This window comes from Nicotiana tabacum, chromosome 11, assembly GCF_000715075.1.
Source record: "Nicotiana tabacum cultivar K326 chromosome 11, ASM71507v2, whole genome shotgun sequence".
Classification (NCBI taxonomy): Eukaryota; Viridiplantae; Streptophyta; class Magnoliopsida; order Solanales; family Solanaceae; genus Nicotiana; species Nicotiana tabacum.
Genome location: NC_134090.1, coordinates 64,086,900 through 64,158,988, shown reverse-complemented (window position 1 = coordinate 64,158,988; position 72,089 = coordinate 64,086,900). Strand labels below are relative to the sequence as shown.

At 38.5% G+C, this 72,089-nt stretch overlaps 2 long non-coding RNA genes across 2 annotated transcripts; both read right to left on the bottom strand.

Annotated features, from left to right (window-relative positions):
* Positions 1–38,156: 38,156 nt before the first annotated feature.
* LOC142166293 (uncharacterized) lies at positions 38,157–41,578 on the bottom strand. Its single transcript, XR_012696570.1, has 2 exons — positions 40,954–41,578; positions 38,157–38,438 (listed from the first exon to the last, which is right to left on the bottom strand). It is a non-coding gene; the product is annotated as an uncharacterized LOC142166293 (long non-coding RNA).
* Positions 41,579–43,953: 2,375 nt separating this feature from the next.
* Positions 43,954–53,229, bottom strand: LOC142166292 (uncharacterized). Its single transcript, XR_012696569.1, has 2 exons — positions 52,738–53,229; positions 43,954–44,298 (listed from the first exon to the last, which is right to left on the bottom strand). It is a non-coding gene; the product is annotated as an uncharacterized LOC142166292 (long non-coding RNA).
* Positions 53,230–72,089: the final 18,860 nt, after the last annotated feature.

Sequence of the window (72,089 nt, the reverse complement as noted above, 5' to 3'; positions counted from 1 at the left end):
CTGGAAACTGAGAATGGGATCAGCTCTATTCTGGTTCGACAATTGGACTAAGATGGGAGCCTTATATTTTCAAGTACCGGCAGATTTTGGTATCGATGAGGATATTCATAATGTCAATAATATGGTTGAAAATGGTATGTGGAATGTGGATAAAATGTTTGAGAGCCTACCTGAAGGTTTGGCACACCATATTGTGCAGAATATTAGACCACCAACTGAAAGTTCACAATTAGATACTCTTTTCTGGATGCTTGAAACAAGGGGACATTTTACAGTAAAGTCTACATGGGATTACGTGCGAAGAAGAGCCAACCCAATATTAGCTTACAAGATGATATGGGTAAAAGGTTTACCTTTCAAGATATCCTTCTTCATGTGGAAGGTGTGGAAAGCCAAACTGCCACTTGATGATTTATTGCGTAAACTAGGATACTCAATGCCATCTAAATGTTGGTGTTGTGCTGATCCTAAGGAGGAGTCATTACTACATCTGTTCTTCACATCCAATGCAGCTAGAAGTGTTTGGACTTATTTCCTGAGAAGAGCAGGAATTGCATTAGATGGGTTGTCATTACATCACGTAATTACAAAGTGTTGGACAGCACCAGTTGTACCTAGATTGAAGCCAGTATTACAAGCTTTACCTGCATGCATCGTATGGGAACTTTGGAAGAGAAGAAACAGTTTGAAATATGGAGAAGCAGTGTCAGTGAGCAGAGTTATTTACCAGGTGTCGTCTACTGTGCAAGAACTTGTCCAACTAAAAAAGCCTGGACTACGTGTGCTTCAGAAGTGGTTGGACTTACTGAAAATGATGGAGCAATACACACCTCGACTGAAATATGATAAAGTGTTATGGGAATTTCCTTCAAGAGGATGGATCAAAGTTAATACGGATGGAGCATGTAGAGGGAACCTAGAGAGGAGTTCAATTGGTTTCTGCATAAGGGATGAGGTAGGTGATTTGATATATGCAGATGGAAGGGAAATTTCTGAAGGAACCAACAATGAATCAGAAGTGGTAGCTATTGTGGAGGCATTGAAGATGTGCAAAAATCTTAATTATTTCCAGATATGGCTACAGATAGATTCAATGCTGTTAAAGAACATCATAGAGGAATCATGGAAGCCTCCTTGGTATGTTACTGAACATGTAGAGGAGATTTTAAGATTGAAGGAACAAAGTATCATCAAGGTCACACACATATTCAGAGAAGGGAATACATTAGCAGACCACCTTGCCAATTATGCTCTAGATGAAGGAAATACTGAATGCCATGGTTTCTGGGATATGGACTCAAAAGGAAGGAGGATTATTAACGAAGATAAGATGCAATGTCCTTACATAAGAGTGAAGGTTGCAAGGAATTAGGAGGAAAAGAGGATTCATTTTGTTACCACACTTGAATCATTCTTGAGGAGAGTTTGGATAGCAATTTTTCGGCTAACTTTGTTCGCTTTTTTTTAGGTATTTCATCGAAGCTAAAGCCTAATCTTACAGTAGAATCTCAAGTGGTGGTATTAATGCATTGCATTCAATCCACTAGGAGGACATTAAAGGTGGGCTTTGGCGACTTTTACAATGTTCATTTCATGGCAGTCATTCACATCAAAGGGAAGTACTGACATAGCATGGGAAAACAAGAGGGGCACGTGAAGTTAAGGACAATAACAGATGCCAAAACGCTTGGAGAGTGCACCAGCACGCTAGGGAATTTCTAGGAAATGCAGGAATCTCACGTCAACAAAAGTATCACATGGAAAAATGAAATTTATCTTGGATAAAGAAAATCATGAGGCTGGAAATTTTCAACAGATGTTTTGCGACAGAAGAGTCATCGCATGCTTTCAGTTTACTAGGATACAAAAGTAGGTCAACAATGCATGTTTCCTGCGGAACATGCATGGCAGTAAATGCACGATGCACGCATCTTTTGCTGGAGATGCACGCTTCGCAACCATTCAGACGTGAGAGAATCCAGCAACTTTATGCGACCAACATGTGGGAGATAATCTTGAGGAATATTGATGCACGCATGGACGCTGGCAAATTTGAAAACAAAAGCACATGCGACGTGCTTTTTTTGGGAATAGATGAAATGCAGCATTCTATGGCTGGATGCACGACTGCCTCGTTCGCGACTGACTTGGGAATGGGATTGCTGCAATTTTCGATGGATGCTTTTCCATCAGTGCTTCAAGCACTAAGCAATGGAGACAGAAGAGTCAGCTCACGCCTGGTGCCTTTAAGGCAAGCTGGACAATGAATTGCAATTACAATTTTGGTCGTGCATGAATTCTCACGTTGCTGGAGATGCACACATTACTGAAAACATGAACATGGGAAGACAAGAATGTTTGGTTCACATGATGAGAAAGCAACATTGGAAATGATACATAAACAAAGGAAAAAGGCTTCCCCAAATTACTTTTAAAGAATGCCAGGATCGAAGCATGCGTGGGTGCAAATAACAAGGAACATGAGTGATAACCTACCAAAGCACATGAGAAGAGTGAGAAATAATATAATATTGTAATAAACAAAGACAACATGGAAGATAGATGTCTGCCAACTTTGATTGTTTATTCAATATAATAATTGTATGAGTAACATGGGTATGTGGAAGGAATGACAAGTCCAAAAACATCTGATAGTGAAACACAAGGAAATAGGCCATTTCTGCAACCAATTTGATGCAGATTATGGCTACTTTTCAACATACTACACATTTGAATTGGGCTTCAATGAACTGGAAATACAAGGAAGCAAAGGACATCTTTGGCCTAGAATTAATGTGATATCAATTTTGAGTGTAAGCACAATTTTGATAATAGGCTATTTGTTAAGTTCAAATTTTATTCCTTTCATTTTGTAGGATATCATGACTTTGTATTTTAATTTTTAATATTGTTATATAAAAAATTAGCCCTAGGCTCTTGCCTAGCGGATTGCCAAAAAAAAAGACTTGAAGCATGTTGGCCATTTGTTCTTATTTTAGTAGCTTAATTTTGTCTTTATTTGGAAACTTTAGTTTGTATATATTCATGTTTGTGTGTTGGTCAGTGACAATGCTCCTTGAGGTGAGTCTGATTTGAAATAGACATGAGGTTCAATTTTGGTCGAATGCTCGGTAACTTGAAAACCAATGATGTATAAATAGACTTTGTCATGACATTTAGTTTCGAATCTGCCTGAAAGCTTAAACATCATGTTCGTGTAGTTGAATCAACGATGAAGTTCTACATATAACTTTAAGCAGCAATCCGCTTAATTAGATGATTGAATGATTAAAATCAATAGATATGGTAGCCTCTGTACAGGAGCAATATGATTAACTGTGTTGTTATGAGACTGAAGTTGTTAAATTCCATCGCCTATTGTTAGTAATTGGAATTGGAACTCACGAGTTCTTCCATGATCGGATCATTATTGGGTATTATCTAACTGGTTAATGATAAGTTAAAACGACTCCCAAGCTTGCTTGTACAGGTACCAGTCCCTTCCTTGGGTCATGTTGAATTCGCTGACAGCCTTAAATGGGGTAGGGATTCGATGATTGGTTCTTGACTCAACAGCTACAAGGCTCAGAATTTGGGCTCACTTTGAGGCCCAGTTCGGAAAGTGTTTTCTTGTATCAAATCGGGTTGGCCCAAGCCCTTTATGTAATGAATTAAGTTTCCCTCACATAAGCATTCCTAGTTAGTTTGAACGGAACCTTTAACTACATTTAGTGTTAATAAATTAAGCCCATCAAATTGATTGGAGGTGATTCATAATTAGATAACTCATAACTCATGGCCATTCAAGCTATAGTTTGAATATCCTCTCAAAAATGGAATCGAGGCGCCCCGCGCCAAGTAAAATGACAAATCGCGTGGCCCTCTTTAATTATGTCTTTAAAATTATTTAGAATTCGAGGCGTGCCATTTAGTAAATTTCCATGGCCCTCGCAAAGTTAAAAACGCGTAGTTGCTTTAAGTGCGACATTTTAATAAAGCTATTTTCCTAAATTCGGGTGCACATTTATGTGACCCAAATCTAAATCCCAACGATGTTAAAATATGTCAAAAATCACAGGTGCATTTATGTGACATGGTTCGAGACGTGTTTTAATAACATTGCAATCTTCTTTAAAAATGAATAAAAACGGTTTAAAGTTAAATTGCACATAGGTTAAAACCTGTATTAAAATCAAATAATTAAGTCGGATATAACATTCGAGCGACCGTGCTAGAACTACGGAACTCGGGAATGCCTAACACCTTCTCCCGGGTTAACAGAATTCCTTACTCGGATTTCGGGTTTGCGGACTGTTAAACAGAGTCATATTCTCCTCGATTCGGGATTCAACCGGTGACTTGGGACACCACAAATCTCCCAAGTGGTGACTCTGAATTTCTTAGTATAAATCCTGTTTCGATTGTCCTTTAATTGGAAAAAATCCTAATACTACGCCCTTTACGGGGTATGGGTAAAAGGGAGGTGTGATAGGACTTAGACGTATGCCCGAAATTGAAATCGGAAGTCCCTAGCCCAAGATATCTTTGTCAAAATTTGAAAGTTAAAGACTTAATGAATTTGAAAGGTTTGACCCATAGTTGAATTTATGGATATCGGGTCTGTATTTTGGTTTCGAAACCTGGTATAAGTCCAATATCACATTTATGACTTGTCTGTGAAATTTGATGAAAAACGAAATTGGTTTGACGTGATTCTGATGTCCGATTGAGAAAATAGAAATTTTAAAGTGTTCTTGAGTATTTCATTTGATTTGGTGCTAAATTCTTAGCTCTAGGTGTTATATTGGCAATTTGATCACGCGAGCAAGTTCTTATGATGTTATTAGACTTGTGTGCATGTTTGGTTTGGAGCCCCGAGGGCTTAGGTGAGTTTCAGATAGGCTACGGAGTGATTTGAACTTGGAAAAATTTGCTACTGTAACTGATCATGATGCAAGCCTGCGAGATCAGGCATCACAATTAAGACCTCTGAGTGGTTTGTGTTTGCGGGCTTCTGATTGCAAATGCGAAGAGAAGCTGGGTCATACAAGTTTGCATTTGCGAAGTATTCGTCTCATTTGCGATAAGGGTCTGGGAGGGGAAGTCTTCACATTTACGATCGTGGGGTCGCATTTGCGAACTTTTCTTTGTATTTGCGAAGATGGCAGAAATGTGAGAATCTTCGCAAATGCGATGGATTTCTCGCATTTGCAGGCTTCGCATTTGCAAAGCCCAGGTCGTATTTGCGACATCTGCAGCTGGTAGAACTTGACTTAGACGGGATTTTTGCTCATTTTTCAAAACTTTCAAAACAAGAAACCCTCTAAGCGATTTTTCCAAAGACCACTTCTTTCCCAAATTATAGGTAAGTGATTATAAACTAGTTTCTTTCATTCACTTCATTTTACAAGATTTCAACATAAAATCTAAGGTTTTCTTGGTGGAATTGAGAATTTTTGGGTAAAAACTAGGGATTTCGAAATTTGGGAATTTAGACCTCAAATTGAGGTCGAATTCCAAAACCAATTATATATCCGGGGTCGAAGGTGAATGGTTAACCGGGTTTTGATTCAAATTTCAGGTTTGGACCAAGAGGGTCCAGATGTTGACTTTTTCAAAAATGGCCTAAATTGAATTCTTTACAATAGTGTATAGTTCTTAAGGCTTAAATTGAATCGTTTGGTTGATAAATTGCTAGATTCTATTGGTCCGGAGGCTTGTTTGAAGGGGAAAATTGTGGTTGAGCTTTGAGTTTGGTTGTCGGAGCGAGGTAAGTGTCGTGGTTAACTTTGGCTTGAGGGATTATGTCTTATTAGCCTATGTGCTACGTATTTGAATGTTGAGTACAACATATAGGTAAGGTAACGAGTACCTATGTGTTGTTGTCGATTCATAGCCTACGAGTGAGTCTTATTCATGATATTTTAGCTTTCCGTGATCATATTACTCATGCTTAGACTAGTTTATCATTATGTTGATCGTTCTTATCATATTCACGGATTTTGGTATTAATTGAGTATTGATTCAAAGTTGAGGTTGGTATTGTGGAACTAATTGTTGAAGTAAGACTTATTCTTGCCATGTCTATCTCCTTGTTGTTATTGTTCATTATTTTGGTGAGAGAGAGTGTTAATGCATGAAAGGTAATGTCGTGTCATGTTTTGTGAGTGTTAATGCATGAAGGGTGATGTCGTCCCATATTGTGAGTGTTAATGCATGAAGGGTGATGTCGTGCCATGTAATGAGAGAGTAATGCACGAAGGGTGATGTCGTTTCGTTCCTATTTGATTTGTATAGTGAGGATGAGAGTAAAAGCACGAAGGGTTATGCCGTGTACTTTCTGTTACTGTTATTACTTGTCCATATCCGTTCTAATTATATCGGTTGATTAAAGTTCTAGATTATGTTGTGATCCTTTATCTTGTGATCCCCTCAACATGTCCCCCTCCCAATATTACCTATCTTGTTCTTTTATCACTATTACTGGCATATATATATATATATAGAGAGAGAGAGAGAGAGTTATATTGTACATGTTTGTTTTGTGGTATCTTTTCCTAGCTTCGTCACTACTTCGCTAAGGTTAGGCTCGGCATTTACCAGTACATGGGGTCAGTTATACTGATACTAACAGCACATTTGTGTAGATTTTTGTAGTGGACTAAGTTAATCCCGAGTTTAGCAGCTGGACTTGATCGTCAGGAGACCAAGGTAGATTTGTTGGCGTCCGCAGATCCTGTAGTCTCTTCCTAGTCTTGTTATTTTGCTGTTTCTTTTCCTTCAAAACAGTGTATTATCTTTCAGACTCTGTTTGTAGGAAATCGTAATAGCTCATGATTTGTGACTCTATATCCTAAATGTTTCAGATATTTTGGGTTTTATGATATTCCGCAAACTCTGTTTAGCTTAATTAATTCTGTTACTAAAAATTGGCTGAAGTTGATTTTGTGAATTCTCTAACGTTGGCTTGCCTAGCAAGTGAAATGTTAGGTGCCATCACGGTCCCGGAGATGGGAATTCTGGGTCATGACAAGTTGGTATCAGAACACTAGATTACATAGGTCTCACGAGTCATGAGCAGACTTAGTAGAGTCTGGAGGATCGGTGCGGAGATATCTGTACTTATATTCCAGAGGCTATGGAGTTAAAAATTGTTTCACTTCTATTCTTTCTGTCGTGCGATTTTTTTATTCTATCATTGCTGATTGAATCCTTCTATTATGTTCTCTCGCAGATGGCGAGAACACTGTCGCGCCCACTTTTTCGAAAAGCGAAATCGGGTTCATGACATTTGGGAGGACAACTCGTTCCCTCTTGGGAATTGGGTTTTTTGAAGAGTCGCCACCTAATAATTAAAGTGCATTAGGACACTAAAGAAGAGTTCGAGTTGGAAAACCAGAGTTCGGGTAAGGTCTAGAAATTATCTCGAGGGGAAGGTGTTAGGCACCCCCCAAGATCCACTATTATGGTTCCTGGCCATGCTACAATTGTGACTTTGAATAACAAGTAAGCAAATAGAAGTCTAAAGTAGAAGGGGTTTCACATAATATTGCAAGCAAGTTGAGAGTTTGACGAAAGTAAAGAAAGCAGAAATTTTAAAGAAATATTTTGAGAATAAAATAAACAAATAAAGGAAAGGAGGTCCTAGGTTTACAAATAATATGGATCACATCAATGCAATACCTAGTAATCACTCCCCAGAAGAGGGGTTACACGTGGTATTAGCGCATCGGTCATCATATCCATATCTACCCTTTCCCACCCCGTTAAGGTATTAAGCGCGGAATAGTATCGTTACTTATTGCATGCTAGTACCCGCCCCAATCCTATCAGTCCCGGGGGCATTTGGGACTACTAGTCCTAAAGGGAAGGGAGATTTGGCTTTTCAGAGTTTTAAAAGGATAAAATTCTACGGCGACAATCAAAACATATAAGGCAGGTATGGGAGAACACATAACAGTTTAAAGGGCTCAAACGAGCCTCCTCATTTAAAAAAACAAATTGTTTAGCATCACTTACAAATACTGGTTATGATCTGAATTAAATTTGAAGCGTTAGGGAAGGCTGATTTATCACATATTTCTCAGATGAGAAGTCCGAATTAGGCCTCCACTGGTTGTAATTGTCAAAGACTGATGCAGTTAATTAATTACCTAATGGCTTGCCTAGGTGAAACCTATAGGCATGATATCTAACGATGCTTACTCTGATTTTAAAGTAGGCTTATTGATTATATATATATATATATATCTGCTGATATTAAACGATATTAATACTGATTTTAGACTTGTAAACGATTCAGATTCGGTTAATTACTCCTATAGGCATGCTTTCTAAGCGTCGTTGGTTTAAAACAATTATGAAAGTGCAGTAGTCCTATAGACATGGTATCTAGGATGCATTTTGTTATAGTTTTAACCTATAACTGTTTGCCTAATGACGAAGGTATATGCGGAAGTGCAGAAAACCTATATTCATGATTTCTATATGCAGAAGTGCAGAAAAGCCTACAGACAGGATTTCTATATGATAGCAGAAGTGCAGAAACTTATAGGCAGGATTTCTATATGATATACAGAAGTGCAGAAACTTAAAGGCAGGATTTCTATATGATGTGCAGAAGTGCAGAAACTTATAGGCAGGATTTCTATATGATATGTAGAAGTGCAGACACTTATAGGCAGGATTTCTAATGCAAAAGTGCAGAAACTATAGGCAGAATTTCTATATGAAATGCATAAGTGCAGAACTTGTAAATAGTAACACCTATGAGCATGCTGTCTACCCTTTGCATACATAAATGACCCTCTCCTTTTTTTTACTTAGAACCCCATAAAATATTACAGAACAGAATGAATCAAGAAAGCAAAATTACATCAGAAATTTAAGCTACGACCCAGGAGCCTAATTCAGACTCAAGATCTAACAATATGAGATGAACCAATTTCCAGGATCAGATTTCCAAAGCCTTTCTCTCATTTGGGGTGTGTCAAAGTTCCCTAAGAGCCTCAAGTGGACTCCGGGTAGTGCTTACACCCCAAATATATTGCAGACTTAAGCAAGTGCAGTGTGGAAGAGCCAGCCCTCAAATGTCCAAGTTTAGAGGGAACTCGAGGTCCCAAAGCAAGGCTCATAGGAAGGGGGAAGAACTTAGAATCTAAGAGAGAGTGCAAGTGCATTGAGGGGATTTAGGGGAAATCCATGGCAGGCTGGTGGTCATGCTCAGCAATTGGGAATACTGGCACACCCCCGACCAGCCTGTTAGCCAAATCTTAAGAGTTAGGATCCATTGTGGATCAGGTTATGACCTGAGCAGCAATTGGAATACTTCCAGGCCATGAGCCTTAACTCAAAACACATAGAAGGGAATAAGGGTATAGGGAATTCATAACAAACAGCAGATGCAAAGAAAAAAACAATTTACATAGTTAACATTAATCACTGAACATGAACAACAAAGTAAACAAGCTTGCAGAAACTGAAAATAAACACATAGGGGAGTGAGGCAGAAAAGTTAAATTAGAACATACCAGTTTCAGGGAAAATAAACAAGTAAAAGCAGTCTTGAGAAAGCCAAGTTGCAAGCAAACAGTTCCAAAAGATCTCAGAAAGAGTAGAATGTTGTAAGAGTACTGAGCTCAAAGCAGTATTGTAAGTATGTTGAAAGTATTGATCTAAAAGTTTGAGGTATTGAACTCGAAGTAGTGGTGTAAAAGTATTGAATTGGAAGTGTGTTAAAAGTGCGGAAGGGTAGTCCCTTTTATAGTGCAGAGAAGCAAGTAAGAAAGGTAATAAAGTAACTTGCAATCAATCACATAGAATTTCCCTTCAATTATGGGATTTGATTTCAAACGGGTAGAAGACATTTAAGGAAAGAAATTTTGATTAAAACCTTTTCAAAGTAGCACAAAAGGGGTAAATACATAGAAGTTTATTTAAGGAAAAGCTTAGTGGTACACGGCTTGGAAAAAATAGGGAAAGGGAATCAATCAAACAGCCAGGGAAATCAAAGTTATAGGTTTAATCTCAAATGAACCAAGTCAGGAAAGGTAAAGAAGGTTCAATTATAGAGAATTCGAAACCAATCAATTAGTCAGTAAAGACCTTTTGAAAGAAGAGTTCCCATATATAAAGCACACAAACATATGAATCAAGAAGTTATATAGAAGAGAGTTTACTCAAAGAGAGGTTCAGAATCATAAGCAAGAAAGGGTACAAGTCCCGTTTGCAGACTCACAATGAGTCTGAGAGTTCAGGGTCCCAAAGCGGAACCCTAACTCGCACAAATTCAAAATTGCCAAGAAACCCCCAAATCCTAGGGATTCATAGAGATAAGAAAGTAAGTCATTGAAACAGGCTCAGAAGCCTCTTTCAAAGACTTATGAGAAACAAACAGACATGATACAAAGAAAGAAAGCTAATTTGATGTCGTAGAGAACATATTTGAGAAACTCGAAACTTAAACAAGTTCAGAAAAGAAGAGGTGATATAGACTTAAATTAAAACAGAGGAAACATGTTCAGTAGGAACGCAAATAGAGTCTAATAGAGCAAACAAAAATAAAAATAAAAAACTCAACAATAAATACATATAGTAGAAGAGTAAGGTAAACATAACAAGGATTAACAGGAGTAACATGTATAGTAGAAAAAGAAGAGTAGGAGAACAGTACGCGCGTAGTAAAAGAAGCCATACGAGCATAGCACAGACAAACACACATAAAGAAAGAATCAGAAAGATCTTTTTGAAAACTTTTTCAGAAACGATTTTTGAAAAGAAAATTTGGGGTAAACACTTTAGAAGCCCAGTAGAACACGAACATACCATAGATCTAAGAAAATAAACAGAGAAGAGCCTCGAACAACTTAGGGTTTTGGAGAAACCCTAGAAATGAGAAAGGCTTGGAAGAACAATCAGATCCTAAGTCGAAGAGGTGAGGAATCAGGCTCCTAAGGCCTGAATATGCCGGAGCATGGCCGGAGAAGCTATAGAAATGAAGATCTGAGAAGATCTGGAAGAACCCTCGAAGTCAACCTTCAAACCCTCAACACCCAAGGTATCATGATGGAGAGGGGTGAATACAGACCATCCATGGCGTGAGAAGCCATGGATTCCGGTGAAAACATGGTGAAATAAGGTAGGAGGAGGCTAGGGCTTCGAAGAGCTGATTAGAGGATTTGAGAGCATTTGGGATTCAAAGGCGGCGGGTCAGGTGAGAATGAGGGAGATTAGGGTAGGTCTTTTGGTTTAATTATGGAAGGGTGAGTTATGGCCGTTGATCTTGTGTGATCAACGGCCTAGATTCAGGAGGGTAGGTGGGAACCGGGTAAAGGTCATTTGGATCGGGTTGTGGGTTTGGTCAAATTAAAAATTGGGCCGATCCAAATGGGTTAAGATTTGGTCAAATAATGGTTAAAATTGAAAGGTAAAAAGGTTGTATTTGAAATGGAATGAGGCTAGATGTTAAATAGCTAGTTTTACCTTTTATTTTATAAAAATAGTAAAAAATAATTTTAAAAGCAAACTAAAAGTACTGAGCCAATTAATAATATATAAATATTAATTTAAAAATACTGAAAATAATTTTACAATTGTAAAATGCTATTAATCTTAAAGTAGGCTACAATTGCAATTATATGCAATTTAGCTTTAAAAATACCAAATAAAATTTGTAAAAATATACAAAAATCACCTTAACTATATTTTGGTATAAATATGAGAGTAAGATAAGTTATTCACCAAAAATGATAATCTTGGGAATAATTATTGGTTTTTGTACTGCTAAAGTGGACAATAAATTGATTTTAAGATCTTTTAAAAAAAATTAGAAAAAACACCAAAACACTTGGGCATGCTTATATATGCATATATATGCTATTTTGAAAGTATTTTTGTATATAAAAATACATAGGAAAAAATTGGGTATCAACAAACACGTACCGCATCTGTCACGCCCCGAACCTGGGGGCGAGACCGGCACCCGGTGCCTCACCTACCCTTGCATACCAACTTGCGACTAAGGGACTCTAAACATATTATGTCATACTTTGGCCATTGGCCACATTGCAAGACCACTGCGAATGCTGACTGAATATCAATATAAAGTTGGGCCGACAAGGCCGTCATAATTACTACAGCTGACAAACAAACCAAATATATATATTCAAGGCCTACATGCCTAACATATTGCACTAACTGACAGAATATGTATACAAGCCTCTACTGATGGATATACTGTGATGGGAACAGGGCCCTGACCTACTCATAACATATATACATATATATACAAGATGTACATAAAGATCTAGACCCGGCAACTCCGAAGGGTATGGAGATTACCGATCAGGCTGAACTCGGACAACACTTAATGAAGAGGTCTACCCGCCTGTCTGTCTGAACCTGCACACATGAAATGTAGCGCTCCCAGAAAAGGGACGTTAGTACGAAATAATGTACCGAGTATGTAAGGCAATATACTGAAAGATGAAACTGAACTGATAATATAATAACTACAAGTAGCTAGAAGTCAAAGATAATATGAAGATATGCTTACCTGCTGATACTGACTCAACTCTCTCAATATAGTGCGTAAAATAGTTGTCCAGTCCTATAAGGCTATATATATATATATATAATTGCTCTGCCATAATAGGCTTATAATTGCTCTGCCGTAGTAGGCTCGCTCATAGGCGATCGGCCATACTAGGCTCTGATTCTCGGCCATCATGGCTTGCTCATAGGCGCTCGGCCATAGTAGGCTCGGTATATAACTTACCATCTAATTAGAGGTTGCCCAATAGGGTCCTACCCATTGATTATAGCTCGATGGTAATGAAAATACTTTAATATTGTATATATAAACACTCTGATCTCTTGACTGGAAGAAGAAAATACTCTATTGAATGAGAATATTGTAACTTACAAGACTAGGAAAATATACGTAAATTCTGGGATATGAATTTTTCTTTATGCCTCGTTATCAAAATCATGTAATTATGAGATCATGCCAACATGAAGGAAAGGCTTAGCCTTAACATACCCGGAGTAGGGAAAAATCCGTATGATATTTTTGAAAAGGTTGCCCCGTACTCCCTTAGAATCGCAAAATCTCACGCTGCTAAGAAATCTCGTTGGAATTGAGGTTGTTAATGTTGGAATATTTGTAGGAATTGTTTTAAGATGTTATGAATTCACTTCCTATAATCTAACGTCTGTTTTGCAATTTGTAGTAGGAAGAACACTATATGATTACTTACTTGCATATCTTAATGCCAAATGAAGCCAAAATGTCAAACTTCTAAGTATGACTTTACAGTTAAGTGTCTTGTGTATAACACCTTAGTTGGACACCTTTCAATCTAGGTGTATGAGTAATTTAATGCATTACAAAGGTCTGCCAAGTTTTTTGATTTAATCTTTATCCAAAGACTTCAATTAATCCACCACCAATTATTAATTAACTAGGTAATATATCATTATCCAATAATTAACCAATTACACACATAATTAAGAATTATCTCAAATTACTTTAAATATTATTCTCTTTTAACACATCTTTATACCTTACTATCATGGCCATGTGGTACCTTGTATGACACTAGTCCATAAATACCGAGTATTTTAGCTCGGGCCCTATTTTATCCCAACATGTCAAACTTGGACGAAAATTCATTTTCTTTGACTTGCTTCCCCTCTCACCTTCACAAATTTACTTATCACTTGCTTGAAAGAGCATAACACTTATAATCTCAAAATAATCTCATTCCCAAATCCATGTCGTTTAACTTACGACGAAACTTGAATGTACGAAAACGCGGGATGTGACATATCATTTTCCAAGCTTCCATTAATTTATTTATGGCGTACTTCCACGTATGAAAATATGGGGTGTAACATCATTCCCTTCCCCCCTCCTTTGGAACATTTGTCCTCGAATTTTGACCGGTGCACTTATCGTTCTCATAACCCGTAGCTCTTGCTAATACTTTAATACTCTTCTTGCCATTTAGGCAACTGTTCTTTGAATAAATCCAAAGGCCAGGACATTATACCCTTTAGGCCTCTTTCTCACATCACGACTTATGGTCAGAATCCTTCCAGTCTCGTAACTATTGCTACCTTCTATCATGCAGCCTGTACGACTCTAACCTTGTAAGTGCGTTTATGCGTCTTTCCTCCGATTTTTAGCTATTATTGAAGTTTTTCGCTCGGTATGTTGTCGAACTTACGAATATTACTATAGCTTATTTCATAAACCTGGTTATCCATCTGTATGTTTTTACTGCTACCAAATTCTAGGTTACTTCCATTGCTTATCCAATATGTATAAATCTATGCCCTTTTATGCTTTCACATTACTGTTCATCTTAAGAATGACGGCCTAATCTCATATCATACTTTATAACTTTTATCCATCTATTGTTAATTCACTTCAATATTGATCTATAATCTACCCCTGATAACTTAACCTTTTTATGTAACACTGCCGCAAGGGTTCACGTTTCATCGGGGAACATCTGAAATGATTAGACTGATCTACCTGGGGCGATACCATGCTTTCATAACAGTATCTCACAGCATTCCAATGTGATTCACCTTACGTTGGTATTTTAATCCTGTCCACTTCATGAGATCCCTTTCTTTTCTTCGTCAGATCATTACTCAATCGAAGGTCCAAACGTCATCATTTATCTATCACAATTACACCCTCATTCTATTATCAGGGCAACATTCCATCTCTTCTAAATGCTATTAGTCTTAGACTCTTTTGAGTTCATTCAGGTTATAGTGAGCTTTGTATAACTTAGAGAAGCCATTTGCTCTTCTTGTTTTCATGGGCTTTATCTTGAGGACTTATCCATTTTCGTTACCTTCTCACTCACTCTTTCTTATCCTTACTCCTGTCTTCTAGAACCTTGTCGCTTTACCATATAATAGCTTGCGACCTAAACATATTTATTTATATTACTTGCAACCTTTCAACTTGCTTGCATCATAGATTTCTTTATGTTATTTTGGAAAATCAAGCGAGACATCACATCATCTCTAACTCTTTTTTACTCTCTTAGTCAGGCTTTTCGATACCTAGACCATAGGCTGGAAGATATGCTACTGACGATGTCGCTATTATTACTAGATACTGAATCCCCGCGCTTGTAGCCTTTTATCCGAAGTATGGACTATTCACGATCTTCTGCCTTTGAGTATCACGTACGTTGTTCACCTTTACCTTACTTACCTTAAAATCTTGCATCGTATCTCCTCTCTCTTTCATTACCTCCCTTCCACCTAGGTGTAATTTACGTCCATAACTTGAAGCTCTATTATAATACTTGCACCTCTGGTGCATACTAAATCTGGGGGGAGTTTCATACTGACTTGTTATAAGGCTGGTACTTTTCTAACCGGCTTTATCGTAGGCCCGTTATAAATATGGTTGTTGTACTATTCCTCTTGTACCTCTGATATTAAGAGTGACCCTGTATTGTGCTCAATCACGATTTCTATTATTTTCTGAGTCCAATAATTAGATTATTGATTTACTTCGTTGATGTAACTCTTTAGTTTCCTCCTTCTTCTAATCCGCCTTTATGTAGTCTTAAGCTATCTCCTGCTCCGCGGTTCATGGTATTAGTTATTATGTTTAGCCTTTTATGGGAGTTATAGAATATCCATGATATAATCTTTTAACAATTCAATCTATGGCCTGGGCTCAATTTTTCTTTTAACCTATACCGAAATCTTCCACGACTGTATATGCTGCATGTATAAAACTCCAAACTCTTAAGTGTGTCCATAACGTAAATAACTCAAGATTACTGATCGAATAATTCCTTTTGTTCCTTCTCAGCTTTCTTTGAACGTAAGCTTTTACTTTTCCTGGTCTTTCTTCCACCCTTTGTGTGCATACTTAGCTGATCTTAGTACCCACGCGTATTATAATTCCATACAACTCATATGATCTTGGATATCACTTTTTATTTTACTTCATGTTCATTAGCCACGGTAGGTACCATTTTCTTATAGAGTGCATACAATGTTGTTGTGAGACTGTTATTATATGACCATTCCCTCCTTAGGTCACTGAGCTTAGGTTGAAGCCTTCTTCCTTACTTTCTCAACTAGTTTTTCATTGTAGTAGTTAGGGAGGATCCTCTGACTCTTGTAAAGTGGTAAGCTTATTATGCTTTTGATGTCCTTCCTTGCCTATAATTATTCGTAGTTGCTTACCTCTATGCTCTTGTGCCTTTAGGGTTGCTTCTGAACTGATATTTTGACTGTTTTCCCAGTGTCACTCTCTTTTATTCCCATGATACTCGTACCGTACCTTTAACTACCTCGACTCCTATTTGAATATATCTTAAGCATTATAATGATATTACTGCGAGGCAAATTCCACCATGTTGGGGTTCACTATATTTATCTTTCATGATCTACTAATTTGTCTGTAACCTCTTGTCTAGCCATAACTAGGCTCTTCCTGAATCAATTACTAACTACTCGTTGGCCCATTCTCATATTAATATTTCACGTAATCTTTCTTGGGTTATTTCCTTTGTCTTAACTTACGTCTCGCACTGGATCCTTATCTATCAATAGTATCCCCGGCAGGAACCTTTACTTTCTTTCCTTGATGTCGTGCTTGCATAATGCTCTAGAATCGTAGCATATCAGTAGGATTCAGATAAGTGCAATTTTATTCTTTTCTCATTTTTTTATCGCATTCTTCCTTTACCATTCCATATTTATTAGAACCTCTTAATTCTGACTTAATGCCATATCACTCCATATCCCCCCTTTAGGGAAGTACTAAGATTTAGTGTTATGATATCTACGTATATATGTTTTACCTCTTCATCTTTGGTGTATTTTCACATCATCGATGACCCTTACTCACCTTACGGTAATCTTTCGGTACCAAGGATAAAATAATTCCTACTTACGAGGGTGACACCTAGTGTAACTGGCACACATAGTCCCTTAAGCTTAACTTTGCTCACATTTCTTGCATTAGGGAAGCGTCTTCTTAAATGACCTTTTTCTAAATTCCTTATGAACCCTCTTCTGTTATCCATTCTATTATCACCGAAACGCAATATGAAATTCTCACGATGTCGACCATTATCAAATCACTCAGTCCCTAATTCATGTTTAGTTTATCTTGTTACCAGCCCATGCCAAATTCTATTATTTTGGGATCTAACTTTTCCTTCTGGTAGTTGCGTTGGAGTCACGAACTTATTTCTCGGAGTGAGGATATGACTTTATGGCCTATACCTTTTTATTGTCTCAAAGCCTATCACCTCTCGTCTTTTCCTTTACTTGACTATAGACTCTGTAATACTGTCATCGTTTGAACTACCGTTGTCATCCATGTATCACATCTTATTCTTAATGCCTCATTAACTCTCTTCTTATTTCCCTGCTAACATTTATGTCTACCATTTTATTGTGAAACTACAACAAGACATCCTTTTACTTTTAGCTTCCCTTGCTCCATCTACTGGCTCTTCGGTTTACCTAATATTCTCTCTTTACCAGGGACAGTGCTATACTATGTTAATATTTATCCCTTCCAGGATTCCAGTGCCTATCTTTGTAATACTCATATCTTGTTGTACTATTTTAGAGTGCACCATCTGGGTGTCTCACAATGAGATCTATTGGCATATTTGCACTATCCTTCAGAAATGTCAACTAATGCAAACAATCCATTCACCCTTTTTTTACTCTAACCCCAGTCAGATCCTAACATCTTGTCCTTCTCTTATACTACTTCTGTTAACCCCCATAGGGCATAACTGGAATATGTATGACCAATTATACATACCTTTGTTACTATTGAAGGTAACTCAAAATGTTTATATCTCTCAGCCTGAGTCGAAAATATAGATAATCTTTATTAACTGGGTACTTCGTACCCTTTTTCACCTTGCTTCTTTTACTTGCTGAAACTTATGTCTATTTTCCGATTCTCTTATTCCTTTTTACTGTGAAAGTGGATAGGAATTCTTACCTTAGGGATCCTTTTCCAGAAGCTCACCGAGTTCTTCTGACTCTACTCTATCACAACCGCATTCAATCCCTTACCAACAATCTTTCTAAATGTAGGCACCACTGCATTATGAATAAGGTCGAGTTTAGGAAATGGTGTTCTTACAACGGAGCTCTACCACACGATCTAGAGTAATAAGAAAGAGTGATAGTCTAAAATGTCCTGTAGCCTTCTTCTTATAAGTGTGGTGCACGACACACCCATAAACAAGACTCTACTAGATACAGCTTGTAGACTCCCTAGGACAGAACTGCTCGGATACTTCTGTCACGCCCCGAACCTGGGAGGTGAGACAAGCACCCGGTGCCTCGCCTACCCTTGCATACTAACTTGCGACTAAGGGACTCAAAACATATTATGTCATACTTTGGCCATGGGCCACACTGAAAGACCACTACGAATGCCGACTGAATATCAATATAAAGTTGGGCCAACAAGGCCGTCATAATAACTACAGCTGACAAACCAACCAAATATACATTCAAGGCCTACAAGCCTAACATATTGCACTAACTGACAGGATATGTCTACAAGCCTCTACTAATGAATATACTATGATCGGAACAGGGCCTCGACCTACTCATAACATATATACATATATATACAAGATGTACATAAAGCTCTAGACCTGGCAACTCTAAAGGGTGTGGAGCTTACCGATCAGGCTGAACTCGGGCAACACTTAATGTGGAGGTCCACACGCTTGTCTGTCTGAACCTGCACGCATAAAACACAACGCCCCCAGAAAAGAGACGTTAGTATGGAATAATGTACCAAGTATGTAAGTCAATATACTGAAAGCTAAAACTGAACTGATAATATAATAACTACAAGTAGTTGGAAGTTAAAGATAATATGAAGATATGCTTACCTGTTGATACTGACTCAACTCTCTCAATAAAGTGCGTAAAATAGTTGTCCGACCCTATAAGGCTCAGTTTATATATATATATATATATATATATATATATATAACCACTCTGCCGTAGTAGGCTCGCTCATAGGCATTCGGCCATACTAGTCTCTGTATCTCGACCAACTGGGCTCGCTCATAGGCGCTCAGCCACAGTAGGCTCGGTATATAACTTACCATATGATCCGAGGTTGCCCAATAGGGACCTTCCCATCGATTATAGCTCGATGGCAATAAAAATACTTTAATATTGTATATATAAACTCTTTGCCTCTTGACTGGAAGAAGAAAATACTATATTGAATGAGAATATTGTAACTTACAAGACTAGGAAAATATATGTAAATTCTAGGATATGAATTTTTCTTTATGCTTCGTTATCAAACTCATGTAATTATGAGATCATGCCAAAATGAAGGAAATTCTTAGCCTTAACATACCTGGAGTACAAAAAAATCCATATGATATTCTTGGAAAGGTTGCACCGTACTCCTTTAGAATCGCAAAATCTCACGTGGCTAAGAAATATCGTTGGAATTGAGGTTGCTAATGTTGGAATATTTGTAGGAATTGTGTGAAGATATTATGAATTCACTTCCTATAATCTAACGTCTGTTTTGCAATTTGTAGTAGGAAGAACACTATATGATTACTTACTTGCATATCTTAATGCCAAATGAAGCCAAAATGTCAAACTTCTAAGTATGACTTTACACTTAAGTGTCTTGTGTATAACACCTAAGTTGGACACCTTTAAATCTAGGTGTATGAGTAATTTAATACATTACAAAGGGCTGCCACATTTTTTGATTTAGCCTTTATCCAAAGACTTCAATTAATCCACCACCAGTTATTAATTAACTAGGTAATGTCTCATTAATCCAATAATTAACCTATTACCCACATAATTAAGAATTATCTCAAATTACTTTAAATATTATTCTCTTTTAACACACCTTATATATCTTACTATCATTGACATGTGGTACCTTGTATGGCACTAGTCCATAAATATCGAGTATTTTAGTTCGGGCCATATTTTATCCCAACATGTCAAACTTGGAGGAAAATTCATTTTCTTTGACTTGCTTAGTCTCTCACCTTCACGAATTTACTTATCACTTGCTTGAAATAGCATAATACTTATAATCTCAAAATAATCTCATTCCCAAACTCATGTCGTTTAACTTATGACAAAACTTGAATGTACGAAAATGCGGGATGTGAAATCTCATTTTCCGAGCTTCCATCAATTTATTTATGGCGCACTTCCACGTATGAAAACATGGGGTGTAACAACATCTTCAGCCGAGCAGTACCAGCTCCTACGAGGGGCAGAGGATGAGGCCGAGGCCATGCAAGAGGCCGAGGCAGGGGCATGGCTCGGCCTAGAGCTTGAGTCGCAGCACCAGCGATGGAGCCTCAGGTGGAGTTTGATGAGCAGGCTCCAGCCCAGACCGTTGCAGCAGGACTAGCTCAGGTCCCATAGGGGTTCATCGTCACCCCGATACTCCAGGATGCTTTGGTCCGTTTAGTGGGTCTCATGGAGAGTGTGGCACAGACCAGCACATTTCTGGTAGCACCAGCCATCTCTCAGGCTGGGGGAGGAGCACAGACTCCCGCTACTCACACTCTGGAGCATATGGATCCTCAGTTTTAGACTCCAACAACATAGCCCATTGGGGTAGTTCAGCTGGGTGTCGCGACATAGACCGGTGATGGATCGGCTATGTCATATTAATATTTGTGGAGATTGGATAGGTTTACCAAGCTTTTCCCAGTTCAATTCCTAATGATGGATATAATGTGATTGGAGATTGGATAGGTCTACAAGTCTCTACTGATGGATATACTGTGATCGGAATAGGGCCCTGACCTACTCATAACATTTATACGTATATATACAAAATGTACATAAAGCTCTAGACCCGGCAACTCCGAAGGCTATGGAGCTTACCGATCAGGCTGAACGCGGGCAACACTTAATGAGGAGGTCTACCCGCCTGTTTGTCTGAACCTGCACGCAAGAAATGCAGTGCCCCCAAAAAAGGGACGTCAGTACGAAATAATGTACCGAGTATGTAAGGCAATATACTAAAAGCTGGAACTGAACTGATAATATAATAACTACAAGTAGCTAGAAGTCAAAGATAATCTGAAGATATGCTTACCTGCTAATACTGACTCAACTATCTCAATATAGTGTGTAAAATAGTTGTCTGGTCCAATAAGGCTCGATATATATATATATATAACTGCTCTTCCGTAATAGGCTCGCTCATAGGCGCTCAGCCATACTAGGCTCTGTATCTCGACCAACTGGGCTCGCTCATAGGCGCTCAGCCATAGTAGGCTCGGTTTATAACTTACCATCTCATTAGAGGTTGCCTAATAGGGGCCTGCCCATCGATGATAGCTCGATGGTAATGAAAATACTTTAATACTGTATATATAAACTCTCTGCTCTCTTGACTGGAAGAAGAAAATACTCTATTGAATGAGAATATTGTAACTTACAAGACTAGGAAAATATATGTAAATTCTAGGATAAGAATTTTTCTTTATGACTCGTTATCAAACTCATGTAATTATGGGATCATGCCAAAATGAAGGAAAGGATTAGCCTTAACATACCTGGAGCAGGGAAAAATTTGTATGATATTCTTGGAAAGGTTGCACCGTACTCCCTTAGAATCGCAAAATCTCACGCTGGTAAGAAATCTCGTTGGAATTGAGGTTGCTAATGTTGGAATATTTGTAGGAATTGTTTTAAGATGTTATGAATTCACTTCCTATAATCTAACGTCTGTTTTGCAATTTGTAGTAGGAAGAACACTATATGATTACTTACTTGCATATCTTAATGCCAAATGAAGCCAAAATGCCAAACTTCTAAGTATGACTTTACAGTTAAGTGTCTTGTGTATAACGCCTTAGTTGGACACCTTTCAATCTAGGTGTATGAGTAATTTAAGGCATTACAAAGGGCTGCCACGTTTTTTGATTTAGTCTTTATCCAAAGACTTCAATTAATCCGCCACCAGTTATTAATTAACTAGGTAATGTCCCATTATTCAATAATTAACCAATTACTCACATAATTAAGAATTATCTCAAATTACTTTAAATATTATTCTCTTTTAACACATCTTATATACCTTACTATTATGGCCATGTGATACCTTGTATGACACTAGTCCATAAATACCGAGTATTTTAGCTCGGGCCCTATTTTATCCCAACATGTCAAACTTGGACGAAAATTCATTTTCTTTGACTTGTTTTCCCTCTCACCTTCACGAATTTAATTATCACTTGCTTGAAATAGTATAATACTTATAATCTCAAAATAGTCTCATTCCCAAACCTATGTCGTTTAACTTACGACGAAACTTGAATGTACGAAAACGCGGGATGTGACATCTCATTTTCCGAGCTTCCATCAATTTAATTATGGCGTACTTCCACGTATGAAAACATGGGGTGTTACATCATTCCCTTCCCCCCCTTTGGAACATTCGTCCTCGAATTTTGACTGATGAACTTATCGTTCTCATAACCCGTAGCTCTTGCGAATACTTTAATACTCTTCTTGCCATTTAGGCAACTGTTCTTTGAATAAATCCAAAGGCCAGGACATTATCCCCTTTAGGCCTCTTTCTCACACCACGATTTATGGTCGGAATCCTTCCAGTCTCGTAACTGTTGCTACCTTCTATCATGCAGTCTGTACGACTCTGACCTTGTAAGTGCATTTATGCGTCTTTCCTCCGATTTTTAGCTATTACTAAAGTTTTTTGCTTGGTATTTTGTCGAAATTACGAATATTGCTATAGCTTATTTCATAGACCGGGTTATCCATCCATATGTTTTTATTGCTACCAAATTCTAGGTTACTTCCATTGCTTATCCAATATGTATAAATCTATGCCCTTTTATGCCTTCACATTACTGTTCATATTAAGAATGACGGCCAAATCCCATATCATACTTTATAACTTTTATCCACCTATTGTTGATTCACTTCAATATTGATCTATATCTACCCCTGATAACTTAACCTTTTATGTAACACTGTCACAAGGGTTCACATTTCATCGGGAACATCTGAAATGATTAGACTGATCTACCTGGGGCGATACCATGCTTTCATAACTGTATCTCACAGATCCCAATGTGATTCACCTTATGTGGGTATTTTAATACTGTCCACTTCATGAGATCCCTTTCTTTTCTTCGTCAGATCATTACTCAATCGAAGGTCCAAACGTCATCATTTATCAATCACAATTACACCTTCATTCTATTATCAGAGCAACATTCCATCCCTTCTAAATGCTATTAGTCACAGACTCCTTTGAGTTCATTCAGGCTATACTGAGCTTTGTATAACTTAGAGAAGCCATTTGCTCTTCTTTTTTTCATGGGCTTAATCTGGAGTACTTATCCATGTTCGTTACCTTCTCACTCGCTCTTTATTATCCTTACTCCTGTCTTCTATAACCTTTTCGCTTTACCATATAATAGCTTGCGACCTACACATATTTATTTATATTACTTGCAACCTTTCAACTTACTTGTATCATAGATTTCCTTATGTTATTTTGGAACATCAAGCAAGATATCACATCATCTCTAACTTTTCTTTACTCTCTTAGTCAGGCTTATCGATACCTTGACTATAAGCTGGAAGATATGCTACTGACGATGCCACTATTATTCCTAGATACTGAATCCACATGCTTGTAGCCTTTTATCCGAAGTATGGACTATTCACAATCTCCTGCCTTTGATTATCACGTACGTTGCTCACCTTTACCTTACTTACCTTTAAATCTTGCATCGTATCTCCTCTCTCTTTCATGACCTGCCTTCCACCTAGGTGTAATTTATGTCCATAACTTGAAGCTCTATTATAATACTTGCACCTCTGGTGCATACTCAAACCGGGGGGAGCTTCGTACTGACTTGTTATAAGGCTGGTACTTTTCTAACTGGCTTTATCGTAGGCCCATTATAGAATATGGTTGTTGTATTATCCCTCTTGTACCTCTAATATTAAGAGTGACCCTGTATTGTGCTCAATCACGATTTCTATAATTTTCTGGGTCCAATAATCAGATTACTGATTTACTTCATTGATGTAACTCTTTAGTTTCCTCCTTCTTCTGATCAGCCTTTATGTAGGCTTAATCTATCTCCTGCTCTGCGGTTCATTGTATTAGTTATTATGTTTAGCCTTTCATGGGCGCTATAGAATATCCATGATATAATCTTTTAACAATTTAATCTATGGCCTGGGCTCAATTCTTTCTTTTAACTTTTACCGAAATCTTCCACGGCTGTATATGCTGCATGTACAAAACTCCTAACTCTTAAGTGTGTCCATAACGTAACTAACTCTGGATTACTGATCGAATAATTCCTTTTGTTCCTTCTCAGCTTTCTTTGAACGTAAGCTTTTACTTTTCCTGGTCTTTCTTCCCCCTTTCGTGTGCATACTTAGCTGATCTTAGTGCCCACGTGTATTAGAATTCCATACAACTCATATGATCTTAGATATCACTTTTTATTTTACTTCCCGTTCATTAGCCACGGTAAGTGCCATTTTCTTATAGAGTGCATACAATGTTGTTGTGAGACTGTTATTATATGATCATTCCCTCCTTAGGTCACTGAGCTTAGGTTAAAGCCTCATTCTTTACTTTCTCAGCTAGTTTTTCATTGTAGTAGTTAGGGAGGATCCTCTGACTCTTGTAAAGTGGTGAGCTTATTATGCTTTTGATGTCCTTCCTTGCCTATAATTATCTGTAGTTGCTTACCTCCATGCTCTTGTGCCTTTAGGGTTGCTTCTGAACTGATATTTTGACTATCTTCCCAGTGTCACTCTCTTTTGTTCCCATAATACTCATATCGTACCTTTAACTACCTCGACTCCTATTTGAATATATCTCAAGCATTATAATGACATTACTGCCAGGCCGAATCCTCCATGTTGGGGTTCACTATATTTATCTTTCATGATTTGCTGATTTGTCTGTAACCTCTTGTCTAGCCATAACTAGGATCTTTCTGAATCAATTACTAACTACTCGTTGGCCCATTCTCATATTAATATTTTTGGTGTAATATTTCTTGGGTTATTTCCTTTGTTTTAACTTACGTCTCACATCGACTCCTTATCTATCAATAGTATCCCCGACAGGAACCTTTACTTCCTTTCCTTGATGTTGTGCTTGCATAATTCTCTAGAATCGTAGCATATATGTAGGATTCAGATAAGTGCAATTTTATTCTTCTCTCATTTTTTTTATCGCATTTTTCCTTTACCATTCTATATTTATTAAAACCTCTTAATTCTGACTTAATGTCATATCACTCCTTATCCCCCCTTTAGGGGAGTACTAAGATTTAGTGTTATGATAATCTACGTATCGATGTTTTACCTCTTTATCTTTGGCGTGTTTTCACATTATCGATGACCCTTACTCGCCTTATGGTGATCCATCGGTACCAAGGATAATGAAATTCCTACTTACGAGGGTGACACCTAGTGTAACTGGCACACATAGTCCCTTAAGCTTATCTTTGCTTACATTTCTTGCTTTAGGGAAGCGTCTTCTTAAATGACCTTTTTCTGAATTTCTTATGAACCTTCTTCTGTTGTCCATTCTATTATCGCCGAAATACAATCTGAAATTCTCACAAGGTCGACCATTATCAAATCACTCAGTCCCTAATTCATGTTTAGTTTATCCTGTTACCAGCCCATGCCAAATTCTATTATTTTGGTATCTAACTTTTCTGTCTAGTAGTTGCGTTGGAGTCACAAGCTTATTTCTCGGAGTGAGGATATGACTTCATGGCCTATACTCTTTTATTGTCTCAAGGCCTGTCACCTCTCGTCTTTTCCTTTACCTGACTATAGACTCTGTAATACTGTCATCTTTTGACCTACCATTGTCATCCATGTATCACATCTTATTCTTAATGCCTCATTAACTCTCTTCTTATTTCCCTGCTAACATTTACGTCTACCATTTTATTGTGAAACTACAACAAGACATCCTTTTACTTTTAGCTTCCCTTGCTCCATCTACTGGCTCTTCGGTTTACCTAACATTCTCTCTTTACCAAGGACAGAGCTATACTAAGTTAATAGTTATCCCTTCCAGGCTTCCAATGCCTATCTTTGTAGTACTCATATCTTGTTGTACTATTTTAGAGTGCACCATCTTGGTATCTCACAATGAGATCTATTAGTATATTTGCACTATTCTTCGGTAATGTCAACTAATGCGAACAATCCATTCACCTTTTTTTTTTACTCTAACCCCAGTCGGATCCTGACATCCTATCCTTCCTTATACTACTTCTGTTAACCCCCATAGGGCATAATTGGAATGAGTATGACCAATTTTACATACCTTTATTACTATTGAAGGTAACTCTAAAATTCTTATATCTCTCTGCCTGAGTCAAAAATACGATAATCTTCATTAACTGGGTACTTCGTACCCTTTTTCATCTTGCTTCTTTTACTTACTGGAACTTATGTCTATTTTCCGATTGTCTTTTCCTTTTTATCGTAAAAGTGGATAGGCGTTCTTACCTTAGGGATCCTTTTCCAGAAGCTCACCAGGTTCTTCTGACTCAACTCTTTCACAACCGCATTCAATCCCTTACCAACCATCTTTCTAAATGTAGGCATCGCCGTATTATGAATAAGGTCGAGTTTAGGAAATGGTGTTCTTACAACTGAGCTCTACCACATGACCTAGAGTAATAAGAAAGAGTGATAGTCTTAAATACCTTGTAGCCTTCTGCTTATAAGTGTGGTGCACGACACACCCATAAACAAAACTCTACTAGACACGGCTTGTAGACTCCCTAGGACAAAACTGCTCTAATACTTCTGTCACGCCCCGAACTTGGGGGGCTAGACCGGCACCCGGTGCCTCGCCTACTCTTGCATACCAACTTGCGACTAAGGGACTCTAAACATATTATGGCATACTTTGACCATGGGCCACATTGCAAGACCACTGCAAATGCTGATTGAATATCAATATAAAGTTGGGCTGACAAGGCCGTCATAATAACTACAACTGACAAACTAACCAAATATACATTCAAGGCCTACAAGCCTAACATATTGCACTAACTGACAGGATATGTCTACAAGCCTCTACTAATGAATATACTATGATCGGAACAGGGCCTCGACCTACTCATAACATATATACATATATATACAAGATGTATATATATACAAGATGTACATAAAGCTCTAGACCCGGCAACTCCAAAGGATATGGAGCTTACCGATCAGGCTGAACTCGGGCAACACTTAATGAGGAGGTCTACCCACTTGTCTGTTTGAACCTGCACGCATGAAATGCAGTGCCCCTAAAAAAGGGACGTCGGTATGAAATAATGTACCAAGTATGTAAGTCAATATACTGAAAGCTAAAACTGAATTGATAATATAATAACTGCAAGTAGCTGGAAGTTAAAGATAATATGAAAATATTCTTACGTGTTGATACTGACTCAACTCTCTCAATATAGTGCGTAAAATAGTTTCAAGCCCTATAAGGCTCAGTATATATATGTATAACTGCTCTGCCATAGTAGGCTCGCTCATAGGTGCTCGGCCATACTAGGATCTGTATCTCGACTAACCGGGCTCGCTCATAGGTGCTCGGCCGCAGTAGGCTCGGTATATAACTTACCATCTGATCAGAGGTTGCCCAATAGGGTCCTCCCCATCAATTATAGCTCGATGGTAATGAAAATACTTTAATGTTGTATATATAAACTCTCTGCTCTCTTGACTGGAAGAAGAAAATACTCTATTGAATGAGAATATTGTAACTTACAAGACTAGGAAAATATACGTAAATTCTGGGTTATGAATTATTCTTTATGCTTCATTATCAAACTCATGTAATTATGATATCATGCCAAAATGAAGGAAAGTCTTAGTCTTAACATACCTGGAGTAGGAAAAAATCCGTATGATATTCTTGGAAAGGTTGCACCGTACTCCTTTAGAATCGCAAAATCTCACGTGGCTAAGAAATCTCGTTGGAATTGAAGTTGCTAATGTTGGAATATTTGTAGGAATTGTTTGAAGATGTTATGAATTCACTTTCTATAATCTAACGTTTGTTTTGCAATTTGTAGTAGGAAGAACACTATATGATTACTTACTTGCATATCTTAATGCCAAATGAAGCCAAAATGTCAAACTTCTAAGTATGACTTTACACTTAATATCTTGTGTATAACACCTAAGTTGGACACTTTTCAATCTAGGTGTATGAGTAATTTAATGCATTACAAAGGGCTGCCACGTTTTTTGATTTAGCCTTTATCCAAAGACTTCAATTAATCCACCACCCATTATTAATTAACTAGGTGATGTCCCATTATTCAATAATTAACCAATTACCCACATAATTAAGAATTATATCAAATTACTTTAAATATTATTTTCTTTTAACACACCTTATATACCTTACTATCATGGCTATGTGGTACCTTAAATGGCAGTAGTCCATAAATATCAAGTATTTTAGCTCGGGCCATATTTTATCCCAACATGTCAAACTTGGACGAAAATTCATTTTATTTGACCTTCTTCCCCTCTCACCTTCACGAATTTACTTATCACTTGCTTGAAATAGCATAATACTTATAATCTCAAAATAATCTCATTCCCAAACCCATGTCGTTTAACTTACGACGAAACTTGAATGTATGAAAACGCGGGATGTGACATCTCATTTTCCGAGCTTCCATCAATTTATTTATGGCGTACTTCCACGTATTAAAACATGGGATGTAATAGCATTTTCAGCCGAGCAGCAGTAGCTCATACAAGGGGAAGAGGATGAGGCCGAGGCAGGGGCATGGCTCAGCCTAGAACTCGAGTAGAAGCACCAGCGGTGGAGCCTCAGGTGGAGTTTGATGAGAAGGCTCCAGCCCAGACCGTTTTAGCAGGACCAGCTCAGGTCCCAGAGGGGTTGATCGCCACCCCGGTACTCCAGGATGCTTTGGTCCGTCTAGTGGGTCTCATGGATAGTGTGGCATAGACCGACACATTTCCGGTAGCACCAGCCATCTCTCAAGCTGGGGGAGGTGCACAGACTCCCACTACTCACACTCTAGAGCAGATGGATCCTCAGTTTTAGACTCCAATAGCTCAGCCCATTGGGGTAGTTCAGCTGGGTGTTGCAGCACAGACCGGTGATAGATCTGCTATGTCATATGAGTATTTGTGGAGATTGGATAGGTTTACCAAGCTTTTCCCAGTTCACTTCAGCGGTGCATCTTCAGAGGATCCCTAGGACTATCTGGACAGTTGTCATGAGGTATAACGGAACATGCAGATAATGGAGACCAATGGGGTCGACTTTGCTGCATTTCATTTGTCGGTTTCCACTAAGAAATGGTGGAGGGATTATATGTTGAACATGCCAGCTGGGTCGCCGCTCTTACTTGGGACCAGTTCTCTCAGCTATTTCTTGATAAGTTCCTTTCTATCACTCAACGAGAGGACTATTGGAGGTAGTTCGAGCGTCTTCAGTAGGGCTCTATGACTGTCACTCAATACGAGACCCGATTTGTGGATTTGGCCTGTTATGCTATTCTTTTGCTTCCTACCGAGAAAGAGAGGGTGAGGAGGTTTATAGAGGGACTTACTCCGCCTATCAGATTGCAGATGGCTAAGGAGACTAGGAGTGAGATTTCTTCTCAGGCGGCTACCAATGTTGCCAGGTAGGTCGAGATGGTACTAGCTCAGGGGAGTGGTCAGGGATCTGACAAGAGACCTCATCATTCAGTGGAGTGGATTCAGTGGTGCCTCGTCTGGAGGCAGGGGTAATTTTGGGAGAGGCTATCCTCCCAGGCTATTTCATTCAGCACTCTAGGCTTCTCACGGTGCTTCATGTGGTCGTAGCCCTCATATTATTCCGATCAGCTAGCCTACAGTACACCACCAGCTCTTATTAGTGCACCTTCGCTCCAGAGTTTTCAGGGTTGTTACTCAGGCCAACAGGGTCAGTTTCAGGGTCAGCAGTCACAATAACTGAGGTTTTGTTATACTTGTGGAGATCTGAGGCACATTTCTAGGTTTTGCCCTCGAGCATCGAGTAGTTCTTAGCATCAGGGTTCTCGTGCTTTGGTCCCGGCACCGGGTGTTTCACCGCCCGCTCAACTAGCTAGAGGTACGGGTTAAACAACTAGAGGTGGAGGTGGAGGCATTAAAGGTGTAGGTCAGGCCGCTAGAGGTGGAGGATATCCAGACAGGGCCCATCTTTGAGATGTAGTTTAGAGTGGTGGGGCCCAGGCCCGATGCTATGCTTTTCCAGCCAGGCCTAAGGTTGAGTCATCTGACACGGTTATCGTAGGTACGCTTTCAGTTTGTAGTAGGGATGACTCAAGACTACTTGATCCGGGTTCTACTTATTCGTAGTTGTGATCCTATTTCACTTTATGTTTGGTTGTGCCTCGTGATTATTTGAGTGCTCCCGTGTATGTGTCCACCCCTGTGAGAGATGTTATTGTTGTAGATCGCATTTATCGTTCGTGTGTGATTACCATTGGGAGTCTTGAGACTCGTGTAGATCTCCTACTTCTTGATATGGTCGATTTTGATGTCATTTTGGGGATGGATTGGTTGTCACATTATCATGCTATATTGGATTGTCACGCTAAGACCGTGACCTTAGCTTTGCTAGGGTTGCCTCGATTGGAGTGGAGAGGGACTCCTGGTCATTCTACCAGTAGGGTTATCTCTTATGTGAAGGCTCTACATATGGTCTAGAAGGGGTGTCTAGCTTATTTGGCTTATGTCCGTGATTCTAGTGTGGAGGTTCATTCCATGGATTCAGACAAAGAACGACTAGACATGTTTTTTGACCCAACCCTTATTTATGGAGACCAAGAACTAAGAGGAAGGAGAATGTGACCGAGCCTTGGTATCTGAGCTACCTACATATCCTTGGCTATAAAGGAATCAGGCCACGTGTAGTTCAGAATTAGGAAGAGTGATGGAGTACCGAGGTGGAGAGCCGATTGAGGTGCCGTCGAGGTTCTGGTCTGCGGTTCCTGTTAATACATCAAAATCAAAAAATGAACAAGACTAACTAAGCCTTTCAACTATGAGTTACAAGATTCCTATCTATAAGTCTTCTGAAGCTTGATCTTGAGTCTTGAATGGTTCTTCATGCAGACTTTAGATTTAAACCTTGACGCTTGTTAGCTGCAGGTGCTAGCTCGTTCTTCTTCAGCTTTTCGGATCAAGAATGGACATACCATGCTTGTGACTTCAGTCAGGTCTTGAGTAGCTCACATCTTTCATCAACTTCTGTATTTGAATTCACTTCTTGCCTTTCTTTTTTTTTATTCTGGATTGTGACTAACTTCTGTTAATCATCTTAGACTATTGACTCGCATTCTTGCTGCGAGCTTCTTTTGTTGCTGACTTGAATTGCATTCTGAAGTGAATTCCCTTATTTTCCAGGTGGGTGCATGATCGCCAAAACTTGAACTATCTTCCTTCGAAACTTGAACCGTTTTCCCTTGTTCTCCAGGTGGGCACCTGATTGCTGAACTTGAACTATCCTCCTTCGAAAATGCTTTCCGTTGAAATTTGAATTGTCTTCCCTTATTCTCCAGGTGGGTGCCTGCAATCAAAACAACAAAACAAACAAAATTTTCTGCCCCAGTTTGCACTCGGAAGATTTGTGAGTTGTTAGCAAAATTGTAAACCATTTATGTTATTGATGCAATAATGAAAGTAAACTAGAGACTCGACTAGGATGTGCATCTCCTATGAGTAAGACTAAGAAACTTTGACCAGCAAATGCGTCTGCTGAAAATAAAAACTGAATGACCCAGATCAGGAAATGCGTCTCCTACGGGTGAAACTTGAATGAACCAAACCAGGAAGTGCGTCTCCTAGGGGAGGAATCTCAATTTAGGAAGTGCGTCTCCTAAAACAAAATATAACTTTGAAAGACCCAGACTAGGAAGTGTGTCTCCTACAGGTAGAACTTCAATGAACCAGACTAGGAAGTGCATCTCTTAGGTCCGAACTTAAATGACTCAAACTAGGAAGGGCATCTCCTAAAGGTGAAATCTCAATTTAGGAAGTGTGTCTCCTAAAACAAAATATAACTTGAAAGACCTAGACTAGGAAGTGCGTCTCCTAGGGGTAAAACATCAATGACTCAAACTAGGAAGTGCGTCTCCTAGGAATGAACTTAAATGAACCAATTAGGAAGTGCGTCTCCTAGTTATAAAATCTCAATTTATGAAGTGCGTCTCCTAAAACAAAATATAACTTGTAAGACCCAGACTAGGAAGTGCGTCTCCTAGGGGTGAAACATCAATGACTCAAACTAGGAAGTACGTCTCCTAGGAATGAACTTAAATGAACCAATTAGGAAGTGCGTCTCCTAGTGGTAAAATCTCAATTTAGGAAGTGCGTCTCCTAAAAGTATATCCTGAAGAAAAAAAACCAGACTAGGAAGTACGTCTCCTAGGGATGGGACTTCAATGACTCAAACTAGGAATTATGTCTCCTAATGAACTTAACTGACCCAAATCTAGGAAGTGCGTCTCCTAGATATAAAACCTCAATTTAGGAAGTGCGTATCCTACAACAAAAATATAACTTGAAAGACCCTAACTAGGAAGTGCGCCTCCTATGGGTGAAACTTCAATTATTCAAACTAGGAAGTGCGCCTCTTATGAATGAACTCTCAATTTAGGAAGTGCGTCTCCTAAAAGTATATCCTGAAAAAAAAATAGACTAGGAAGTGCGTCTCCTAGGGTAAGGACTTCAATGACTCAAACTAGGAATTGTGTCTCCTAATGAACTTAACTGACCCAAAACGGAAGTGCGTCTCCTAGGAATAAAATCTCAATTCAGGAAGTGTGTATCCTAAAACAAAAATATAACTTGAAAGACCGTGACTAGGAAGTGCATCTCCTACAGGTAGAACTTCAATGATTCAAACCAGGAAGTGTGTCTCTTAGGGGGAAAACTCAATGTATGAAGTGTGTCTCCTAAAACAAAACATAACTTGAAAAACCCAGGCTAGGAAGTGCGTTTCCTAGGGGTGATGTGTGATCTTCTCAATAGCCTTTGCGTAACCAGAACTGGGGTATTACACCTACAAAATTCAAGTTTCCAAGTTTTGATATGAATATAGCTTTCATCCCTGTTTCAGACAAAGAAAACTTGTGAGTTTAAACATGGTTGGTTTGTGGCCTTAACTTTGAGGGCGATTGTTCCTTTACTTGCCATGATAACTTTGATTTCAACTTGAAAGACATTGCTTGTTTATTGATTAACCACTTTCTTTGTCACCCTTATCACAGAAAATACCTCTGATCCGTTCAAACCCAATACCCTTTATTTGTTGCATTGCTCATGAATTGACTTATACCGAACCTTTGCATTTTACATGAATCCCAAAACACGATGATTGTTGCCAACTCAGTGCGCCTACTGTTCTTTCCTGACTTATGCCACTTTGATGTGTAAGACAGATTCTGTTTTGTGCAATTGAAAATCTGGTGGCAAATTTTGAAGTCATTTCTCACTTGTTCTGACCAAACAGACTCAGGAAGAGGAAGTAAACAAAATAAAAGGAACAGAGTAAGGGACAATGGAAGGATATGATACCTAATGAGAAAATTACGAAGTAGAAACTTATGAGATGTGGATATCAATTCAAAAGACCATGACATGCACCTTTGGATTAAGTGGCCTAATCTCTCAAGCAAGTCTAACGCTCAACTCTTGTTGTATCTCTGAGTCGTGAAACTGGGCTTCAATGCTCCGATTATCCCATCTGATTCACGGTCCTTATTCGACTTGTAGTGCCCGAAGGGTTTTCACCATCAGGCCTCTCTCATTTTGTTCTTTCTCTCAACTTATTGTCGCCTTATGGTGCCTGTGAAGGTTTTCACCGATAAGACTCTCTCATTTTTTTGTTTTCCTTGTGCAAAATGGAGTGTTGCCCCTGATGAGAATCGTACCTCTAACTCGCTTGACTTGGCACTACTCAAAGATTGATCGGAAGGTCTTTCTTTGGACCGTAATGTAGGCTTCTGGATAGGATTAGAAAGAAAGGGTATCATAAAGGCTTAAAACAGCTTAAAGGGGCTCAAAATTACAACTTTTGGAATCAGATCTCTTACCACAACCACAACTTCTGCCCCAGTTTCTTTGCTTGGGGACTTTTGAATTTTTATTTTGATGGGACCAAACCGTGAGGCTGCCTACGTATCCTTAAAAGGAATCAGGTCAAACGTAGTTCATGACTAAGGAATTGCTTTGTTTTTGTACTTTTCACACTCTTTTTTCTTTTTCTATTTTTTTTCTTTTCTTTTCTTTCCTTTACTCTTTTTCCATTTTTTTCTTTCTCTTTTTCTCTTCTTTTTTTTTTCTTTTCCCTCCTTTTTTTTCTGTATCATATTTCTAAACTCTGCTTCTAATTCCAAAAGAGGGATATGAAAGAAAATAAATAAGGCTCAAAGGGATAAAAAGGGATAAAGTGTTTAGATAGAATAATAAAATGTCTTCGTCATTCCAATCTTCAAAGCATGCCAAATACAAATAACACAATTAAACAAACCAAAGAAATCATACATAATATCTTTTGACTACATCAGAATTGATAACCATATCCACACATTTGCCTTCTACATCTGTTAAATACAAAGCACCATTGGACAACACTCTCGTTACCACGAACGGTCCCTGCCAATTTGGGGCAAACTTGCCTTTATCTTCGACCTGATGTGGCAGGATGCGTTTTCATAGTGTTTCTTTATGTTCTATCTGTCCCAGTTTCACACAATTCGGGCTTGAAGTGATCTAAAAATGCCTTTACTTATTTCCCTCAAATGTCCCTATCATCTTCAAAATTATTTCATTGTTTCATGACTAAACTAACTTTTAAGACCGGACTGAGAATTACGCGTGCATGTCGTGTCACTAGAGTCAGCAGGAAAAGAACTATAAAAGGGAAAGAGAACTAAACAAACACTGACTAGAAATAACATAAAACGGGAAATTGCATTAGACAGATGGTGAAAGGGTTTGAACAACAAAACAAGTAAAATAAGATGGGGTTACAACCCTGGAACAAAACTAGACAACACTAAACGAGCTACTATGACTAAACAAACTAGGCAAATAAAAGGATATAAGGGTTTGAGTCACAAGACAATATCCGGATTACAACCCTAAAAATAACCCGGATAACAGAAATGACAACAAAATAAACCACTAAGACTCCTCCCCGACTAACCAAGAAATGGAGCGTCTTTCCAATTACCAAGAACGACATCTTAGCCACTGGGTTCCGCATCAATATTGCCAAGACCATTACCAACTTCAATATCATTAACTTCAGTCAGCAAGTTCCCAAGAGGATTCACACGCTCCCTGTCACTGTCCTTGATCACAATTATCTCTTCTTGAATCATTCTTTCTATTTCCCTTTTCAATGCACGACAATATTCAATGCTATGCCCTTGGACATTAGAGTGGTACATGCATCGTACAGTAGGATCAAAACCTTTTGCATATGGGTCTGGAGTATAGCCAAGGAGCGGCTCAATCAGGCCAGAGTGCTTTAACTTTTCAAACAAGCTTGTGTAGGACTCCACGATTGGCGTGAAACTATTTCTTTGCCTTTGTTCCCCTCCCTGCCCCTGTTTTCTAGGGTTGTTGGGTGCTCGAAAATGTTGTGAAGGCAAGAGTGCATTATGCGGTGCTTGCGCTCACCATAAGGAGTGACCCGGTGGTTGGACAGATGACCGGACATTATTCGGAGGATAATACTAAGGTGGATTATGCGGAGTTTGGGGATAGGTTTGGGATTGGGGTTGAGGCTGAGTATATTGGTGAGGCGGACTCGTTGAACCATATCCTAATCCTGAGAAAACCTTGGCAACATAAAGAATTAGGTATCAACGCCTATGCCGTTCTAAATTGCTTGTGTTGTGGCTTTTAAAGAAGAATAGCTCATGATCTTGCTTGACTTCAGCCCATCTTCTACCATTTCTCCCATTTTTACCACATCATTAAAAGGCATATCCACAACCGAGACCAAATGCCCAAAGTAAATTGGCTATTGAGCTTGAAGAAAGTATTCGACCATCTCTTTTTCTTCCATCGGGGGATTGACTCTGGCAGCTTGCTCTCTCCATCTGAGCCCGTATTCCCTAAAGCTTTCATTAGGCTTCTTTTTCATCTTGGTAAGGGACATGCAATCCGGGACAATTTCTATATTGTACTGAAAGTGATGGGCAAAGACCTGAGTCATATCGTCCCATGTGTACCACTTGCTAACGTCTTGGCGGGTCTACCACTCCAGAGCTGCCCCACTCAGACTCTGACTGAAATACATCATCAATAATTTGTCTTTCCCATTGGCGCCTCTCATCTTACTACAGTAACCTCTCAAATGGGCCACGGGATCTCCGTGCCCATCATATAAATCAAACTTTGGCATCTTAAACCCAGCAGACAGTTGGAAGTCAGGAAACAAACACAAGTCTTTGTAAGACACGCTCATCTGGCTCCTTATCCCTTGCGTGTTTCTTAAAGACTACTCTAATATTTTCACCTTCCTGGATATCTCATCTTGCTCCACTGTCATAGCAGGCTTTTCAGTTTCACCGGGAGGCTCAAAATAAGGAGCGTGAGAGTGTGGATCCGAGACTTTGAAAGTTGGTTCAGGAGCATAGTGTTTGGCATCGGGGACTTTGAACACAGCCTCGTTAGAGGATCGAGGAAAGGTAGCAAGTGGATGAGCTACCAAAACATGAGTGGTCAAAAGAGCAGGATGCGAGGTGGTTTTGAGGGGTGGAGTATGAAAAGGTTGTGGGGAGATATCAGCAGCAGTGGAAATCTGGATTTGTGATAATAGTGGGGATAATTGCAGGGTTTTCAGTGTAGTTAGTGGGGAATGAAGGTAGAGGATGTCCCCTGATCCAAGATTGATACATTTCTGTCATCTGTTGTTTCAACCTTTGGACCTCCCGTTTCAATTTAGACTCCGACTCCACAAACTCCCTCGACGGGTCAACAACTCATGTGTCCAAGTCTTTGCTAGTCATGGCTACCTTGCTCTTTAACCTTGTGTTGTATGGATGAGTTACCTTAAGAACCACAAACCAACCTCCCTTCTGCTCAATGGAGATAACAAAAGGGAACAAAATGAGGTCATCACGTTAGCATTAGGGCATTTAACAACTGCAAATATCACATTGTGTGCAATGTACCTAGCAACAATTAACGGTTCAAATATGACTTCGAGGGTCACAAGGTCACTTGGCATCATCCCAATTTGTTCATTTCAATCTTCTCTTTTATTTTCTATTCTGGCACTCTTGGCTTGCTTATTTTCTTTCCTTTTTTTCTGATTATCACTCTTTTCTTTCCTCTCATTTCTCACATCCCCTAATTTCACCTCTTTTTTCTAATTTTTTTCTTTTTTTTCTTTTTTCTTTTTCTTTTAATATATATAAAAAATGATTCAATCGAACCCTATGTAGGTTGCCTATGTATCATGACGCCGCATGAATCAGATTTTTGCATACTTTGGGAAAATCGAGAATAGACTAAATAAACTAACGTTCTTTTTTTAGGAAGGAAATCAAAAGAATAAACCAAAGAAAAAATATTTTGAATTTTCATTTGATATCGCAAAGAAAGATTTCGAAATAAGAAATAAAAAAGATAAAAAATGTTTTTGGATTTCAGTTTTGATTACCTAAAGGAAAAACTCTGAAGATAAACCAAAGATAAAGTATGTTGTTATTTTTTTCTCTATGTACAATGTCCTAAAGTTCTAGTAAAAATAAAAGGAATTTTTTTTCTATTCATTTTTCATTAATCTCCCAAAGAAGAACCTCATAAAAAAATCTTTTTGAATTTTTGGAATTTATATCTTAAAGAAAACTTTTAAAGAGGTACTAAAAGAAAATTCTCTCTTTTTTTGAATTTTTAGTCTTAATATACTAAAGGAAATATAAAAACACTTTTTTTTTATTCTGAGCTCTAAATATTAATTTCCTAAGGAAAACCACCTCAAAGGAATTTTTTTTTCATTTCTAGAATTAGTATTCTAAAGAAAACTTCTAACGGAAATATAAAACGCAAAATTTCTTTTTTTTTTTTTGAATTTTTGATTTATAACATTTTTTTCAAATACAAAATAGGAAGTATAATAATAAAAGACTCGACAAAGTTAACTAAACTATGACAGATTCTAACATCACCTAAAAGACTCGACATTACTGTACAAAGACGGCATAAAAGAAAAATAGACTCAAACATTAAAAAATCTCCTTAAGCCACTCCTGAATGAGCGATCCTGACTAGATAGTCCTGGGGCATCTGTCATTCTCAAACTCCGGTAAGTAAATCTACACCTGTATGAGAAAATTAAGACCAAATAAAGTTAAAGACCTAGAACGCTACGTGAGACAATAACCCTTCCTGTTGGACACATGCAAGACATGATTGTGACTATTTTTCTAAAATTAACCTGTGGCTAAAAGTGGCTAAAAATGCAAGATTTCGCTAAGACCCCGCGAATCCAAGAACCTAAGATTCACTAGAAAAATCGGACCCTATGTGGGTTGCCTAGGTATCACGCCTCGAAATACGAGAATCAGGTATGCGTAGTTCGGGCAGATTGGATACGGGCGAGAATTAAAAAAAACACTTATTTGAAGAAAATATATTTTTGTCTTTTCTTTTTGAAAAATGATGAAACATGTAAACTCTTTTTGGATTTTCTTTTTCCCTTTTTTTGATTCCTTTTTTTTTTGGGAAATGATGGAAAAGTGCAAAATCTTTTTGGACTTTTCATGTTTTTTTTTCTTTTTCTTAAAAAATGTGAAAGAAAAATATAACTGGGCCCTATTTGCTTTATTTTTACACTTCAACCTCTTTTTTCTCATTTACCCTCAAACCTCATTGGTCCGCCAAATAACCCATTTTACCTTTGAAGATTGCAATATGTAGAATATTAGGATGCATCAGGATGGTTTGTTATTTTGGGTGCACCTATCATAGACAGACCCAACTCATGTGTTGAGTCCCCAAAGTCAAATGCATGTGATGCAAACAAGCATTCCTACTAGGGATCTGGCATGAGGCTATGTTATACTATATTTAAAACTTGGGTGTATTGTTCTAGACCTGGCTTACCCGAGCGGACAGCTCGAGCCGAGGGGGGCAGTGTACCGGGAATACAGAAGCTTCACCGGCTTTGCAACTTGTCCGAACCTCGTTCTAAAATTGGGATATGACTCTAACAGAAGAGAAGTCACACGAAGTGCACCCTTCCCAGATGATTTAGAAGATTCAAAGAGAGGAGGGTTTTGTAACAGTTTATATACAGTTCAAACAATATCAAAGCGGTAAAAAGTGACATTTATCACATTAGGCTCAAACATGTAAAAATCATATAATAAATAAAGCTAACTATAACAGATATTCTAAGCTCGAATTCTAAACCCTGAACCAGAGATTCTTGTTTCTTGTCCCCAACAGAGTCGACAAAGCTATCACATCTCCTTTTTCCTACCCCTAGAAGGGGTTATAAGAGGAGTTTTTTCCAATTTAAATGACAATCGAAACGGGATCATTTATTTAAAATTCAGAGTTGCCCCTTGGGATAATTTATGGTGTCCCAAGTCACCGGTTTAAAATCCCGAATCTAGGAAATTGACTCTTATTTATGGTCTGCGAACACAGAAATCCGGGTAAGGAATTTTGTTAACCCGGAAGAAGGTGTTAGGCATTCCCGGGTTCCGTGGTTTTAGCACGGTCACTTAACTATTAATATGGCCTAATTATCTGATTAATCACATGTTTTAAACCTACGTGCATCTTTAAACCTTTTAACCGCTTTTAATATTTCAGGAAAATTCAAGGTTATTTAAAACATATTGTAAGCCACGCTACATGAAATGCACTCGCGGTTCACGACACGTTCTATTTAACTTTGTTGGAAATTAGAATCGGGTCACATGAAATGTACACCCAGATTTTAGTAATTACAAATCACAACTGCGTCACGGAAGTCGTATTCGTAACCATAATAATTGTTTAATTAACGCGCCTAAAGCAAACTACGAAACTCATTTTTTTGCAACTAAACTGAATTGTGATGGCTTGCGAAGTTCAAAGATTTATGGAATACAATATTGGATAAGCATAATTTACTGCTTATTCAACCAACTTCTGGTTGGTCATTACTAAAAGAAAAGATATGGCTACTTCCGGAAATTTAGACCTTTAACTTGGGAATATTATCAATCTCAAATTAATCTAACATGTACAAGATTTTAAAATACATACAAATTTGAGCCATGAACAACTAGAAATTCTATCCAAAGTAAAAGTAACATCTACACTACTCAAAGTCAAATTTGCATTCTTAGCTATGGAATGGGTCACAGTGAATTAAAACGAGGATCAAAACTTAATCAATGGCCTAAATTACAACAGAGGCTACGCTCGCTGCAATTCTTAAGCAACTGTATAAGCTTTATATCCATACACAATCATCTAACAATAAACCACAAATAATCTAGAGCTTCACCTTTAAACTCAATATTTATAGATCTAATCAACCAGTGACAAGATCTGTAAACTCGAGATACTAGCACATTCAGTTAAACCTCTTCAATCAACAAGAAAATGTCGGCGTAATTCTATTAAACAGAAGATAGGATGACGACAATTAATTCAAGTTTGAGAGTCAAGTGAAATCACAATAGAACTAAATCAGCTGTGATAACAATAGAATTCAGCCGTGAAAACAATAGAATTCAACTATGAAGAACATATAGTTTTATTTCAGCAACGACATTGTAGAACAGACATGATTTGCTAAATCTATACGGGATTACGAAATCAGGAGTTAGGGAATACCTCGAAATGGCTAAATTGAAGGAGAAAACTAATGAAGAAACTATAATTAGTTCAGCACAATGAGCAGCAGAGTTACAGCTCCAAAAAACAAATTTCAACTCTAAATCCGAGCAAAATTGGCGGCAAAAGACCAGCATAAAACGCGAACCTTAACAGCGGATGGAATCAAACTCACAATCTGACCCCGAACCTCAAACGGAAACTCGAATCGTCATCGGAGCGAACCCAATCAAACCCCGTAGAATTCCATGATTTCTTTTGGAAAATCAGAAATTAAAAATCAACTAAGAGAATGCAGAGGACAGTGGTCTGCGGATTTTCATGGCATCTCCGGCCAGATGGCTTGGTGGTGTGTAGTGAAGAAAAAGCAGTGGCTGCTGTGTGTGTGTGGTGGCGTGAGGGGTGGTCGCTGGTCTTTGGATTACAGGGTTCTGCCCATTGGTGTTGCTTCAGATCTCTATGCGTGTATATGTGTGTAGGTCTTGAAGAGAGGGTCGTTTGGGGTGGGGCGAGGAAGAAGGGTTTCTGGGGGTGGGGTCTAATTTTTGGTGGAAAACGGCGGATTGTATCCTTGTGTGTCAGCTTTTTAGGCGTTAGGTCTAGGGTCCTGTAGGTCTAGGTCTAATTTTGGTTATACAGATAGGGTTTTTAGGTTAAGGGGGCATAGGTTTGATATTATTGAGCCTTAAAATTAGGACAAAGACTAAAAACAATTGACTACAAGATTAAAATAGGATAAAACAACCCAAAACTAATTCTTCCTTCTAATATACAATTTATAATATAAAAATATAAAACTAATCTTAATTAATCGAACTAAACTATATTAAAACATAAAACTATTTTTGTGTTTTCAAGATTATATAAAAATAAAAATAAGGTACTATTTTTGTATTTTTTTTAATTTTATGAAAGGTACATAAATAAAATATTTTTTGTAATTTTTATTTTGTGATGAAATAAAGTAAAAGAGTCAAAATTAGTTGAAATAACTATATTAGACCTAAATTAAGTATTTAAATGCTAAAATATAAAACATCTTGGGGAGGATCAAAAATTACATGTCTACAGCTTATGTCTGTGATTCTAGTGTGGAGGTTCATTCCATGGATTCAATACTGGTTGTTCGTGAGTTTCCAGAGGTGTTTCCTGCAAACCTGCCGGGGATGCCACTCGACAGGGATATTGACTTTTGTATTGATTTGGCTCCGGGCACTCAGCCCATTTCTATCCTGCCATACTACATGGCCCGGCCAGAGTTGAAAGAATTGAAGGAGCAATTGCAAGACTTGCTTGATAAGGGCTTTATTAGACCTAGTGTCTCGCCCTAGGGTGCGCCCGTGTTATTTGTGAAGAAGAAGAATGGATCGATGAGGATATACATAGATTATCGACAGTTGAACAAAGTCACCATCAAGAACAAGTATGCATTGCCAAGGATTGACGACTTATTTGATCAGCTTCAGGGTGCCAAAGTGTTTTCAAAGAGTGATTTGAGGTCTGGCTACCATCAGTTGAGGATTAGTGCATCTGATGTCCCTGAGACAGCTTTTCGGACTCGGTATGGGCATTATGAGTTTCTAGTGATGTCATTTGGGATGACAAATGCCCCAGCAGCATTTACGGATTTGATGAACCAAGTGTTCAAGCCTTATTTAGACTCCTTTGTGATTGTATTTATTGATGATATCTTGATCTACTCCCGCAGCCGAGAGGAGCATGAGCAGCACTTTCAAATCATTCTTCAGACTTTGAGAGACAGCCGGTTATATGCTAAGTTTTCAAAATGCGAGTTCTAGTTGAGTTCAGTTGCTTTCTTGGGGCACGTTGTGTCAATTGAGGGTATTCAAATGGATCCAAAGAAGATTGAGGCAGTCAAGAACTGGCCTAGACCCACTTCAGCTACAGAGATCCGGAGTTTCTTGGTATTGGCAGGTTATTACCGTCGGTTTGTGGAGGGTTTTTCAGCTATAGAAGCCCCGTTGACCAGGTTGACCCAGAAGGGTGTCCCGTTCAAATGGTGAAACGAGTGTGAGGTGAGCTTTCAGAAGATCAAGACTGCTTTGACTACGGCGCCGGTGTTGGTATTGCCCACAGGTTCAGGGCCTTATACAGCATATTGTGATGCATCTCGTATTGGTCTGGGTGCGGTATTGATGCAGGGTGGCAAGGTAACTGCATATTCTTCATGGCAACTGAAGGTTCCCGAGAAGAATTACCTTATCCATGACTTGGAGCTGGCAGCCATTGTTCACGCGCTAAAGATTTGGAGGCACTATCTTTATGGCGTGTCATGTGAGGTATTCACGAATTATCGGAGTTTGCAGTATTTGTTCAAGCAAAATGAGCTCAATTTGAGGCAGAGGAGGTGGTTAGAGATATAGAAAGACTATGATATCACCATCTTGTATCATCCCGGGAAGGCCAACATAGAAAATCAGTGAGTATGGGTAGCTTTATGTACATTCCAATCGGTGAGAGACCGCTTGCATTAGATGTTTAGGCATTGGCTAATAAATTCGTGAGATTTTATGTTTCTGAGCCCAGTCGTGTTCTAGCTTGTACGGTCACTCGGTCTTCATTGTTTGAGCTCATCAGGGAGTGGCAGTATGATGATCCTCATTTTTGTCCTTAGGGATACAGTGCGACACGGTGATGCCAAGCAGATTACGGTTGGAGATGATGGAGTTTTAAGGATGCAGGGTCGTGTTTGTGTGCCTAATATGGATGGACTTCGTGAGTTGGTTCTAGAGGAGGCCCACAGTTCTTGGTATTCTATTCATCTGGGCGCCACCAAGATGTATCAGGACTTGCGGCAGCATTATTGGTGGAGGAGGATGAAGAAGGATATAGTGGCATGTCATGCCCCAACCTCGGGAGGCGCGACCGGCACTCAATCGAGTGAATCCAACTGAGCAATCCTTTTTGACACCTTCTACCCAACTCACTATGATCAAGAAACCATGCTTTCATCTAAATTAGACAGTAGGAAAGATCGTACATGAAACATTACTAGTTCATTTTATTTTACAATCCTCAAACCATAGTTATATTCCCAAAACATTATGCAATTACAGTTTAGAGGAAACAAGAGTTTATAACTACAACACAGTCTAGTGACCCATCCAATACCCGAACATAACCTATACAAACGTCTATGGAGCCTCTATAAATAACAAAGATAGTTATGATAACGCCGGCAACAAGGCCCCGGCTATATCTCAAAAGTGAAAATTTATAATAAAAGACATGCTGCATAACCCCTGGAAGAAGATGGGCTCGCCAAGATTGCTGAGAGAAGGATGTTTCGCTACCTACGATTGGCGTTGTCCGCTATAGAACCACCTACATTGATTCAAAAATATAGTGCCCCAGCAAAAGGGACGTTAGTACCATGGAATAGTACTAGTATGTATAACTAAACACCATCTTGTTAGAAAGAACAACCATACAGGAGTAAAGAAATTATAAGGACTAACAAAGTTTCAAACAATCACCACGTCACCAAATAAATGGGTTCACATAGCTTTCACATAATTTCCATAACTTTAGGTTGGGGAATTCCATGTTGTTGCATCATCATTCACAAAACCACCGCTTTCTTGCCCGGAGTCCGATCATGGCCCCGATCGACTAAGCTGCCTCATTTGAGACATATATCTCAATCACTATTTCATTCTCACTTTCTGGGTTCAATTATCAACACAATACCACCATGTGTGTAGCATGGCATCCGATCACGGCCCGATCAGCTAGGTCGTCTTACCAAGACATTACCCTTTTCCATTAATCATCTCACTTCAATTTTTTGGTTTCGCATATATTAGTTCATCGGCACATGGGGCCACAATTACCACATCATACTTGGCACTAGGCCATATTCCATAACTCGCGTTTCACATTATTCCCATTTTCAACATTAACCTTGCCATTAAAGATATAAGCACATACAATAGCAATTCAAGGTGTAAGCATAGAGAGGAATTCACCTAGTTCGGCATAATAATCACAATGTAACCTCGACTTGAAATTTAGGCATTTTAGCACATAGTTCATGTTCTCCACACATCCTCAATTTTACAAAGAATAGAACATTAAACACATGGAGATGCACCTTCCACATATATTCTCATAACACCCATTCATTTGATATAACAAATACTACATCAATCAAATTTCGGACTTACAACATTTGCACGGACACCATGGAAGCTCAATTTCAAAGAAGATGGGGTTTTAGCCATACATACCTCAATAGAGCTTTCTTTAAATTCTTACAATAATTTCGGAACTCCTAGCAACTTCGATCTATTTTATGAGAATTACAAATTGAACCAAGAATTAGAGACATGATTAAGATTCTAGCTCATTTGAGTATATTATCAAGCACTAAATGTGCATTGTGATTTTAGGACCCTTTTGTGAGAGATTTTTATCATCTTACACCCCAATTGCTATCTTTTTAACTCACAATCTCCCCATACCCTATTATCATTTATGCATGCAAGATAATCAATCCTTATACCCATGAACCCACTTGTTAATCACTTATTTTAGTAGAAATTTCGAAATCATAGATTAGGGCACAAGTTCTTACCTCTTAGGATGAAGGCCTAGCAAATTTTACTTAAAAGTCTTCAAGGATTTGGGCAAGGATTGTAGTGACTTGGTGAGAGTTAGTTTCTCCCTCTAGAACTCCCTATCTCACTCTATTTGCAGTAAAATAGCATAAAATGGATCTAATGGGGTGTTTTTAATGGGATGGAGTCGGGTTTTAAATGTTAGAAAATAGGAGCTCCGACACAATCTGTGATCGCATATGCGACATGCGGCCCGCAAAATGGCCCCCAAAACATGAAGAAACTGCCCGGGTATGCAATAAGAATGCGGTCTGCATACTTGTTCTGCGGTCGCATAATGCACCGCAAAACTACCTCTCGCAAAATTCTAAGGAGATTATGCGATGACTATGCGGCATATTGATTATGCGATCGCATAATTGGCCACATAGTTGACCTCAAAATTAACCATCAAACTACCTCACTCTGTGGCAACTATGCAGTCCGCATAGCTATTATGTGACCACATAATGGACCACAGAAATGCGCTTTTCTAAAAAATATTATTCCTTATCTTTTTAATGCACAGATCAATCAAATAGGTCCGAACACATATTCCTAACTTGGCACTACGAGATTTCGGGGTTTTGAGTAAAAATTTCACGGGGCCTTACATGGCATATGTAGCTCGGTGTCTAAATTGTAGCAAGTAAAATATGAGCATCAGAGACCTGGTGGTTTGATTCAGAAGATAGAGATTCCTGAGTGCAAGTGAGAGCGTATCACTGTGGATTTAGTTGTTGGACTCCCACGGACTCATAGGAAGTTTGATGCAGTTTGGGTTATTGTGGATAGACTGACCAAGTCAGCGCATTTTATTCTTGTTGCAGTTACATATTCTTCAGAGCGGTTGGCAGAGATTTATATCCGCGAGATCGTTCGTATTCACGGTGTGCCCGTGTCTATCATTTTTTATCAAGGTACGCAGGTTACATCGCATTTCTGGAGGGCAGTGCAGCATTAGTTGGGCACGTAGGTTGAGCTGAGCACAGTATTTCATCCTCAAATGGATGGGTAGTCTGAGCGCACTATTCAGATATTAGAGGATATGCTCCGCGCATATGTTATCGACTTTGGAGGTTCGCGGGATCATTTCTAGCTACTAGGGGAGTTTGCCTACAATAACAGCTATCAGTCGAGCATCTAGATGGCTCCCTATGAGGAATTATATGGTAGACAATGTCGATCGCCGGTTGGATGGTTGAGTCGGGGGAGGCTCTGATTGGGTACAAATTTGGTACATGATGCCTTGGATAAGGTTAAGATCGTTGAGGATAGACTTCGTACAACTCAGTCCAGGCAGAAGAGTTATGCCGACCGTAAGGTCCATGATGTTGCATTCATGGTCGGGGAGAGAGTGTTGCTCCGTGTGTCACCCATGAAAGGTGTAATGAGGTTTGGAAAGAAGGGCAGGTTGAGCCCAAGGTACATCGGGCCTTTCTAGATCCTTGAGCAAATGGGAGAGGTGGCTTACAGACTTGCGTTGCCTCCTGATTTATCGGCGGTACATCCAGTGTTTCATGTGTCCATTCTTTGGAAGTATCACGATGATCCATCCCACGTGTTGGACTTCAGCACTGTCCATCTGGACAAGGATTTGACCTACGAGGAGGAGCCGGTAGCTATTCTAGACCGGCAGGTTTGTCAGTTGATATCGAAGAGTTATCCTTCAATTTAAGTGCACTAGAGAGGTCATCCTGTTGAGGCAGCTACCTAGGAGTCCGAGTCCGATATGCGAGCAGATATCCCCACCTTTTCACCAACTCAGGTACTTTTCTATGTCCATTCGAGGACGAACGGTTGTTTTAGAGGTGGAGAATGTAATGACCCGAAAGGTCATCTTGTGTTTTAGAACTCAATTCTATGCTTTTAAGCCTTAAAAATCTCATTTTTACCCTCCTCATTTTGCGTACACTATCCGGGCGTGTTTTCGGAAAGCGTTTATGTTAAAAGTTAATAAAAATAAGAAATTTTGCCTAAAAACTTTATTTGAGTTGAACTGGATTCGTGTTTTGACGGTCCCGGTGGGTCTGTATCGTAATTTGGGACTTGGGCGTATGCCCGGAATTGAAATCGGAAGTCCCTAGCCCGAGATATCGGACTTTGCCGAAATTTGAAAGTTAAAGACTTAATAAATTTGAAAGGTTTGACCCATAGAAGACTTTTTGGATATCGGGTCCGTATTTTGGTTATGGAACCCGGTATATGTCCAATATCACATTTATGACTTGTCTGTGAAATTTGATGAAAAACGAAATTGGTTTGACGTGATTCGGATGTCCGATTGAGAAAATAGAAATTTTAAAGCGTTCTTGAGAATTTCATTTGATTCGGTGCTAAATTCGTAGTTCTAGGTGTTATATTGGTGATTTGATCACTCAAAAACATTCGTATGATGTTTTTAGACTTATGTGCATGTTTGGTTTGGAGCCCTGAGGGCTCGGGTGAGTTTCGGATAGGCTACAGAGTGATTTAAACTTGGAAAAATTTGCTGGCGTAACTGATCATGTTGTAGAGATTAGGCATCGCAATTGCAACCTCTGAGGGGTTCGCATTTTTGAGCTTCTCATCAGAAATGCGAAGAGAAGTTGGGCCATACAAGTTTGCATTTGCGATAGGGGTCTTGGAGGGGCAGTCTTCGCATTTGCGATCGTGGGGTCGCATTTGCGTCCAGCTTAGTTCGCTTTTGCGAACTTTTCTTTGCATTTGAGAAGATGGCAGAAATGTGAGAATCTTCACAAATGCGATGGATTTCTCGCATTTGCGAAGCCCATGTCGCATTTGCGACATCTGCAACTGGTAAAACTTGACTTAGATGGGATTTTTTCTCATTTTTCAAAACCTTCAAAACAAGAAACCCTCTAGGCGATTTTTCCAAAGACCACTTCTTCCCCAAATCATAGGTAAGTGATTATAAACTAGTTTCTTTCAATTTTTCACTTCATTTTACAAGATTTCAACTTAAAATCTAAGGTTTTCATGGTGGAATTGGGGATTTTTGGGTCGAAACTAGGGATTTCGAAATTTGGGGATTTAGACCTCAAATTGAGGTCGGATTCCAAAACAAATTATATATCCGGGCTCGGGGATGAATGGGTAATCGGATTTTGGTCCGAATTTTGGGTTTGGACCAAGCGAGCTCAGGTTTGACTTTTGTTGACTTTTTCAAAAATGGCCGAAATTGAATTCTTTACAATCATTGGTAGTTCCTAAGGCTTAAATTGAATCGTTTGGTTGGTAAATTGCTAGATTCTATTGGTTCGGAGGCTTGTCTGAAGGGAAAACTGTGGTTGAGCTTTGAGTTTGGCCGGAGGAGCGATGTAAGTGTTGTGGTTAACCTTGGCTTGAGGGATTATGATAGGTTACAAGTACTTTGTTTTATGTTTTGATGATTTAATAAACTTACTATCCAGAACTAGATAAGGAACTTGTTACACATTTACAAGACCTTAAGATCACAAGGTTCCAACTTGGGATATGAATCAACTCTTCAGAGTTGAAGGAACAGCTAAGGGAATAGGTCCATACCAGTTCCCGAAGAGACTGTACGAATTTAACTCTCCAGTTGGAAAGTTGATTCCTGCACACGCTACAGTATAGGAACAGTGCAACAATCAACTTTTTGTGGAAGGATTTTTACCTATCTTGCTTACATCATTGTATGTGAGGTCATACATGTATTATTAACATCAAAGGAGGAAAAACACATTCACTTGTACACTTAGAGATACTACTCAAACTCTCTCACGTGATCATCCAGGAAGTAATTCTCAAGTGCATCAAGAACACATAACAGATCAACTACGGGCCAGTTCCCACATCAAGTTATTGTATGTCCTTAGTTGAGTTGTAACTTTGTAATAGTTCTTCAATTGTAATTCCTACCTAGCTTGTTTAGAAGCATTCTGTAGGAAACCTTTGTAAACCTTAAACCTGTGTGTTTGAGTCTTGGCTAGAGTTAGTCAAGTTGCAAAGGCTTTGTAATAGAGTTATTACAAAGTGGCTTGTAATAGAGTATTACAAGTTAGTGAGGGATTAAGAGGTTAATTTCTAGGTGGCATTGGTTGTAATCTAAAAATTGCCCAGTAGTGAAGTTAAAATCCTACAAGGGTTGGTCGTGGTTTTAAATCCCGTTAAGCTGGGAATTTTCCACGTAAAATTCCTCATGTCATTTATTTTCTGCAGTGTGCGTGTGTACTGTTAAACCTGATAGAGAACCTGGTTCTCTATAGAGTTTGGTGGACCCTTATATTCTATCAATTGGTATCAGAGCAGGTTTCTTATATCAGGTTAACACCTAGAAAGGATCCTCATAGCTACTCCTCCAAACTTCGAAGAAGGCCAGTCTACTTACAGACCTCCAAGGTTCAACAGGCAATATTATGGATGGTGGAAAACAAGGATGCACGACTTCATCATGGCTGAAGATTCTGTGCTATGGGATGTTATTTATGACGGACCCTTTGTCCCTACCAAGAACCTTAGTGAATCAGGTGTAGTCATCCCTAAGACGAGGAAGGAATTCAATGACACTAATAGAAAGGCCATAGAAAAGAATTTTCATGCTAAGAAAATTCTTGTTTGTGGCATTGGTCCTGATGAATATAACAGGATATCAGTATGTCAATCAGCAAAAGAAATCTAGGAGGCTCTTCAGACAGCTCACAAGGGAACAACACGGGTGAAGCAATCCAAGATTGATATGATCACAACTGAATATGAGCTCTTCAGAATGAAATATGATGAATCCATCCAAGATATTCATACTCGATTCAGCTCCATCATCAATGAGCTTTACTCTCTTGGTGAAATTATTCCGAGAAATAAGCTTGTCAGGAAAATCCTTAGTGTACTACCCAGTTCTTGGGAAAGCAAAGTTAACGACATTACAGAGGCTATGGACTTGCAGACATTGACCATGGATGAACTTGTTGGAAACTTGAAAACTTATGAAATGAAGAAGAAGAAGGACAATGAAAGAACAGATCCCATGAGGGAGAAGAACCTGGTCCTCTATACGGACAAATGACTCAAATGGTGAAGACGGGGACATGGCTTACCTGACAAGAAGATTCCAGAAGATGGTTCGCAGTAATTGAGGCATTCCAAAAAGAGGAAGTTCTAGCAAGCCAAGAAATTATGACCTCAGCCATAAATGTGACAAGCTAGGACACTTCATCAAGGATTTTCCTCTCTTAAAGCAAGATCAGTACAATAACAACTTTGACAAAGCAGCCAAGAGGAACCAGGTTCCTGACAAACACTTCAATAGAAAGAATGATGGTAACAATGTTGTAAAGCAAGCTCTTGCTGAATGGGGAGACTCCTCCAGTGAATCTGAAGAAGAAAATGATCATGGTGATAGTTCAATGATGGTAGTGAAAAATGAAACAGATGAGTATGATTCAAGCTTTGATTTAATGGCTCAATCTGATGATGATGAAGATGACGACGGTGATAAGGTAAATTTTCTGGATGTTCAGAGAAATTTGAAAGCTTACTCTCCTAAAAAGATCATGTCATTAGCAAATGTATTAATTGATGTGTACCATAGTCTTATCAATGATAATGATGCATTAACTATGGAACTAGGCGAAGCTGAATAAACCAGAGATGACCTAGTAGTCGTTGTAGTTGATTTGAATGAAACAATAGAGAACCTGAAAAAGGAAAAAGATGTCTTAGATGAGAAAATTTCCATGAAAGAGATGATCTAATGGTTGTTGTTGTGGACTTAAAAGAAATCATTGAGTGTGCAAGTAAAGAAAAAGAAATCTTGACCGATAGAGTTGCTATCATTGAGGAAGAGAGAGATGGCCTAGTAGTGGTGGTAGTAGACTTGAAAGAGACAATTGAGGAATTTAAAATGGTAAGTAGGCCTAGAAACTTTGAAAAGGGAAAGGAAGTTGCAAGCTCAGCACACATTAAGTTTTAAAATGAGTTAAATTTGGTGAAGACTAGTCTGTGTGCTGAGTTTTGTCACACCTTCTTTTTACCTACACCCCCGTAAAGGGGTATATAAGGGAGTTTTTTTCAATTTAAAGTGACAATCAAAATGGGATTATTATATTAAAAATTCAGAGTCGCCACTTGGAATAATTTTATGGTGTCCCAAGTCACCGGTTCAAATCTCGAATCGAGGAAAAGATTGACTCTGTATTACAGCCCGCGAACATAAAAATTCGGGTAAGGAATTCTGTTAACCCGGGAGAAGGTGTTAGGCATTCCCGCGTTCCGTGGTTCTAGCACGGTCGCTCAACTGTTATATTTGGCCTATTTACTTGATTTTAACCCATGTTCTAGCCTATGGTGCAATTTTAACTTTATAACCGCTTTCATTTATTTTTAGGAAGATTGCAACGTTATTAAAACACGTCTTGAACCACATCACATAAATACACCCGCGGTCCTCGACAAATTTTATCTTACATTGTTGAGATTTGAATTTGGGTCACATAAATGCACACCCGAGTTTGGAAATTAGGCATCATAACTATGTCACGAGAACCGTACCCATAGTCATGATGATTTATTTAATCGCGCCTAAAGCACACTACAAGTGTTCATTAAAAAAAGTTAATCAATTTCCTAAAAAAAAAATTAATCCACTGAAAAGCTTGGTGTGTATACAATTTGTGTATTTGGTCGACACGTACTAGCGTTCAATCCTTATTTGGTTGGATAGAAGAAGCATGGTCTAACTCACTCATGTTAGTCCAAACAAATGGCATGTTTACCTCCAGATTTCAATGAAAGTCCACGGCCCATCAATAATCAAACTTAACCCATCCCAATTAGCTCTATCTAACCCCCTCACAATCCAATACGTTACTATTAGCTTATATACCACAACCACAACCTTTTAATTTCTAAAAAATCAAACACACGGCCCATTATCACTAATTCCCTCATTATTCAATTAATCTTTGTAATTTTCATAATTAACGAGAAGATGCAGTAACAAACATGAGACAACACCAAACGAAAATGATGAACCAAACATAAGACACTCAGAAATAATGAAGCTAAACGTAGATGAAATACACAAAGCTAAAAGGAAAATATCTACAAGAAACTAAACAAAACAAAAATCAAGCATTTAATTAAAGCGATACCCAAATAAAGCAAACATAATACCATTGAAACAGTAGATAAAGAAACAGACCTTTGTAAGTGCCTCCAACTAAACTTTATTTAACCGAAAACTCCTAGCAAAGTTTGGTACAGAAACGATGACTATTCAGCTAGCAACGACCGAAGCTAGCAACAATTAGAGCGAAAATGCGAACCGAACCTCGACTAATAGAAGAGCAGCGGTTCCGGGACCGCGAATGCGACCTCTAAATTTCAGCGAATTTCATGGCTATTTTAATGCTATTTTTTTCAGCTGGGTTTCATGCTATTAATGAGGGGAAAATAGTTATTTTAGCTGCATTTTTGGTACTTTAATGGTGTTGTTTTGGAAGAGGTTTGTAGGGGCTTCAATGGAGGAAATGGGTGGTAAGATATGACTAGGGTAAATTGAAGAAGAAATTGGTTTCATAAGCTTCTGTTGGTAGCATTTTCCTATGAAGAAAGGGGTTGTAAATTAGAGTTCTAAGGTCTAGCTCTCTTATAGAAATGGCTGGCTGATAGGTTTTTTAGGCGTTCTGTTCATGGGGGAAGGAGAATGTTCAGGGGTCTTGTATATATGGTTCAAGAACGACGTTGATGGTTTTTTCAGATTTTTTTTAGGCACTCACCTACTATTTAGACCTTAGGTACTATTATATAGGGGTAGGGATTAGATTAGGGGTATGAGCCTAGAAATTATGGGTTTGGGAATTATGAGCTAGGTCCAAAATTAGGCATAAAAATGGGTTTCTCGAGCCCAAGTTCTATTTTTTTTCCGCGAACGAGATTAAAAATGCGATCTCATTTATTAATGAATCCTACTTAAGTAAAATAACTATTAAAATAAGAATGACCATTAAAACAAGATTATTTTTTGGTATTTTTTATGATTAAAAATGACTACAAAACATTAATGAACCTATTTTTGTAATTTTCTTTTTCTTGTAATAAAATAAAAGTAAAAGAGTAAAATTTAGTTGAAATAATGCTATTAGGCCTAAATTAAATATTTACATGCTAAAAGGTGAAATTTCGAGGAGGGTCAAAAATCACATTTTTACAGTTGCCCCTCTTTGACTGGAAACGCGAAGAGTTTTCGGACAAAGAACGACTAGACATGTTTTTTTTACCCGACCCTTATTTAAGGAGACCAAAAACTAAGAGGAAGGAGAATGTGACCGAGCCCTGGTATCTGAGCTACCTACATATCCTTGGCTATAAAGGAATCAGGCCACGTGTAGTTCAGAGGTGAGTGAGATGACGGAGTATGCCGAGGTGAAGAGCCGGTCGAGGTGCCGTTCCGCTGATGTTCCGGTCCGCGATCCCGCTATTACATCAAAATCAAAAATAAAAAGACTAACTAAACCTATCAGCTACGAGTTACAAGATTCCTATCTATGAGTCTTCTGAAACTTGATCTTGAGTCTTGGTTGGTTCTTCATGCGGACCCTGATCTGAATCTTGATGCTTGTTAGCCGCAGGTTTTGGTTCAATCTTCTTCAGCTTTTCAGACCAAAACGGGACATGCAGAGCTTGTGACCTCAGCCCTGTCTTGAGCAGCTCACATCTTTCATTAACTTCTACATTTGGATTTACTTCTTGTCTTTCTTTCTTTTTTATTTTGGATTATGACTAACTTCTGTTGATCATCTTGGACTGCTGACTTGCATTCTTGATGCGAGCTTCTTTTGTTGTTGACCTAAATTGCATTCTGAATTAAATTCCCCTTTTTTTCCAGGTGGGCGCCTGATTGCTGAACTTGAACCGTCTTCTCTTGTTACTTGACATTGTTTTCCCTTTCACCTTGAACCATTTTCCCTTAAAACTGGAATTGTCTTCCTTCGAAACTGCTTTCCCTTGAAACTTGAGTTTTCTTCTTTCGAAACTGCTTTCCCTTGAAACTTGAGTTGTCTTTCCTTGTTCTCCAGGTGGGCGCCTGATTACAACAAAACAAAAGAAATTTTTTATGCCCCAGTTTGCACTAGGAAGATTTGTGAGTTGTTAGCAAAATTGTAAACCACGTGTACTATTGATGCAATGATGAGAGTAAACTAAAGAATAGACTAGGAAAACTAGAAACTAAGCTTGACTAAAGTAAAAGCTGACTTTATTCTCCAGGCAGGACCCCTGATTTCAAGAAAACTAAAAATTGACCCTCTTCTTTCTTTTTCTTTTTTTTTTCTTTTCAAATATAGACTTCCCTTTTTTTTTCAAATTATCCTAGGAGAAAATTCGTCAGACTAGGTTTTCTATCTTAGGAGAAAGATTCATCAGAGTAAGATGTTAATCCTAGGAGAAAATTCACCAAACTAGGTCCTTTTTCTCTCTTTCTCTTTTTTTTGGTATCTTAGGAGAAAGATTCATCCGACTAAGGTGTTTATCCTAGGAGAAAATTCATCATATTAGGTTTTCTATCCTAGGATAAAGATTCATCAGAATAAGACGTTAATCCTAGGAGAAAATTCATCAGACTAGGCCTTTTTCTCTTTTTTTTTCTTGTTTTTTGGTATCTTAGGAGAAAGATTCATCCGACTAAGACGTTTATCCTAGGAGAAAATTCATCAGACTAGGTTTTCTATCTTAGGAGAAAGATTCATCAGACTAAGATTTTTATCTTAGGAGAAAGTTCATCAGAATATGTCTTCTATCTTAGGAGAAAAATTCATCAGACTAAGATTTTGATCCTAGGAGAGAGTTCATCAGACTAGGTCCTCTATCTTAGGAGAAAAATTCATCAGACTAAGATTGTGATCCTAGGAGAAAATTCATCAGACTAGATCCTCTATCTCAGGAGAAAAATTCATCAGACTAAGATTGTGATCCTAGGAGAAAGTTCATCAGACTAGGTTTTCTATCTTAGGAGAAAAAATCATCACACTAAGATTTCGATTGGGAGGAAAATCCATCAGACTAGGACTTTTTATCCTAGGAGAAAAAATGTGAAAATCAATGGCAAGATTTTATGCACAATAGCAAGACAAATAAAGGCAAAGATTCGAGAAACTTCCCTTTGTCGGCTCTTCTCGTCTTTTCTTTTTCTTCTCTTTTTTTGTTTTTTTTTTCTTTTTTCATTTTTTTCTTTTGAATCACTTTCCTTGCACTGATTTGTTCCTTTTCATACAAAGAAAAATTTGTCAATTTTGAAAATGGTGGTCGGTTTGTGGCCTTGAGTCTTGGGTAGCTTGGCTTCTGCTCAATCAGCTTGAGTCGGCTTCAGGAAATTTTTGCTCTGCATCAACCCTAATTGTTTCACCTAGTATTATTTGTACTTGCGGCTCAATCAGCCTTATCTCAACTGGAGATCTTTGCCTAGGTGACCCTTTCCGATATCTTGAATGACTTTCTGCTTTTTGAGCAATTTGTCTGTCAAAGAGAATCACCAGTTATCTTTCTTGCGCCAAGCAGGCTGACAAGAGTCTTTTGGGGGAAGCTTTTGAATGAATCCTCAAGGCATGTTAAAAGTAACAACTGAGTGTGCTGGCTAAATTTACTTTATGCAACTGAAAAGTCGGTAGCAGATTTTTAAATCTTTTCTTGCTTGTTTTGAAAAGGACTGACTCAGAGTGAAGGACACAATGATGCAAAGAAACAAGTATTAACAAGAAATGCCTCTGTCAGAAGGACAGAAGGAAGAGTTTTTTTTTCAATAACTAGCCTTAATGATCATGACATGTATTTCGGGCTCAATGGCCTAATCTATCAAACTAATCCAATCTTCCCTTTTACCATTTTTATGACCTTTGAAGTCGGGCTTGTTCGTGCCAATTCTTTACATCAGCTTCATGACTCACTTTTGACTACTGGTGCCCCGAGGGGTTTTCACCAACAAGTCTCTCTCATTTAATCATCCCTGCTTACCGTTACCTTACAATGCCCGTGAGGGTTTTCACTAGTAAGACTCTCTCATTTTTTTTCTATTTCTTTTGCTTTATTGTGTGAACAACTTGGCAGTGTTCTATGTTGCGTGACAATCGTTGCTCATTGCATGCTTCTCTTGGCATTCTTGAAGGCATATCGGGAGGTCTTTATTTGGAAGGTTTTTGGATAGGGTTGGAAAGAAAGGTCGGCTTGAAGGCTCAAAGTAAACTCAAAATGAGGGGTTATGGACTTACAACTCTTGGAACCGACTCTTTTACAAGTGAAATAAAATCTCTGCCCCAGTTTCAGCTATTGGGGATTTTTTTGGATTTTTTTTGAATTCTTATTTGGTTGGACCGAACCGTGAGGCTGCCTATGTATCCTTATTTTTTTAAGGAATCAAGTCGAACGTAGTTCAAACATCTGACCTAACTAATTTTTTTTTCATTTTTCTTTCTGTTTTTTTTTGTCTTTTCTTTTTCTTTTTTCTATCTTTTTGTTTCTTTTTGTTTTCAAAACAAGTTGCCTCAGCTTCTATTTTTTGAGGGCATAGACCTTTGACAATTCTTTTCTTCTTCATTTTTTTTCTTGAACTTTATAAGAATTGCCCCAGTTTGTATTCTTGGGACATGGACTCTTTTTTTCTCTCTCTTTTTTCTTTTTCTTTTTTTCATTTTTCATTTTTTTCGACTCTAAACTTGATTCCAAAAGAGGGTGGCCAAAGAAAATAACACAGGCTCAAAGGGGTGGCAAAGGATATAAAGTGTTTGGGTAGCAGAAAAAGGGTCTCTTAACCTCGAGAACGCCAAACATATATCTTTTTGCGATCACATCATTGACGAACATGTCTGTCTTCTTGGTGTTTCGTGGCTACAAGACACTTTTCATCCCTTAGTGTCAAACTTTCCAACGAATCAATTGATTAAATATCCTCAAGCCTGATCTTCACAATGATTTGAAGGTGAATTTTACTCGACCTTAATTCCACAGTATTTCAACTCTTTATTCATCCTCAAAAGTATTTTGTTTTTCAATTATCCAATTCCAGATTAATTCAGTTTCTAAGATTTGGTCAAAATTTCCGCATGCATGTCATGTCATTAGAACTAGCAAGAAAAGAACTAGGAACAGAATAACACAAAAGGACAAACTATGTTTTACTGAGTAAAGGATGAAAGGGTTTTACAACTAAACAAGTGACCTAAAATATGAGTTACAACCCTAAAATAACCCGAATAATGAAAATAGCAACAGAACAGACAGACAAGACTCATACAAACATAATGGAGGGATAGAAGGGTTTGACTCAATAAAACAAATAAAATCTGGATCACAACCCTGAAATAACCCAGATAATATAAAAAACATCAAAACAAGCTACCAAGATTCCTTCCTAGTGAGGAGGGAATGACTTTTCAATTGCTAGGCTTGACATTTAGCCACAAATTTACTCATTTGAATCAGCAGAGCCTTCTCCAATTTCAACATCATTAACTTCAGTTAGCAAGTTCCCGAGAGGATTCTCATACTCCATGTCACCAGGCATCATCCCCACAAAGTGTGCATCATGATGTGCAGGTAAAGGATTCTGCGCGATATTCTGGGTGTCACTGTCTTGGATCATAATCAGGTTTTCCTGGATCATCCTTTCTATTTCTCTTTTCAAATCCCGAAAGCTTTCAACATTGTGCCCTTGGGCATTGGAATGGTATTCACACCTTTTAGAAGGGTCAAAGTTTCTTTCACGGGGGTCCACATGATTTGGAGGAATAGGTGCAATCATGTCATAATGCTTTAACTTCTCAAATAAGCTTGCATAGGACTCTCGTATTGGTGTAAAATTATCTTTCAACCTTTGTTCCCCTTTATACCTCTGGCTTGGATGTGGGATATAGGGCACCTGAAAATTTTGTGGAGGTTGCTGGAGATTTCGTGATGCTCATGCTCGCCTTCTGTTGTGTTTTGGTGATTGGAAAATATACTGAGGTGGAGCGACAGAGTATTGAGGGTTCTGAGGTGGATAATACTGCTCAGGGGAGTCATGGAAAACTTGAGGAGGCTGCTCATACATTCGAGATGTTCTCCTAGGACCTCTTCTCGACCCTTATGTCATCATAATTTCTTCAACCTCCTCATTTGTGTCGCTAAAATTATCAGATTCAACCCGGATAGCCTGAGTTGCTGCTTTAAAAACTGCTTGACTTATAATTTTGTCTGTCTTAAGACCATTCTCTACCATTTCTTCCATTTTGATTGCTTCCAAGAAGGATTTGCCAACTGCGGACATCATGTTTTGAAAGTAATCTGGCTCTTGCGCTTGAAGGAAGATAGTGATTAGCTCGTGGTTATCCATGGGTGGCTTAACTCGAGTTGCTTGCTCTCTCCATTTAATGGCATATTCCCTAAAACTTTCACTTGGTAAATGCGGACTGAGGCAATGTCGATATTGTATTGGAACAGATTGACAAAGGCCCATGCCATGTCATCCCAGACATACCATCGAGACGTATCTTGATCCAGAAACCATTCGGAGGCTACTCCCGTAAGGCTTTCCCCAAAATAAGCCATCAACAATTCTTCATTTCTTCCCACACCTCTCAGTTGATTGCAATACCTTTTCAGGTGGGCTATGGGATCTCCATGTCCATCATACTTTTCAAATTTGGGAGTCTTGAAACCAGGAGGCAAGTGGACATCGGGGAACATACATAGATCTTTGAAGGCAACACTCTTTTGACCTGCCAACCCTTGCATGTTTTTCAACCGTTGTTCTAAGCTTTTCACTCTTTGGGTCATTTCTTCCTGTACCATCTTTCGGGCAGGCTTCTCAATGTTTGCAGGAAGATCAAACGAGTACGAGTGGTACTCAGGAGAGTGGTACTGCTCTTGCTGTGTAGAAAATTGTGACTCTTGACGAGGCTGTCCTTGACCACTGGCCATGCTTGACACATTTCGGTCATTTGCTGTTTCAGTATTCTATTTTTCTCAAACACAGTAGACTCTTGTTGAACCCTCTGATCCTGAGTCTCTTGAGCACTTGTAATAGCTTCGATGTCAGTTATCATTTTTCCTTGGATCTTGTGTTGTCCGCTTACCACAAACCGACCACCTCAACTTTCTTCACAATTTAAAACAAAATATGTTAGAATGGACTCAGTCAGTCCTTATTATTATCAATATTATTTCATTTCTTCATTTTTTTTCATTTTTTTCATTTCTTTTTAATAGTGATCGAACCTGATGTGGGTTGCCTACGTATCATGTAGGAACATGAATCAGATCTTGCGTAGTTCGGGAAGATCATGAATAAAGTAAATAAACTAACTTTTTTATTGAATTTTTTATTTTATTTTTCGAAAGAAAGACTTATAAAGAAGAAAAGGAATATTTTTGGATTTTGATTTTTCTTCAGCATTTTTGCAAAGAAATACTTCTAAAGAAGAAAGATTTGTTTTTTGAATTTTTTTCTAGAATTTCGAAAGAAAAACTTCTAAAGAAGAAAGAAAATATTTTTGGAATTTTATTTTGAATTTATGAAAGAAATGCTTCTAAAAAAAGAAAATATTTTTGAATTTTGAATTTTCTTTTCAATTTTGAAAGAAGAATGAAAATATTTTTGGATTTTTGGAAGAAATTAAAAGAAAATATTTTTGTATATTTTTTTTTAAAAAAAAACAATTAGGGTCTAAAAGAAAGGCTTTCTAAAGAAGCAAGTAATGGAAAATATTTTTGAATTTTTTGAAAATTATGGGCCAGAACCGATAAGATTTGCCTACGTATCTCACATCCGGTAAGAATCAGACCCGCGTAGTTCGCCCAGTTTTGATGTCCGGTGAGAATCAAACCCGCGTAGTTTGCCAATTTTGACGAAACAAAAGAAAATATGACTTATTTTGAAATGACTTTTCTTTTTTTTTTCAAAATTTCAACAGAATTTCAGGGTAATTCAAATACCTACCTCTCACTCTCTTTCCTTTTCTCTTTTTTTTTTTATTTTTTATTTTCATTCATTTTTTTTTCTTTCCCTATTCTGGAAGCCAGTCAACATGCAAGCCAAAGCAAATGAATGCGCAAGTAGCAAGTAGAATGCATCAGGATGGTTTTTTCATTTCGGGTACACCTGTCCTAGATAAACCCAACCCCTATGTTTAGTCCCCAAAGTCAAATGCACATGATGCAAACAAACGTTCCTGCTAGGGATCCGACATGAGGCTGAGTTATTCTAGGTTTATAACCTGGGTGTATTGTTCTAGACCTGGCTTACCCGAGCGGACAACTCGAGCCGGGGGAGGGGGGGCTGCGTACCAGTAACCAAAAGATCATCCGGTTTTGCAATTTATCCGAACCTCGTTCTATTTGGGATATGACACTAACAGAAAGAAGTCACGCCAGCGTGCACTCCTCAGGAAAGAGAAGAGAGGGGTTTCATAGCAGTTTATATACAGTTTAAATAATATCAAAGCGGTAAAAAACAACATTTAGCACATTAAACCCAAACATGTAATAAAATCGGATAATAAATATAGCCAAATATAACAATTATTCTAAGCCTCGAATTCTTGAACCCTAAACCAGAGATTACGGGTTCTTGTCCCCAGCAGAGTCGCCAGAGCTATCACCCCTCCTTTTTACCTACACCCTCGTAAAGGGATATACAAGGGAGTTTTTTCCAACTTAAAGTGACAATCGAAACGGGATTATTTTATTAAAAATTCAGAGTCGCCACTTAGGATAATTTTATAGTGTCCCAAGTCACCGGTTCAAATCCCGAATCGAGGAAAAGATTGACTCTGTATTACAGTCTGCGAACACATAAATCCGGGTAAGGAATTATGTTAACCCGGGAGAAGGTGTTAGGTATTCCCGAGTTCTGTGGTTCTAGCACGGTCGCTCAACTGTTATATTTGGCCTATTTACTTGATTTTAACCCATGTTCTAACCTATGATGCAATTTTAACTTTATACCCGCTTTTATTCATTTTTAGGAAGATTGCAACGTTATTAAAACACGTTTTGAACCACGTCACATAAATGCACCCGTGGTTCTCAACATATTTTATCTAACATTGTTGAGATTTGGATTTGGGTCACATAAATGCGCACCCGAGTTTGGGAATTAGGCATCATTACTATGTCACGGGAATCGTACCCATAGTCATGATAATTTATTTAATCACGCCTAAAGTACACTACAAGTGTTCATAAAAAAAATTTAATTAATTTCCTAAAAAAATGAATCCACTGAAAAGCTTGGATGTGGGTACAATTTGTGTATTTGGTCGACTACGTACTAGCTTTCGATTCTTATTTGGTTGGATAGAAGAAGCATGGTCCAACTCACTCATGTTAGTCCAAACAAATGGCATGTTTACCTCCAGATTTCAATGAAAGTCCACGGCCCATCAATAATCAAACTTAACCCATCCCAATTAGCTCTATCTAACCCCCTCACAATCCAATACGTTACTATTAGCTTATATACCACAACCTTTTAATTTCTAAAAAAATCAAACACACGGCCCATTATCACTAATTCCCTTATTATTCAATTAATCTTTGCAATTTTCATAATTAACGAGAAGATGCAGTAACAAACATGAGACAACACCAAACGAAAATGATGAACCAAACATAAGACACTCAGAAATAATGAAGCTAAAAGTAGATGAAATACACAAAGCTAAACGGAAAATATCTACAAGAAACTAAACAAAACGAAAATCAAGCATTTAATTAAAGCGATACCCAAATAAAGCAAACATAATACCATTGAAACAGTAGATAAAGAAACAGACCTTTGTAAGTGCCTCCAACTAAACTTTATTTAACCGAAAACTCCTAGCAAAGTTTGGTACAGAAACGATGACTATTTAGCTAGCAACGACCGAAGCCAGCATCAATTAGAGCCAAAATGCGAACCGGACCTCGACTAACAGAAGCGCAGCAATTCCGGGACCGCGAACGCGACCTCCAAATTTCAGCGAATTTCATGGCTGTTTTGATGCTATTTTTTTTCAGCTAGGTTTCATGCTATTAATGAGAGGAAAATGGTTGTTTTAGCTGCATTTTTGGTACTTTAATGGTGCTGCTTTGGAAGAGGTTTGTAGGGGCTTCAATGGAGGAAATGGGTAGTAAGCTATGGCTAGGCTAAATTGAAGAAGAAATTGGTTTCATAAGCTTTTGCTGGTAGCATTTTCCTATGAAGAAAGGGGTTGTAAATTAGAGTTCTAAGGTCTAGCTCTCCTATAGAAATGGCTGGCTGATAGGTTTTTTAGGCGTTTTGTTCATGGGAGAAGGAGAATGTTCAGGGGTCTTGTGTATATGGTTCAAGAAGGGCGCTGATGGTTTTTTCAGATTTTTTTAGGCCCTCCTCCACTATTTAGGCCTTAGGTACTATTATATAGGGGATGAGATTAGGTTAGGGGTATGGGCCTAGGAATTATGGGCTTGGGAATTATGAGCTAGGTCCAAAATTGGGCCTAAAAATGGGTTTCTCGAGCCCAAGTTCTATTTTTTCCCAGCAAATGAGATTAAAAATGCGATCTCATTTATTAATTAATCCTACTTAAGTAAAATAACTATTAAAATAAAATTGACCATTAAAACAAGACTATTTTTTGGTATTTTTTTAAGATTAAAAATGACTACAAAACATTAGTGAACCTATTTTTGTAATTTTCGTTTTCTTGTAATAAAATAAAAGTAAAAGAGTAAAAATGAGTTGAAATAATGCTATTAGGCCTAAATTAAATATTTACATGCTAAAATATAAAAAATCTTGGGGAGGGTTAAAAATCACATGTCTACAAGCTTGAGAAAAACAAATAGCTTTAGGAAGAACGAGGGAAAGTAAAGAGTGACCTTGAAAAATTGCTTAAGTGGACCTGGTCCTCTGATGCTATCACTGCCATGTACACCAACAGCGGAGGAAACATGCAGAGGAATGGGTTTCAAAGGGAAAAATTCCCTACAACCCTCATAGCAAGTATGTTACTATACCCGACAATTGTCTATGTACCCACTGTGGTAACAATGGGCACCTCAAGGAAAATTGCATGGCCAGGGTTCAGTCTCATTAGAAAAATAAAGTCTTTGCTGAGAGAGTAACTACTGCTAGAGGAACTAGTCCGTCAAATAGGAAACACATAGTGTCTTCTTGGACTAAAAGAACATTTATTCATCCTTTTCCTCATTACAAAGTACCCAAACTCGTTTCGTTTGGGTTCCTAAATCTAACCCTTTATTTCCTTGTGTAGGGAGTAGTGAAGGGGAACAGCCAACAATGATATATGGACAGCGGTTGCTCAAAGCACATGATTGGAAATACGATCAATTTTCCTTCACTAAAAGCCCTGGAAGGAGAGAGTGTACCCTTTTAGAAATAGCTAAAAGGGGTACACTTTAGGAGTTGGAAGATATGTGACAAGGGAAATAAAGTGGAATTCTTGTCCAGGATATGCACAATCTCAAATCCTATGACTGGTGAGGTGATGTTGTAGCCAAAATATACAAAAATACTTATGGTGCTGTGCTTGAGCCTCTGCAAAAATGGTTACATAAGTTGGTTGAGTGCTGTTGAAACGATGCTGAACTATGGGGAAGAAGGTTGGGATATGCAAGTTTTTCATCACTGAATAAACTGGCCCTGAAGAACCTGGTTCGTGGTCTGACCAAGTTGAGTATCAAGGAACACAAAGTGTGCAATAGGAAAGTATGTCAGATCTCCATTCAAGCACAAAAGGGGCAGTCACCACCTCAAGGCCACTTGATCTTCTTCATATGGATTTGTGTGAAACAGTGAGAGAGCCAAACAGGAAAGAAAGAAGATATATCTATTTGACAGTGATTGACTACTCCAGGTCCACTTGATCTCTGTTCTTCAGAACCAAGGATGAGATCCTTCAAGTAATTGTGGCTTTTGTCAAGAAGATTCAAGTATAGATGGAAAAAAATGTGGCTTGCATCAGATCAGATCATGGAACAGGTTTGAGTAATGCTAGAGTGGATGAATGCTGCATTCAAAAAAGAATTACTCAACTTCTTAGCTCCAAGAACATCGCAGCAAATGGAGTTTTGGAAAAGAAAAACATTGGCGCAGTCAATATAAATTGATAGAGAGATTGCAAACATCTTGACCAAAGTTGCTGACTCATTTGAGGATATCTGGGTGCAATTTTTATGTTCTCAAAAATGGCAACGATCATCTTTGAAATTTTGATGCTAAAAGAGATGAAGGAATCCTTCTGATATACTCGTCTCAAGAGAGAACAGAAATACTGATCAAGATGGAGAACCCTTATTAATTCCAAAGAAGAATCTGGTCCCACGACTACAACAACAGAAGCTGAAAATCGAGTTGTTGAAAAAGGTTTGACATAGAATCATCACAAGTCATCAGCACTCCCATTGCCACAGCTACACGCCTAGACAATGGATAAACCTGGTTCTCCTCTAAATCAAACCATGCATAGAGACATCACTGGATCACTCCTGTATCTCACTGCAAGCAGAACAGACATTGTGTTCAAAGTGGGTTTCTGTGCAAGGTTTTAGTCAAATCCAAAGGAGTCTCATCTGAAGGCTGCTGAAAGAATTTTTGACATATCCTAAAGGAACATAGGACCTGATTCTCCACTATCCATCAAGTAATGGATAGGAAAAGTACATCTTAAATGGGACATTCTCTGGGTTCTTGTCTTGTCTCATGGGGTTCAAGGAAGCAAAATTCAATGGCATTCTCATCAACTGAAGCAGAATATTTAGCAGCCTCATCCTGATGTGCTCTAATGTTGTGGATCAAATAGCAAATTGGAAGACCTTGAGTCCAACTCAAGAGGGTCAAATACATTGATTGTTGAAGATCAAGTTGCCGACATGTTCACCAAAGCCCTGAGTAGAAAACACTCTGAGAAAAATCGCCTTGCCTGGGAATGATAAAACCCAACTGAGGACCTGGTTCCTCATGATTGGTTATGAAAGTCATATATAGGTAAAAATTAGCTAAAGTGATTTCTGGCCAAGTCTAACTCATCTCTATACCGTTACAAGTAGACACGCATGATGACTACAGAAGCAGCTGCTGCAATGCATACTGGAAAAAGGGTTAAACTTACTTGCCAGACCTATCAAGGAACCTGGTTTTCTTGATACATGTTAGTAGCTTCTTTGTTCTTTCATACAGAATTTTAAATGGACAAAAACAATGTCACATCATCAGCGTGATAGTGTCTTTTAGTTGTGTCTATCATCCAAAGCGTCACATTTTTTCTGAACGAAACAACTCCAAGCAAAATTTTTGCTGTCGTTTTATAATCGGCCCCTCATCATAAATAATTCAATATCACAACCCTTCACTTCCAAATTCAAAAATTTTCTCTTTGCCTTCTCTCTTTTCAATCTACAAATCCTTCGAGTACAATCTTACCATGTCTGAATATCAAGCAACCTCCAGTGAACCCGACAATACTATCATTGAGTCCATACCAGTTAGCATTCCAATGGTAGACTCCTCTTTCAACACAATCACTAGTCCAAACCCTAAAGCAGAGTCTCCTCCACACTTCACTCCCTCTCCTACGCACTCCAATTCTGGCCCTCATATGAGCAAGTTTGAGAATGTTTCTCCTCCTCGAGTCTCACTGAGCAAACAGAGTAAACGGGTGAATAGGGTAAACAAGGGAACCTTGTTCAGGAAACATCAACTCTCTCCATGGTTGGGAACTCTAGTGAAAACCCAGTGATTAGTCATCAAAAGACTGAGACAACCATGACATGCTGCGATTCTACAGGTATCGCTCCTTTTTTGTTGAAATCTCCATGAAACCACAAGAAAACGAGGGAATAGAAAATATGCTCTCCATTGCTTCAGAAGGGGTTATTGTAGAGGAAGGTGGAGGAGGGTCTGAGTCTTAGGGGGAAGAGCCTCAGTTCATAGAAGACTGGGGAGCACTTGTTCCATTTGAACAATTGACTCAAGATGGCACTACTAGGGTCCCAAGTGATGAACCTGATCCCTTCACGAAGGATCCAAGTCAGGGGTCATCTCCCTAGGTCAGTATTGATCCTGCTCCTTCTCCCCGCTTTTATGTTGAGCTTCTAAATATGGTGGTGCCTGAGATGAATTCTAACAGTAAAGAAGACACAGATGATTTGGCAGTTGCTAGTTTTATCAGTGCTAGAAGTAAGCCAGTTGCAGCTCTAGAGTCAAACCCTAAGCAACCCATTACTCGATTGCAGCAAAAGAAGGATTTGGAGTCTACACTCAAGAAGAATTAACGGAGCAAGAGAAAGAGAATGCTGGTAAAGGATGGAAAAGTTGTGCATGAAAAGGTCATCCTTGTGGTAAATATGGATGAGGAAGCAGTAGAGGAACCTAGTTCCTTAACTCACAAGTCCTCAAAGTAGAAGCACTCTCACTCTCAATCTATAAGACACTCTTCTACAAATGTTGAAGGTCCTTCCAAGAGTGCTGATGCTGCTTCCAGTGAAAAGTTGGTGAAAAATTCTGGTGACAAGACAGTGAAAGAGAGCGGTGACAAGTCTGATGATGAAGAAGTTGAAAAGGCTAGTGATCATATGCATACAAAGTCAGTGGAGAAGGGAAAGTATATTCGCAAGTCAGTAAAAAGAAAAATGGATGATGATGAGGAACCTAGTACCATCAAGAAAGCAAAAGTTGGTGAGTCTCTGAGTTTTGAGAAAAGGAAGTTGAGAAATCAGAAAGTACTGCAGGGCCACACATTTGCCTCTGACATTCTAAAACTTGCTGGGATGAGACAATTAGTGGACATATATGATTCTCAACAATGGACTAATTTGTTTACAAATAAGGTTCCCAAAGTGTGTGAGGAGGAGGTACGGAGTTTTTATACCGACCTCTTCACAGTAGAGGGTGATCAAATTTGTGTGTTGATAAATGGGGTGGACATAGTGATGGACTCTATCTTATTGGGGTCAATTCTGGGTGTTCCTGCTGAAGGACTATTGTCTGTTCAGGGTGCTTCCACGTCAAACTTCAGAAATGCCATTGCCAAGGACAAGGCAATCTAGCATGGGGAACATGTGCATAAGAAGGCACTCCTTCCAATATATCAGTTGCTTTTTGAGATAGCTAACAAAGTGTTGCTTCCCCGCGCTGAGAGAAGATATATTGCATCCAAAGATGACATGTTCTTTATGGAAACCTTGGATAATTTCACCACCATCAATCTGCCTGGCATAATGATTGAGCATATGCAGAAGGTGGCAAACCTTAAGGATGGGAATCCTGGGCTGCCTTATGGGTTTCTTCTCACAAAGGACTTTGAGTTCTTCAAATTACCTCTGGGACAGGCCAAAGTGGGCACTAAAAAGCAATCCTTTTCAAAAACACTCTTGAGGAGTGTGAGTGTATTGACAAGGTTGGAGATGTTGAAATCACTTCCACTATCTCTCAACTGATAAATGCTCAGAATAGTGCCACAGAGGAGATCCGGAAGTTGAAGGCTAGGAACGCGATTCTTGAGAGTCAGCTCAGTAAGTTACAAGAGGCACCTGGTTCTAGTAGTTCTCATAGCTCAGAGGTTGAACGCCTAACAAAGGAGAATGTTGAGCTCAGGAAACAGGTGGAGGACCTGAAAGAAAGACTATTCAATGATCAAATGTCCACGAATGCTCCCATGGATATTGTCCTCCAAACCCCTACTTCCTCTTCCAAGCCCCCTTCCTCTAGTGTCCCCTAAAGGATGTCCCCAAAGTGTCAAGTTTCCTGTGTCCATCTTCTTAGTTGTTTTTGGTGATGTTTTTGTTGTTTCTGGTAATTGTTTTTGTTTGTCTTAAAATTATGGATGATAACAATGATTCTGCTCCCGCCTGTAAAGGTCCAAATTTGGTTAATGCAAGTGGTTTCCTTTTGCTGTTTTTGCTACTGCTTTTTTGTCTCTGTTTTCTATCATGTTGTGTGTACACAAGTGGCATGAGTTAACCGTGCTAGACTTCTTTATGATGCTTACTTGTTCTATGCTTTTTATGATTCCAAAACGGGGAAGATTTAATTGAATAATAAAGAGCATAAATGAAAATAATTTGAAGGGGGAGAAATATAGATTTAGGGGGAACTCACTAAAGTTCAGGTACATATCATATTAAGGGGGAATGCAAACTTCAGGGGGGAAATACAGACTTAAGGTCTTTCAGGTTCGATATCTGGTTCTATGTGGCTCTTTATGGGATTTTCAATTATGAGTTTGTCATCATCAAAAGGGGGAAATTGATAGGTCAAAAGTACTTCGTTTTATGTTTTGATGATTTAACAAACTTACTGTCCAGAACCAGATAAGGAACTTGTTACACATTTACAAGACCTTAATATCACAAGGTTCCGGCTTGGGATATAGCTCAACTCTTTAGAGTGGAAGGAACAGCTGAGGGAACAGGTCCCTACCAGTTCCCGAGGAGACTCTACGAAGTCAACTCTCCAGTTGGAAAGTTGCTGCCTGCACATACTACAGTACACGAATAGTGCAACAGTCAACTTTCTGTGGAAGGGTTTTTACCTACCTTGCTTACATCATTGTATGTGGGATCATACATGTATTATTAAAATCAAGGGAGGAAAAACACATTCACTTGTACACTTAGAGATACTACTCAAGCTCTCTCACGTGATCATCTAGGAAGTAATTCTCAAGTGCATCAAGAATAAAGAACAGATCAACTACGGACCAGTTCCCACATCAAGTTATTGTATGTCCTTAGTTGAGTTGTAACTTTGTAATAGTTCTTCAATTGTAATGCCTACCTAGCTTATTTAGAAGCATTCTGTAGGAAACCTTTGTAAACCCTAAACCCATATGTTTGAGTCTTGGCTAGAGTTAGTCAAGTTGCAAAGTTTTTGTAATAGAGTTATTACAAAGTGACTTGTAATAGAGTATTACAAGTTAGTGAGGGATTAAGAGGTTACTTCCTAGGTTGCATAGGTTGTAATCTAAAAGTTGCTTAGTAGTGAAGTTGAAATCCTACAAGTGGTAGGTCGTGATTTTTAATCCTGTTGAGCTAGAAATTTTCCACATAAAATTCCTCTTTTCATTTATTTACTGCAGTGTGCATGTGTACTGTTGAACTTGATAGAGAACCTGGTTCTCTATAGAGTTTGGTGGACTTTTATATTCTATCAAATTAGGTCTTATTTGCCTATGTGCTACGTGTTTGAATGTTGAGTACAAGTATAGGTGAGGTGATGAGTACCTATGTATTGTTGTCGAGTCATAGCCTGCGAGTGAGTCTTATTCATGAAATTTTAGCTTTCCGTGATTCTTTTACTCATGCTTAGACTAGTTTATCGTTATGTTAATCGTTCTTATCATATTCACAGATTTTGTTATTGATTGAGTATTGATTCAAAGTTGAGGTTGGTATCGTTGAACTAATCGTTGAAGTAAGACTTATTCTTGCCATTTCTATATCCCTGTTGTTATTTTTCATTGTTTTGGTGAGAGAGAGTGTTAATATACGAAGGGTGATGTCATTCCATGTTTTGTGATTGTTAATGCACGAAGGGTGATGTCGTGCCATGTTATAAGAGAGTAATGCACGAAGGGTAATGTCGACCGTTCCTATTTGATTCGTATGGTGAGTATGAGAGTAAAAGCACGAAGGGTGATGCTGTGTACTTTCTGTTACTGTGATTACTTGGCCTTATCCATTCTAATTATATCAGTTGATCAAAGTTCTACATTCTGTTGTGATTCTTTATCTTGCGATCCCCTCAGCATGTCCCCCTCCCAATATTACCTATCTTGTTTCTTTTATCATATATATATTATATTGTACAAGTTTGTTTTGTGGTGTCTTGTCCTAGCCTCGTCACTACTTCATTGAGGTTAGGCTCGGCACTTACCAGTACATGGGGTCGTTTGTACTGATACTACACTGCACTTTTGTGCAGATTTTTGTACTGGACTGAGTTGATCCCGAGTTTAGCAACTGGACTTGATCATCATGAGACTAAGGTAGATCTGCTGGCGTCCGCAGACCCTGGAGTCTCTTCCTAGTCTTTTTATTTTACTATTTATTTTCCTTCAGAACAGTGTATTATCTTTCAAACTATGTTTGTAGTAAATCGTAGTAGCTCGTGAGTTGTGACTCCAGATCCTAAATGTTTAAGATATTTTGGGTTTTATGATATTCCGCGAACTCTATTTAGCTTCCGTTTAGCTTAATTAATTATGTTATTAAAAATTGGCTGAAGTTGATTTTATGAATTCTCTAACGTTGGCTTGCCTAGAAAGTAAAATATTAGGCGTCATCACGGTCCCGAAGATGGGAATTCCTGGTCGTGACAGACAAACAACAAAATTAGGCATCATATCTTCCATTGGCTGGATGGTGGTAAAATTCCACCATCCACTTTGCAATCCAAACAACACTATATGAAGCCTTGTATGGGCAACCTCCTCCCATTCATTTAACCTAATACTTGGAGAATGTTCAGATGAAAAGATAGACAGAAGCATGATCCAAAAGGAGTTCAACACTCAGATGCTCAAATTCCACATGCATAAAGCTCAGCAAAGAATGTAGTCCATAGCAAACAAGAGTAAAAGTGACCATAGTTGCAAATGGGAGATTGGATGTACCTAAAAACATAACCTTACAAGTAGTTGACTTTGTCAAAACAGAATTTTTCCAAGTTGTCCGCTAAATATTGTGGTCCTTATCAAGTTTTATAATAGTAACAGAAGGAGGTTATATGATAGTAACAGAAGGAGACAAGTATAGAATAGAAGTCCTTTCCAGTCACTAAACCTAGCTCACCAAGAATTAGAAGTTCTCCAACGTGGGATTATAGCGACTGAATCTTGTTTCCGATACAACACCATTGATTGGTCTATTGGCAAAGGAAACCTGAGAATTCAAGATTTTGTTCTGTCCTCCGGACATTTATTATATTATCACTATTGCTTGTCAATTTGAATTGCATTGTCTTCTTCCATTAAAAAAAAGGTAGTCTTTCCTTGGTAAATAGCGTTTGAAGTGAAGCGAATGCATTATTGAAGGAAACAAATAGCGGGTAGGTCAATTGCATGTCACCTCTCTTAATGACTATTCTTAAGCTTCCTTTCTTTGGGAGTAAAGTCTCTTTCCTAGGAGCTCATAGAAAGATAACGAAGTCAGATAATTCTTTCTTGCTTTCCCTTTACCTTTCTTTCTATTTCAAAGCTTGTGCTTTGGTTCAGATCACTGCTTACTTACTTGACTTGCCACCCTTTTTTAAGCAAAGAGGAAGTTGGATGGACGATATGGATTGTTTTGAGATAGTTAACCAATTTTTTAACCGTGAGAGGGTGGATGTAATTCGGCTCGAATAAAGTGAGAAAGAGGTCATTCAGAACCCGTTGACTCCAAAACGGGGGGCAGCTCCAGAGGCGCTGCCGCAGGCACTAACACTAACATAAATTTCGCACCCGATGGGAATTAGGGCGAAGCTTGGGGAAATCTTTGCTTTCTTAACACGCGGCACACCAACTTGAAGTTTGATTTGAAAATCTCCCTCTAACTTCACAAAAC